Genomic DNA, 72,089 nt, shown 5'->3' with positions numbered 1-72,089 from the left:
ACTCCAAGGTCTCCTTGTAATCATGTTTGGCGAGGAGGATAGTTGCTTTGAAGTCAATGATGCAAGAGAAAATGTGAAATCGCTCTTGCTGGGGCCAGCCCACTCAGTCCTCTCTAAGAATGTAAGAAAATTCTCATACGCCATGGAATGCTCCATTAGGATCACGAGATGAGAGTGCAAGCCAAGCTGTAGGGAATATATACTAGCAAAGTGTGCGCGAGTGATAGTGATACAAATAACAAAAATGAGGGAGGTTCCCTATTTATTAAAAAAACCAGGGTTTGAAATCGACAATTTCACACTTAACGAAAAAGGGTTGACTATCCAAAATACTTTATTAAATGTAGTCATTTTATTTATAATACTTAATCCAAGAAATATATTTAATTAAACGTATCCACATAATAATTTTGTACAAACTTATCCAAATTGAACTTATTGCGATCATTCAAGCTTGATCCAAATAGTCCATGCCATTCATTACATTATCGACCAAAAAGGAAAAAGTTGGATTCCGATGAAAAACAATTACATTGACATTACCTAATTATACTTCTAATTGCAATTCCACACCCCCGTCCCTCCAAGAATCATGAACCATGAAAGACTTCTCCATACGTCTCCCAATATACACAAACAAATATGAACAAATATCACGAGAGCATGGATGGTTAAGAAACATCAACTTAAATATCAATGAGGAAAAAGGTAAACCTTTCAATGTTCTATGTTGAAGCTTGCATCTCGTACTTCCACAAATCCCATGATTAGTAGGTGTTCTTGAACGTCTGCTAACCTCCATTTTTTGCTAGTGTTGACGAGGTCAATGCTGCCATTGGGTAGTTTGACCGGTAGTTCTATAGGTGAATCAACACTCTCACATGACAGCAATGGTATCCACTCCCCCTTTTTCTTCATCCTTCGCTCATAGTGGAATCGGATGTATAAATTTGAGCGTGCTTTCAAGTATCGAAGTGTGATACTTGAAAATCACAACTCTGCAAGAATATACATCTCCCTTATGCACCCCTTCCACTATATCCCATGCATTTCCAAATAAACCATTCATCTGCTTAGATTGCAATTTCCAGCAAATAAACATTGCTGGAGTGGCTTGTGGCAAGAGCTGACAAAAAACGTGCACAAAAAGATGAATGGGAGCATACCAACTAAGACCTACTGATCGATAGGGCTTTGTAAATTTTAAAGAGGATTGGATATCACTAATCATCTTTTGTTTGAAGTCATCTACACTACATTTGTCTGGGATTGGCCACTCTATACTGCCTAATGAGGGAAATGGAAGCTTTTCAAGTCTTCCATAATCTTTAGGCCTAGAGGGAACTATGTAAGATTGTGTGAAAAAGAATATTCTACTACCAAGAAGTGTCCTAGGGTTCATGTTGGGAAATAAAACCTCGCCTATGGTGGAATGGAAAGCACTGAAGGTCCCTATTATACTCTTCAATGGTTGTTCCTCTATATAACTTGATAGGAATATGTCTGCATACACAAAACCACAAAAAAAAAAGAAGTGAACAACAAGGGTATAACAAAATGATTTGAATAGAACCACATTTGTAACAAAGTACTTACAATTACAAGGAAACTTGGTTTTTGCCATTTGAGGGAGGAAAATGAATGTCTGAAGCCATGTAGACATGTTGAACCACTGCCACCATGCCTTCATTTCAAGTTTTCTTGAAAGCTAGCAATCTTTCCTTCCTTAGAAGCATGCAAAATCAACCAAAATAATCTAAGAACACTTAAATCACTTATACAACCATCATTAGCACATTGAGCTCCATAATTCATTTAAACATAATTTAGAATTGGTAGCTTAGAAGCATACAAAATCAACCAAAATAATCTAAGAACACTTAACCATCATTAATTAGGTTTAAGAACCTTAATCACCTCTTATAATGTCAAAAAAAAATCTCCAAAAACCAAGCCAAACCATTTCTCCAAAAAAATCTCCAAAAACCAAGCCAAACCATTTCTCAGATTGGGAGACGTGAATCCATAGTAGTCTCGCAAAAAAAGGCATGAGCCTGGACACATGAGCCATGGGTTTGGACACATGACTCGTGAATTTGGAGGGGTGAGTCAACATATGTGAGCCTAGAGTTAAGTATACCTAATATCGTATAAACCAATTAAAACTACCTTCAAGACTTGTAAGGACATACCTACTCATGTAAGTTAAGAAATTCCATGTAATACAATCTGCATCAGCTATAATTTCCGAGGACAATTCTCGTCCTTTCTAATTATTGGGGTATCCAATAATCACACATCAATCATGTCATAAGTCTATTTCATAAATATTCATGCCCAAGTAAGCCTGTTTCATAAAACTCAAATCTGTCACATGACTATAGTTCATTTAAAAGAAGATGTGAGCCTACAGACGAGTTTACAAGCACGAGAGCCTACGTTTTTTACCTTCTAAAAGTGACTCCAGCGGTGTGTACCTATAGATGTGAGCTATTAAACCACTGCTGGTTAACATAGTTTTGCCCCCCACCAACCTACCATAAGACGCTTTGCTATCTTACCCATGCAAGTGTAGTAGGGTTGGGCACTAGCACACTAAAGTGGTGGTTCTCCTCTCGATAGTATGTTCAGAGTCCTCAATGCTCATGGCCCAATACACGCATAAATTTATAGATTAGAATAGAGCATATCACATTGACAAGAATGGCAAGAATAATGTCAACAACACTTGCATTGCTCCAAGACAATGTTACATGTCCTTCACTATATTGTGCACACTCAACATTGGTCACAGTCAATATGATGACACACATTCTGTAACAAACAACAACACTTAATAGGTAGACTCAATGAGCCAGATGGGAAGGTCAAGGACAAGGATATAGTACAAAGGATGTAGGATGAAGGATATCCTCTAGGTGAGTTGCGGGCCATTTAAATGAGTGGTGGAGTCAGTAGTGGCATCGGTGGCATCTCCTATCTCTGTTGGATGCTATCGGAGTGTCAGTGTAGTGCCTTCAATGCCGATGTATACACCTTCATGTATCGTTTATGGTGGTGCGCTTCTATTTTTTAGATAGAATTCTCTAGGATGGTCTAGTGGGATGGTCTAAGGTGATACACTTTGTAAGTGTTGTAGTGTGGCGGTGATCCACCATGGGGTAGTGATCTAGTGTTACACCCTAAGATGGTTTACTCAGACTAGTCCAGCATGGGCACCATTGGTGGCTATAGGTCGCCCACCCTAGAGTGCTCACCATCCTCAGTGAGGCAAAGAAAAAGGAACATATGGGATGGTAAAGCCAAGAAGCAATAACACAATGAATTGAAGCAAAACTTATGTTGCCATTACATGTGAAATGTGGTTTACTTGTAGCGCTTCATGGATCATTAGTTACAAGTGTGGTCCATATGGAGGTGGCCATTGTAGTCATGGTGGTTGCTCATGTGTGTGTTGCTGTGGAGTGCAGCAAGCTCCAAGGCTATCAATGTGGTCAGAGTGGTGTTGGGAGGTGACCAGAATGTAGACCCAGTGTGGGTGAGTATGAGAATGTGATGGGGGCTAGGAGATGGAGAAGGCAAGTAGAAGACAGAGATGGGGGTGGGAAGATGTGCAGAGGCAAGGAGGAGAATCAAAGGGGGCGAGTATGAAAAATATGATGACCTACTTGGAAGCTGAGTAGGAAACTAGAGGATTGAGCGAATATGAGAAAGAGCAAGGGGGAAAGCATGGGTTTGGTCAAGGGGAGGCGAGTATGAAACGTTACGGAAGTTTGAGGGAGGTGAGTATGAGAGATGGACAAGTAAGTGTTCCCCCCAAAAAAATGGAAGGCAATCAGGAACAAAGGGGGTAGAGGATGAAAGTTTTTGTCAAAAAGGACTTGTCGGCTGGCTGGAGGGGAGGGAGATAAGGTGGGGGCTACTATGGCACCATGGATTCCTTGGTCTAAACCTTCTTCCAATTTTAGGAATGGGATTCCTTGGATTACTATAGTGACACCTTCCACAAGGACAATAGGATTCACTTCCTATTGATTGGCCATCCGAACATAGAAGTTGGCTGGTGTCATCACCTAGAGACCCACTACATGAAGTGTGAATTTTGGCATTATGTATACCCCACAGCGACTTATCAACAAATTGCCTTGGAAAGTGGGGTGCCATGAATCTCCACAGAGAGGCAGGGGTTCCAATTGTCAGTAAGGGAGGAGTTGGTGCGGCTGATACCCTTGTAATCGGTAATGTGCAACCTTGTGGAGTGGGAAGAACCCACCATATTGCCCACCATTAGAATTGGGTGACTTACTGGTCAACAAGCTGCTTCAGTAGTACACTAAGGCATTGTTAGATAGTGGGGCTAATCTTGAGGAGATCAAAGTGGTTCACCTCCATCTTATTCTCCCAGAGTAGATCTTCCACAGAGAAAGATGGAAGCTTTGCCTTGGATTGTGAGAGGGGAGAGGTAGGTGGTTCGTCCGAAACTAAGGGATGGTTGTGGAGGTCTTTGAAGGCTTGCACGAAGGATTGGTCTATGACCATGTGGGAAGTGGATGGTTGGTATCATTGGGCTCATACCCTACTGCATGGGTCAGTTCTTTTGGCATGGCCTTCTTTTGTGATCATGTGACCACTATGACTTATGGTGGATCTTCATGAATAGTTGGTGTGGGTGTGATGGACACACTAAGGGTGGGGGGAAAGGGCTATGTGAAGCAGAGAAAGTGGGTGGTGGATTTCCTATTGAAACCAAGTGGGTGGCCGAAACTAGCTAAAATGTGAAGTAAATTGAAGTGGATGCCCGTTATGTTTAGGGAAATCTAGAGTGGGTTCTTTTTTTTTAACTAACCCCCCCCCTTAATGTTCAAACTCCTATCAACCCCACTTCTATTTTCCAAAATTAAAAAAAACACTTCTTTTCTATTTTTAAACTAAACTCCCTTTTAGTTTTTTTTTCAAAAAACAAATATCCTATACACACACACACACACACACGCACACACACACACACACACACACACACACACTAGTTCTTCATCAAACTAATCCCCTCCCCTTTTACTTTTCAAAAATATCAAAAAAACTTTTTCCTCTAAAAGTAACCCCCCTTCTCCCTAAAATCCCCCTGAAGCATCAAACCTTTTTCCTCTAAAAGTAACCCCCCTTCTCCCTAAAATCCCCCTGAAGCATCAAACCTTTTTTTAATATTTACCCAAACTAACCCTTTTTTATTTTTTATAAACTAACTTTCCCCCCATCTTTCTGATATCCTAGTAACTTTATTTTGTGTATATCCATCGCCTTCTTACTACCCCTCCCCCCCCTCTCATCTCTTTTATTTTATTCCATAATATACAAAACGAAACCATTTTTAGTTTTATTCTAACCTCCCTTCCTCCTTTCTCTAACTTTTTTTAAAACTAAGGTTTCTCCTCTTTTTTTAGTTTTGGGGTGTATTTTCATTCGTTGAGGATGCTTGGGAGAATTAAGTCAATGTTATGATAGGCGAGACATGATCATCTCCTTCAAGATGATCTTTCTTTGCATTTTATGACATTCCATGGCTTCTTGCATATATTTTCATTTCTTCAAGGTCAAGTGGATTTTTTCCACACATATCGTCACCTAGATGTACTTTATTTTGACCCCTACATTGTCTTACCACCCGAGGTCATGCAAGTTTTATCAATGTCACACATTTATTACCCACGTCACTTGGACCACATCACGCCACATCATAGGAGCTTCACATGCCCCCTATGGCCTCACCATCGACCTTTATATCACCACATCTTGAGACTTGGGAAGGAGCCCCCCCGTACCTCATATATCTTGCCCACCATTGAGCATTGTATCCGAGCACCGTCTTTCTCTTCTTGAGGAGGATCTTTCACCTACCACTAACATATCTTTTTTGGGGACACCCTTTCACCCATGTGATTACCTACCAGCATTCGAGGTGTATGCATGACTTCCATCATCATCCACTCCCCTCATGTGCATGGTTCTAACTCATCACTTACATTTGCGAGAGTACTTGCACTTGGGATCTCGAATCCTTAGAGGTGGATAGTTTTTCCTCACCCCATCGACTTTTGAGGAGATTCCCACCTCACTTGATATTTGCATTTAGAGTTGATTAGGGTGTGTAGAAATGAATTGGGCTTATCATCTTAGCATGTTAGAAAGCAAGAACGAGATTAGCACTAATGATAATGCTAATGATAAGAGTGAAGCATAATGCAACTAGAGCTGCTTACGGTGTGTAGATATGAATTAGTCTCGTCATCTTAGTATGCTAGAAAGTAAGAAAGGGATTAACATTAATGATAATGCTAATAATAAGAGTGAAGAATAATGACAAAATAATGATAAGGTAAGAGGTTTAGCTCAAAAGCTCATATGTTTGATCCATTATTTAGAGTGCCTTTTTATAGGCTTGAATACATCTCCATCAGCATTAATCATGGCTCATAAGCTTGCTTAAGCATCCCCCTTAATCCTTAATCTCTTCTAGATTTCTCACTTCTTCTAGGGGCCTACTTCCACATGGGCCGGCCATTCCACAAATTCCTCATCCTTTAGGCTCCCTTTCACCCTTTAAACCATAGTCTATAAGTTATGCAACTCTTACAAATGTTTGAGGATCACATACCACTCCCCCTTGCTCCAAACATATAAATGTTTGAGGATCACATACCACTCAACCTTGCTCTAAACATTTACTCCAATACAACGTGTAATTTTATACAAGGGTAGGAATATAATGAGTGGGTATAAACACAAGAAGAAAGGGATACCCTCTTCCGTTTACTAGAAGAGTCTTGGCCTCCTTCCTAGGAAGCCCCTCATTTGGCTTCTTCTTTTGTCATGATGTTTGCTTGATTGTTGTTTGGAATCCTCTTCTTGCTCCAATAATCTTCCTCTATGTGGCATCGCTTGCCACAAAAGTTGAACTTCACTCTAGCCCTTGGTCCTTTGGTGAAGAAAGATTTCTCTTCATATTTTGAGGATCCCCCCACTTTGACTTTGAGTCTCTTTTCTTCCTCGATCAAGGCTCCTTAAATGCCGGTGAAGGATGAGTCAATAGGTTCTTCAACATAGTCACCAACATGCTAAATGCTTCCAAGGTCATACTCTTGAGAAGGATTGCTATGGCATCCATTTCTCTTCCACTAGAGACCCAAATGCAAGTTTTTGTATAACACTTTTCAAATGTGCTTTGAGTGACTCACTCTCTTTGATATCTAATCCCAAAAACTGTTTTTTTAAACTTATTTTAGAGTTTTTTTTTTGGCACCAAATAGTTTCTCTAGTTCATCCCATTCTCCTCTAGAGGTATCATGTGATGGACGAAACTACACCTAGCCCTAACGCAATGATGGCTAGATATCTCTCATCTCTTCCTATCTAAAATATTTTATCTACCCCTTCTAATCATGGACATTTCTCTCTTCCACTTACTATCTCCTAAAGCTCATCTTTCATGAGAACAAACTTGAGTTTTACTTGCCATGTATGGAAACCTTCACCATTGAATTTATCTACTAGGAGTGGATTTGACATGGTTTCCTTATGTGGATGGGAAGGTCTTTGCAGTGGGGCTACCTAAAGCCAGTGTCTAGTTGCTTACAAAAGTGAAGATATGCATTTAATGAGACTAACACTTCCCAAATTTAGAAATTGTAAAACTAGAAAATACCCTAATTTGGAAGAGTGATTTGGGATACTAAACCAAGGAAAAATTTGGTTTTGATGATGCACAAGTGTTTACAACATCCCAATGGTAGAGTAGAACTCTCAATGGCTATGAAAATTGATTATAATTAGCACTAATTATCTTGTTAAACAGAGGCAGTTTTTTAACTAACAAAACAGGGAATGCTTTGTTAATTAAAGCTTCAATGATTGTTGTTTGTGTTTAACAAATCAATGTATAGATCCTCTACAGCACATACGTTAAACCCATGATTCATTTGCTTGAGAGTATAGTGAGAAATTTGAAGAAATTACCCCCTTCCTTGGCTGGAAATTTGAAGAAAATATCCCCTTCCTTGTTGTGGCTAGAAATTTACCTCCTACTGCTTGGCACTTTTGAAGCCTTTAATTTGCTCAATATTGCTCTCCTTTGATAGTTGTAGGCCTTTGAGCTGTACTAGCTACCTACTAAAAAACACATGGTTCTTGATGATTTTGAAGCTTGGCAAAAGAGGGAAAAAACTACTTGAAAGCTAATAAAGAAAAAACTAATTACTTCCTAATCTAAGCTATCCTAGGGTGCAAAGCTACTTAAGGAATGATGGATGGCACTGATCCTAACTTGAAATTTGCATCTAGAGTTGATTAGAGTGTATAAAAATGAATTAGACTCATCAATTTAGAGTTGATTAGAGTGTATCTAGAAATTAATTAGACTTATCAATTTAGCATGCTAGAAAGCAAGAAAGAGATTTACATGAATGACAATGCTAATGACAAGAGTGAAGCATAATGACAAGGCAAGAGGTTTAGCTCAAAATCTCACATGTTTGATCCTTTAGATAGATTGCCTTTTAATAGGTTTGAGTATATATCCGTTAGCCATTAATCATGGCTCATAAGCTTGCTTAAGCATCACTTATCTTTTCTAGATTTGAGTACCATCTTCCTTAAAGTGAGCACCCATTTGGCATTCTTTCCCACTTCTTCTAGGCACCGACTTTTGGCCTCCACAGGGGCCACAAATTCCTCATCGTATGGGCTTGCTTTGACCCTTTGAACCATAATAGTCTATGACTTCTGCAACTCTTACAAATGTTTAAGGGTCACATACCACTCCCCCTTGCTCCAAACATTTACCCACATCGCTTGCTATTTCAATAACCCCTTGTTACATCTTTCAAAGGGTAGCCTCTTCATCGTTTTTATTCCATGTTACATTTGGAGACTTTAGCTCCATCTTTTCCACCTCATTCCATGGGCCCTACTTTGTATGGTTTCCATTCATCATCGGCCTTCACTCGAGCACCCACCTTGAGTTAATTCGTGTGGGATCCTAGATTAGACTACATTAACTTTCCATGGAATTCATTGATGCCACTGTCTCCATCAGTATACCTTTCCTTGGCATTCTCTAGAGTACCTACTCTAGCCTCATACATATGGGATCCGGATGGATGGCATCAACTTTCGAGGTGGGGAGCACCCCTCACTTGTATGGAGAGTTTTCCTTGCTTAACTTTTTGGTGCATGGAGGATCCTCTTTATCAACACATCTTATAGATCCTTGGGCTTGGGTGACTCTACATCAACATATCTTTAGCGTGATCCTTCCTTCTTTTACGGTTTCATCAACTTTATCTCATTTTTTTTGTTCCTTCTCCCCTCCATTTTTATACTCGTTGCCATCTTATCCAACGACATCCGTGTGACCGGATGTGTACTAGAGTTGGGGGGATGTTAACCCCTTTCCGTACACCATAGCTTAGCACTATCTACCTCTCCACATGATGGTGCACACACACATGTATATACATATCACTTTGGTGCACATATCATATATTTTTTCATAGGATATTTAGGTGATATTGAGCTTATTGTATATCTTTTAGTGGATTCACCTATGCTCGCTTTGTGGAGCTTGTACATAAAGAAGGATGGCCCTATATTTTACTATATATAGAGAGCATGGGTGAGGAAGATTTCATTTTCCTCTAGCCTAGGTTGTGGATTCCATCCTCATGTTCTTTCTTAGATTAGTGAGTTGAGTGAGTTTATCTCCTTCTTGTTCTGTTAGGAATTTAGCTTAGAATGTGGTGTGTGTTAAGAAACACAACACATCAAGCTATGGCTGTGCAAGTTTGTTGGCTAAAGAGGTGATGCAAAATCCTAAACTGAGGTAGATGATTCCACACACATAATGGTGAGAAACTAAACTAATTAAGCTTTAGACTCAAGCATTTCTTTGTTGATTTGTTGAATAAAGCATGTTGCACAATTGTGCTTCCTTGCTTTAGCTCTTTTTCTTCTTCAAGAAGAGAGGAGACACATCCCTCAAAGGTTGGTTATGGCAAATTTTTGTGTAGTCACCAAGGTATTGTACTCCTTTGGCATGCTTTTAAATAGCATGGCTGATGTATCTTTATCTCCTATCTTGGTATCTATGTCATCTAGTTGTGTCATTATGCTTTCATCTTGCTAACAAATTGTGCTAGTAACTTACTAAAATTCATTTCTAGCCCATAAAATTCAATTTTGAGATGAATTTCTTGATTTTTTTGCTTTAGATTAAACACTAAATTTAACTCTTCCTATGCATCTTTGGCATTATCCTTGTGATCAATGTGGTGAATGAGATTAGGCCCCTGATGTAACCCAATAAGTGATAGTGCTTTCTCATCTTTCTCTACCCACTCATCAGTTTTGTTAATAGGTGCATTTTCCTTAACCATCTTCCATAGCTTTTTGTGCATTAACAGATACTTCATTTGTGTAGCCCAAGTGAAATCCTTCCCCAATGAACTTCTCAATATGATTTGTTGTGTTTGTTACCATTTTGAGGTGGTCTTACCAGAGTACTACTCTCAGCAGTGTCTATACCTTCTTAATACAATGACTAAGAGGGTTGAGATGGGGAGGCTTTAATTGGCCAAACGAAAGACAAATTTGATGGGGCTTTTACCTTGAGAGTGTTACCCTAGATTGATAGCAATGTCTCAAAAAGAAAGTCCCCAGAAAGAACCTCTAGAAAGGGCACGATTAGGGCAAAGAACAATGATTGTGCATTCCAAGAAGGTAGGTAGGGTAATACTTGAGAGAGAGTGGATTGATGTCACTCAATGCCATATCAATTGGCAAGAATACATGCCAAGGATGTGACGATCCAAGTGACGATGAAGTAAAATAGACTTCTAAATCCTCACCTTTAATTGTCCTTCACATTAAAGACCTACCCTCCCGCATCACAAACAATACCTTTCCAAAAATGATAAAGAATTCTCCTAAGAACCTTAACAATCCTGGCCAAAGAAGTCCTGACACCCTTTCTAAAGAAAACTCCAACCTCGCCTATCTCTAACTCAAAGTCCTCTATTGCTAAGACCCGTTTTCCTTGACCTCCTAGGAGCAACCTAACCAAGCCCATCCATTAACTAGCTTTGTACCATTTCCATGCAAATCAATAATGGGTGCCAAGGCACTTTCTCATGCCGCCCAAGGCTACCATACATACAGAACTCTTTGGATTCCCCAGATGCCATCAAAGAGAACTAGGAGGCACTCCTAGTAGTGGTTGGTTTTGAATTGACTACTTTAAGCCCAATGATACTATAAGGGTAACACTCATGCTAGCTACCAAAGAGTGCCCCACGCCTTCACCTCTAAAAAACTCTCTAGGAGAGCCATCAAAAGGCACAAAGACAAAACATATGCTAGTTAATGTCATTAGGTTTGCAAACAAATTCTTGAACCTCCAAAGTTCCATGAGGGAAACACCCAAGTGTGACTCCCAAGGCCCATCAGCACAACGTCATCCTTGGGTGGGCCACCAATAAGTTAAAGAAGAACCAATGCAAGGCCAAGAAACCTTGTTAACAAAGAACCCATGCCAAGATTGGTGCACTAATAATGGTTGCCCAAGAATTTCTTAGAAGATCAAGGCTTCTACGATGACAAGCTCCCAAGAACAAGGCCTCAACGCCATCACCATCAACACAAGCCTTGCAAAATATACTTCATCAACCCAAATGGTGTGGCACGGCTTTATCAACTCAACTGCACTCAAGCTTTTGGCTTATCCTTGCATGCAAGGGCCTGTTTTTTCTTCAAATGGTACACACAACACACACATGCATACACACATATCTTTAGTGTTTTTTTTGAGATAAGAGAAAATCGAGCAATTCTAAGGTCAAATCTTGACACTCTTCATATACACGATTAGCTCTGTCATAATTACCCCATTAAAAAAAATTAAACTCATAATTTTTTTGGGATCATTATATACCTCCATGAGGTTGGATTATATCTAGGCTTGCACATTGAGGGTATAATTGCACCTTTCAACAAACTAACACAAAGCAAAGAAAACTCCATTACCTGCTCTTTAAGGACAAGTTGAACTTGCCTGATTCATTGTGTAAGAGAACTCCATTACCCACTTCAGAGACATGGTGAACTTGCATGATTTATCCACTACGATCTAGCGAGATTGAGATCTTTGTATCACTAGATGTACATACCATATGCATCCTAAAACAAAAGCAAGCATGGTTGATACGGATTCTGAACAGGGCCGAACATATGGTATGTATCACTAGATGTACATACCATATGCATCCTAAAACAAAAGCAAGCATGGTTGATACGGATTCTGAACAGGGCCGAACATTGTTAAAAAAATGAAAAATTAATTAATTATGGGTTGATTGTTTTGATTGACTAATCTCTAAACTACTGCAAAGCCTTAATGAGCATTATTGAACCTTAGTTAAATCCATTTTTTCAGGGTTGATTGTTTTGATTGACTAATCTCTAAACTACTGCAAAGCCTTAATGAGCATTAAAAATTGAACCTTATTTAGATCCCTTTTTTCAAACATCTCTTCTTTGAGCGGTTTGGTGAGATCGTGTAGGTTATAGCATCATTTCGTCTCTCTCTCTCTCTCTCTCTCTCTCTCTCTCTCTCTCTCTGATCAACTTCTTTCTCTTAGATCATAGATATAATCTCTCTTCTTCTCTCGACACAAACAAAGACAATCTCTCTCTTTGCAAAGAGAATATTTCTCACACCCTGCAAAGAAAGTCCCTCATGGGAGGCCTGACTGTAGAGAATCTCTCCCTCTCTTATCGTTTGTAGATTGAATTTGATCATGAACGAAAAGTTTTTCCATAGAAATTTCTGGCATGAGTTTTAAAAATATCCATGGATGCATTTCTTTCCATTATAGTGTATATTGGGAGAGATGAATTTTTGGAGATAGTAAGTATGTCCTAGTAAGTAAAATTTAGTCGCTTTTCTTTGTAGTGACAAACTTCACTTTGAACGTCGATAATACATGCACCAAGGTTATTATCTGAGGTGGGGGAGATGGCCTTCTCTTGCCCTTCACGACGACATCCCGGGTTCCTCCTTCTCCCACATGCCTAATGCATGAGGCGTGCGTTAGGCATGCGGTCTGTCAATTCGGTCTCTAAAATAACCCTTGCAATAAAAAAAAAAGGTAATTATACCTGTGGAACCAAAAATGCCTCCGTTGCCTCATTCTGTTCATCTGAATTTTGCACCATTGTTCTTAGAGCGCTAATTTATTTCTTTTTTTGATGAGGAGGAAATTCACTCAGCCTTTTTAAATTGTGTTTTCTTGCCACGTAGATAAACGTGAGAGCGCTCTTTTTTTTTTTTCGATTTTTTCCCACGCTACCCAGTGACCCCGGCTCGAAAAACAAAAAACAAAAAGTGAACGCTGATGAGCCGCTCCATGCTGCAACAGCGCCATGACAATGGAGGTGGAGTCAGCTGAAGCAGGGATGAGCTGCTCAACACCAGCAGCAGCAGCAGAAGAAGGGGACTCGGCCAAGCCCTCGATGGTTCGCATCAAGAGGAAGCGGCTCCAGCCTCCCATCGAATCTCTGTGTAACCTGCTGTTGCCCTTCATTTTGCATGTGTCTTTTTGCAACGCTTGCTATTCAGTCCTTGTAAATTCCACCTTTCGCTTTCTTATCAAGTTTTTTTTAAAAAAAAAATTCCTCTTCCCATACCTCCTCCCCTTCGTTTCTCTCCCTCTCTCTTCCTTGCAGGGTTGGAAGTGTCTGAGAGACCCACCAAACGCCTTGAAGCCGAACTCCTGTCTTTCTCTCTCAATGACTCCGACAGCCAAAGTCCTGGTAAGCTTTTTTCCCTGGTCCTCATTGTTGTGAATATGCTTAACAAGCCCTTTATTCACAGCTTCTGTGGTAATCCAAACGCCTTGGTTCCTTCTACCCTTGGTTTTGGATCTCTAGTCCTTGGTATTGGGTATTAGAAGATAGTTGGTGTGAATACCCTCTATGGGGAGTGAACAGCCCTTATTAAAGTCCAGGTTAGTAGATAAGGCTTGATGCCTATAAAAGCATGTACTTGGGAGGTTCTCTAATCACAAGAGTATAGTTTGAGTTGTGCAACATATTTCTGTTGTGCTTGATGTCACAGATCTCTCACACTTACCATAGCCATTCAAAAAGCCCTAATCTCTCTTTGCACATGCTTCATCCTTGCACCATGAATGCTAACGTGGTATCAGAGCCACCTTAGCCCACATCTCCTCTTTGCGTTTTTCTCATCATATGCTATGTTTCTTTCCCATATGAAGCTGTGCATTTTCTTGGCCTATGCTATGTTTTTTTTTTCCTCAGTATGTGCGCTGTCCCGGGTACCTCTCCATGAGGGTGCATGCTGTCCACACAGCCCGCAGTCACCTCTCAGCGATCTTGGGCATCTATGGTTGAGCATAACTAACAGTAGCAGCCTTTCAGCCATAAACGTAAGCTACAAGAGGTCTACATGCAGCTAACAGCACTGCTGAAGCAAAATGCATCATCTGACATGGTGTAGAAGGAAAGGTAGGCCATAGGTGCTGTCCAGCAGGTGATACAGTTGGCGACCAGCATTCAGCCATTAACGTAAGGAAGAAGAGGTCCATGTGCAGTTCCAACAATGCCCTAGAGAAAAACGCAAGTACCTACAGCTTGTAGAGTAGAAAACACAGCACATCCAGGGGTCAAATCAGCAAAAATGCAGCCCACCTTTAGTACGGTAGGGTGGCCTGCTTGGGCAGCAAAACACTTAGCAAAACAGGGTCATCTCATGCCCAAATTAGGTCCGATTCAGCCCACAGCAGCGTTTATGCAAAAATGCACATCTTCTTAGCCTGAAAGAGAAAAATGCAAGGTGCAGGAGCTGCCAGGATAAGGACACCATGTCGACCTGCAACTCAGCCCTTCCCACCATCTTCTATATGCATCTTGGTCAGCATACAATCAGGTTTGTAGTGCTTGAAGTCACTCCCTACATTCATTTACAGCAATAGGCATCATGTGAAAGGGGACAAAGGACTTGAAGAAAATTATCAAATTCAAGCAAAAGAACAGCCATGAACAAGCTGGGACATCACTTCAAAAGCGATGAAATGAAGGTCATATTACCTGTTGTTTATAAAGAAACGACAGTCTCCGCAATCTTGGATGGTGGTGCTGGTGTCAGTATAATCACCAAGGATTGTTGGGAGGCCTGGGGAAGTCCACTACTCGTAGGCACGAGCCTCGTGGTCAACCTTGCCGATGGGAACACAGCCAAACTTTAGGTGTCCTTCAGAATGCAAAGATTAAGACCTTAGGGATGGGCTTCCACCACACATTTGTGCTGATGGATTTTCAGAGAAGAGGGTCATACCCAATGATCCTCGGAAGGCTTTATATGAGGGAAGCACGGTTGGTTCACGAGTGGAAAACCAATCACATATACATACGCAAAGGTCATCAGTCTTTGAAAATAAACTTAAAAACAAGGAAGACTTATGCCATGGGACGAGGCATTCTCACCGATGAGTCGGACACAACCGCCCGGATCGCTTCAATCGATATTTGCAGAGCATGCAATGTAGAAGCTCACACTAGTAGTCCCCGAAAATAAACTTAAAAATAGGGAAGACTCATCCCATGGGGGGAGGCATTCTCGCCAATGAGTTACACACAACTGCTCGGACCACTTCAGTTGATATTTGCAGAGCATGCAATGCATAACACCACGTTGATTGACATTTGTACAACTTGTAACAAGATATTGGATGGTGGAGATGAGGACCAAGAATATGAGCCTCTCTCGGAGCTTGTCGACTCCGAGGAATGGATTCATGTTCTTGCAACCATGGACACTCTTCCATAAAAGCTTGGGACAAGCACAGTTGGACGGTGGAGAAAGCATATCACTGCCCGTGCTCGATGCATTCAAGACACCTGGTAGCCACCATTTGGCCCAAAGCCCAACCGTAGAGATCTACTAAGTGGGTGCCTGAAGCAATAAAGTTTTCCCAAACCCTGAGCCCCGTTGGATTCTTGTCAAGCTACTTGAAGTCCAAGCCTTCTCGGAGGGAACCCGTTTGTCTGGGTTCCAAAAAACCTCGCCGTCCGCACAAACCCGTAAGCCAAAAAGATCTTGGCGACGGCCTCAATATCTAGTGCCACCCCAAAAATCAACATCTCATTGGATCTTGTTCAAATTGCTAGAAGCACAAGAATGCTACGAAGGAAACTCCCATATTTGGGTGCCGAGATCAAAGAAACCCGTGCCCCGAGCCACTGCAAACGCTCAAACGTCAAATTCAAGTGGGTGTGGAGACCCAAAGCCATGCCACTAATGCCAACTCCAAAGCTTAAGTAGGAATGGAGAGCAATGGCTTCTGCTTCGACTCGTGTGTTGACACCATCTTTAGAAAAGTTGGAAGAGCCCGTGGACCTCGAGCAACAAGAGGCAACACCTTGCCCCATGTGCAGTGACCGTACTTGTTCTTGTTTCCATTGAAGAAGAGCCACCCATGGTGCTGAATCCCAAAGAGAACAGTGCCTACACTTCTATGGCACCGCGGAGTAACCCTAGGGCTCAAAAGGATTACCATGACTCCACAAGACCGATGTGCGCTACGCCGCATCATCACATCATATTTGTGCTCCATTGAATCCATGCTTGTACACCTTTCAAATGTTGGTGGGAACTCCAATAGCACATCTCCATTATATTGCCTAGGTATTTCATCGATGTTCATTCTTTGCTTGATCATGTTGACAAGCTTACACATCAAGCTTGATGGAGGTAATTGTCCAATGACCGGTATAGTGCTCTAATATTTCTTGCATCTCTGTAGCTCGTCTTCTCCACCTTTCTCTTTGTCATCTACTGAAACAGTAGGAGTAATTGGACATGTATAATCTTTAGTCTTCTACTTTAGAGGTGGAATTTCCACTACTCCATCAACTCAGGAGGGATTGCTATCATCATTTGAAGAGGACTCCAAGACAATAGATGAAGGGCTTGCAGTAAGGGTTGAACCCTAACTCACGTGTGCATATGTAATGTAGCGTCTCCGCTCAAGTGTATAGTGACTACCTTCACTAAGAATGATAAAAAAAACTCAAAAACCCTAAATAGAATTTTTTAAAATAAAAATTTGTTTTTTTAGAAAGCACTTGAGTTGAATCGGTGATCTTAAAAGTTCGATCGCACGATTGGTAATCTAAAGACGGATTGCAACACTTTGAGGGGTCTGGTGATTTGTAAAGTTGAATCGCGATTTGACAAGCCGAATCAACGATTCAAGATGTGCGATCTATAAAGCCAAATCGTGATTTGACAATAGGAATCGACGATTCAACATGTGCGATCGGTAAACCCGAATTGCTCTTTGAGGAGTAGAATCGCGATTCAAGATGTATGATCGGTAAAGCCGAATTGTGATTTGAGAAGTAGAATCGTGATTCAAAATGTGCGATCGGTAAAGCTAAATCGTGATTTGAGAGTTGGATCGCCATGATCCAACTCTCAAAATGTGATTCAAAATGTGCGATCGGTAAAGCTAAATCGTGATTTGAGAGTTGGATCGCCATGATCCAAGATCAAACGATTAACGATATTGAAGAGTTGGATTGCTACGGTCCAAGAGGCAACAATCAAAGATGTGAGATCAGTGAGGTCAGATCGCAATCTTAGAAGTGAGAGGTTGGATCATCTGGAAAGTTTGTACTTAGGTGTAGGACTTGGAGTGGTAATTGGCCCCTTGTGAGCCCTAGTCCGGGAGGAGTAAGCTAGGGTTCCACTCTAGGCGTCCAGGGTCAGGTGTACGAGTCCTGTACATGGTCTTGGTCAGGTTTGCATGTCCCGCACATGGAGCAGTGCCAGTCGGTACCGTGAGTCACCCTCTGGAATGATGTAGAGGTGTATCGGGCTCTTATTGGGACACCAGTCGTAGGTTTAGAAGTCTTGTAGCATACCTATTGTGTTATGTGGGAAGGTAGGCAAAGGGGCAGCCTGTGGGCCACCCTAAAAGGCCTTAAGGGCCTTGCCTACAAGGTGGGCAGCCCTTGTGGGTCACCCTGGGGGCCAAGAAGGTCCCATGGCCAAGCAACCGAGCTCATGGAAGGGCTGGGTTGCTAGGTGGCTGAAACTCGCGGTGCTTGGGGGACTAGGGCCTTTGACACACTTTTTTTTTCCGAGAAAAGATCCTTTCATTAGTTATAAAAAAACGCCCACTGGGCTACAAAGAACCTCTCCTGCTCTCATAAGAAGGCAGAGCAGAGATCTAATCAAGGCAGCTAGGGAGACTCTCCCTAGGTGCAAAAAGTACAATAAAGGTACAAAAAACTGAGAGGCTATATCATACAATAGGGGGGGGGGCGGGGAATCCACACAGGTGGCCTGTAGTGCCAACGGGGGGTACCCGCGTGTAGAGTATAGAACGGGCCGCTGCGCAAAGTGGTGTGGAAGGCCTGGCGCCGCAAGATCGCTCGATCCGAGTCGCCTCGGATGCGGTCATACTGTCCTCGCAGGGTGTGAATCAACTCCTGCCAGATAGCCCGAACAGTCTCTGCTGGTGGCTCGAGTCTCCCCTCAAAGGCCGTGAAACAACGGGCTCTCCAGGTGAACCATATGGTGAGGCTGCTGAGGAGCTCCATTCGTAAATCCCTCTCTTGTGTCCAGCCGGCGAAGGAACAAGGCGAGGCTGGCCCGTAATGAATCTGATGGCATGGCTGTCCTGCTTCGTCTCGTATCCCAGAGCAGGCCCTGACGAAGTTGACCATGCAGCGGCTCCCCACGTATACATGCCCTCTGGAGAGGGGGGGGCCAAAATGCGCAGCATCCTCAGCCAAATCTGCTGCGCCTGTGGACAGTCCCACAGGCAATGTCTCTGTGTCTCCAATGGGTGGCCGCATCGGACGCAGGCCGATGAAAGGCCACTGTAGACAAGCCAGGTGCCAACTGCAGAGCCTCTGTGGGCAACCAGCCACTGGAAAGTCGAGATCTTGCGTGCCTGTCGACTAGCCCAGAGCCTGGTCCAAAAATCCTCCAGGAATTCCTGTGAGAGGCCCTGTAGCTGCCAATGCTCCGATGCAGCTCTTCCGAGAAGCGGCGGCCACTACCCGAATCCTCTGAAAGACGCACTTTGTAACCAAAGACGACTCCGCCTCCACTCTCTGAAGTCTGCCCTCCTCCTGTATCTCATAGTAGAGGCATCTGCCATCCTCAATGCAAGCTCTGAAAGCAATCAGGATCTCCAACTGTGTAAAGGCTCCCATCCACCGTGGGGCCGCTGGCTCGAAAGGCGCGAACCACTCCTCAGTGAGTGCCCCCTGAATGTCATCCCTCATAATCAGTCCCCCTCTGAAGTGACTCAGCCTCTCCGCCTGGATCTCCTCCGGGAGACTGCAAAAGGCATGCCAATCTCCAAAACTGCGTGTTGGGCCTGCCGCCAATGGTCCCTAGGCTAGACGAGGCCGAGAGCCCAGCATATGACCCTGCTCTGTGCGTACCGCGGGGCTCCAGATGAGCGGCTGTCTGGCCCGCTCCTCATCACAAGTAGGTGGTCTCTGAGAGCCCCGGTCTCAGAAGCTCCCACGCTCGCAGAATGCTCAAGGCAAATCTGTCCTCCCATCCTCTACTGAGGCCTGTCCTCATCTCTATGAAGATCCGCCGTATCTCTGGTGCCCAAGTGCCCCCTGCTGGGGATTGCAGCCGCTGAAAAAGAAGCTCCTTCCAAGGCTCAGCGCTTGGAAGCAGCCCCCGAACAATAAGCTTCCCCAGCAAGGCTCTACTCTGATCAGCTGGATCTATAATGCCCAAGCCCCCCTGGGCCCTCGGAAGAGTAATAACTGCCCAAGCAACCTTAGCCCGGGCCGGCTGACCATCCCGCCCAGACCAAAGAAAGTTCCTGATCAGCCTCTGTACCTGGCTGATGCAGGAGCTCGAGAAGATCCAACAAGACGTGATGTACCACAGTCGCTAAAAGCATCTGATTTGTCACCACCACCCTCCCAGCCAAGGATAGCCGAGCTGTACTCCAATATAAAAGCTTCTTCCGAATACTCAGAAGAAGCGGGGCGATCTGCTGCTCAGGTGACAAATCAAGTCCAATCTGGCAACCCAGATACCGCACTGCTGTACCAGGAGGGATCCATCTAAAACCCGGGTCTGGGCTCCATGCCGGAGTGGGAGCGCTACTGATCCAAAAGGCCACTGTCTTGCGCCAATTGATCAATGCTCCCGAAGCCACACCAAAAACCTGTAGCGATTGCTCTGCCCTCTGTAGGTTGGCCTCCTGGCCATGCAAAAACAATCCCATGTCATCAGCAAACTCAGAATCGAGCAGGTCCTCACCCCGGACTGGGAGCTGGAGTCCTCTCAAACCAACCTCCTCTGCTGTCAGATACATGCTCATAGCCTCTGCAAAGAAGAGAAAGGAACGGGGCATCCCTGGCGGACTGATCTGGTCAACTCAAAACTCCGCCCCCGCCCTCCTGCCATCAACACCTGGCTACGAGCTGTGGAATATAGAGCCGCCACTCCTCGAATCCAGTCTGGCTCAAAACCCAGGCGAAGCATAGTGCCCTCTAGGAAACCCCAATCGACTCTATCATATGCCTTCTCAAAATCGAGAAGCATCACGACCAAGTCCTCACCGAGAAATCTAGCTCGGGCCGTCGCCTCCCAGAAGGTGAAAATGTTGTCAAGGATACTGCGCTATACATCTGCAATGACCATACATACTCCTCCCTACCCACCCAAAGGGCCAAAACCTGCAGACCAAAATGTGTCCCAGCTACCAAGCATCACCGAACCATATCTCCGAATCCTGCTCTCACTCAAATGGTGCTCCTGCATCATCAGAATATCAATACTGCCCCCAACCAGGCATCTCTGAAGCTCCTGCCTCAAACAACCACGATAGCGTACATAGTGTGCGCCGCCAAGGCCCTGTACATTCCATGAGATGATCCTCATGGATGACCTGCTAAGGTGGAGGCTGTCTTAGCCATACGGCGGGCCTTCGCAAGCGGCTTGGATGGAGAGTAGTCCCCATCCGAGCGGCGACGAATCTGCCCCCCTGGTGTGCTGCAAGAGTCTCGGACGAGGCGCCAGTGGGCTGTGTCCCATGGCGGCTGCCTCCTGCTCCGAGAGAGCAACCTTATGTATGCATACATAGCCAGGGTTGCGTGCTAGGTCTGCCACTATGAGAACCACCAAATGTCGAATCGCGGAGGCATCCGCACTCCCGGTGTCAAAGAAATGTGCCAACTCCCAGAGTCGGCCTATCACGTCTGTCATCTCCAGATCGCTCACATGGTGAGAAAACTCAACTGCCTGAGTCTTTAAAACACTAAGAGCGAGATCCAGAGTCCACTCCCGGTCGCTAGTGCCGCAGGAGAAGGCCACCGCTGAATCAAGTGCCTCCTCCCCTCGGGCCGGAGGTATCACCACATGAACTCTGATGGGTGCTGGCTCATGGGGGCCCTCCGCTCCAAAAAGCCGTGTGAAGGAGTAGTCAAAAGCCTCCGAGCGCTGTCTAGTGTCCAGACTACTCAGCCGACTGCGGATAGAGGATATCCGTGAAGCACGAATCGGCATGGTAGGTCTCCTCTGCGGTGCGCGAGCAAGGTCGGTGCTCAGTGCCCGCCGGACTGCAGGTGATCGCCAGGGTACTGCCAGTGCCTCCCGCGGGGAGCTGAGGTGAGCGGAGGGGGAGGAGGGGGGGAGGGGGGGGGGAGGAGCCGCTGAAAAAGCGGGAGCGGGAACAGGAGGCGGCGAAGGTGGACGCGAGGCGGGAGGGGGGGACGGGGGAGGGGGGGGTGGGGGCTAAGGGGGGGTGCTGGCATCTCCTGATCCTCAGGCTGCGCTGGGGTCTCCTCCTGGAGGGGAGCAAAACTGTTCCTCATGGGAACCCAGTGATGCTGAGGCTGTGACTGCTGCTGTATCGGTCTCTGGGCATGCTGCTGTGGCTGCCTCCCTCTACGGTGCCCTTGTCCATGCTGCCAATCCGAGGTCTTTGTGGGCTGAGCAGGTGTCCCGAAGGCTCCCTGCTGAGCCGCATCTGTGGGCGGGCCATCGGTGGTCTGCTTCTGCTGCGGTGAGGGCGGGGTCTCCTGCGAGGGTAGGCCTTGGCCAGGTGGCCGACCTGCCTGCATATGAAACACTGGTTCGGGAGCCCCGAAAACTCCACTCTCTGATCTATCCATCCCCCCCTATCCTAGGTAGCTGAATGACCTTCGGAAGGGAGGAGATGTCAGGAACCAAGACTGTGACCGAAGGCAGGCCAGCTGCTCTAGCCACCACCCACTGATGCTGCTGTGGGGCCAGTCTCAAGCACCGAGCCCACCAATGATCCTATCCTAGAAAGGAGCGGAAGGTACTCGCGGTGGAGTCCAGGAAAGCAAACTGTGACATGGAATAGGCGCTCTCCCTGCTCGGCCGCTGCTGGGTCGAAACCATGCTGCCAAGGTCTGAAGAAGGCCCGAGCGCCCTTGATGTCGAGGGGACTCATGGCTAGGACCTGGGCCACGTTCTGGGCTATCTCGAACTCGATCTGATAGTGTCCGCGGCCCAGTAACTAAACGTCCAGGATCTTGCCCACATCTGCAAGAAGGCGGGCCTGGAGAAGATCCCGTATCCCCCCTCTGTTGGGGTGAGTGCCAACTATACGGCAGATGGTGGAATGTGCCCGGAGGCATTCCACCTTTGCGGCGAGGCTCGCTTTCTCTTCTGGCGAAAGAGAGAGCCTAATGGGGGTATCCTCAGGGGCGGGCGAGGGGGTTGCGGAAGAGTCCCTCTGAGGTGGGGTGGGAGGAGCCTCCATCAGAGTTTGAAGCTGAGTCGAGGGCGAAGCGAAACGGAGGGTCCTGCAAGAAACGAGCTGCACAAAAGGCAGAGCGGGGAGGGAAAAAGGGGGAAAGGCGGAAGACAGAGGGGGATGGCAGGAAGACAGAGGGGAAGGGGGCGGAAGACAAAGGGGGGCGGAAAAGAGGGGCGGAAGGCAGAGGCGGAGAAGAGAGGGGGGGCTGCGGAGAACGCAAGGGGGGGGGGGGGGGGGCGGGGAGGGGCAAGCGCAACAAGGGGGGGAGGAGGGCGGGGACAGGCAGGGGCGGCGGGAAGTGAAGGAAAGGGGGGGGGAGCGGGGGGCGCGAAGGCGACAAGGCAGGTGGGCAGGGGGGGCGACGGGCGCGAATAGGGAAGGGGCGGGGGACGCGAGAAGCACAGGGCGCGGAGAGAGGGGGGGTGCGAGCAGGCGGGGAAAACGAGGGCGGGGAGGGGGGGTGCGAGTCGGCGACAGTTCGAGCAGGGGCGGGGGCGACAGCTTCAGCGAGCGAGGGTTTTCGATGCTTATCATACCTATGGGCCACACTTGTTGGTACCATCATGTGACATACGGAAGCTTCGGGGAAGATCGGTAACTTCAATGCTCAGAAATCAGCAAACATTTCACGACGAGAATAATGCAAAAACCTGAAAATAGATGTGCAAGAGAGAGAGAGAGAGAGAGAGAGAGAGAGAGAGAGAGAGAGAGAGAGAGAGAGAGAGAGATTTTATTAACGTCTCCCAAAAGATCGAACTCAGCCTATGACACAAATTAGGGTACCTGTGTGGGGTATCCTCTGTCATCCCAACAAAATGAAAAAGTACTGAACTAAAAAGCTGAATCTGGGTGTGCAATAAGTATAATGGGTGGGGGAGGGGATGCAGCTCTACTACTAGGAGAATGCAAAGCTGTATGCATGGAGTATACAATCATGATATGCAACCTAGCTAGCTCCATCTTGTACCATACTGGGGGTATAAAATGGTATACATCAATGAAGGGGGTGTCCACACAGCTCCTTGAAGAACATGCCTGGGTCTGCTCTGAAGCGAGCCAGTCGCTCCGCTCCCTCTCTGTGAAACTGAGCTCTGATCTTTGTCATCTCTCTCTGGTATAGGCGTGGTGTCCGAAAGCCAGGTGTCCTCTGTCTCCTGCGGGCTCTGAGTGTCTCTGCTCTCTGGAGAGTAATTCCTTGCTGTGTAGGGGCTGGGAGTGGGGTGGATCTCTGAAAAAATGTAGTAATGTGTCCGTCGTCCCCCCTCTGGAGCTGTCTGAGCCTGTAATGATGTCTCTCTGTGACGCTATATCTCTAGAATGAATCTCCCCAGTATGCGCTGGTCTGCTGCCTCAAAGAGCTGGCGTAGGGAATGTGGCTCTTTGAATAAAATGGGATATCTCTCTCTGATGGCTGTATTCTGCATCTGCATACATAATGCTCCTCACTCTCCACCTCCTCTCTGCACAATCTGCATACCCTCTCCTCTCTCTCTCTCTCTCTCGGGGGAGGGAAGGAGGGAGGGAGGGAGAAGAGGACACAGTATTGGGTCCCGAATAGCCTTTGTAGGGCCCCCACCATGAATGGTGTATTTGCTTTTATTAGAATGATGCAAAATCTGAAAATAAAAGACTGAACCTTAACCTTCTTAGCTGAGGATAATCCTCTGCCCTTGACCTTCAGAATCCACCCTTGCGTTAACTCCTCCTTGGCTGTCCTGGCCCCTTGAGTAGCTTCAGCACTTGGTGAAATATGAGATGAATGACCTGAATTATGGCTGGCTTTATATACCGTTTCATGCTGCTGGTCGGCTGTCCTACAGGAGTCGGGTGGCAGATTTATTCTCCACGGACCACAACTGGTTTAAAACAGCAAATTATACTAATAAATATAAGGCCTACCCATTGCCCATTCACGGGATATAATACCCCTTTTTGGGGTAACCCTAAGGGCTACCCCCTTCCACATGCAACCGACATGCTTCCTATACAGTTGCTTGGTGTCCGGTTGCAAACCAAACACTCAGAACACCTGACATCATTTCAGAGGGAGACTCATAGTGCGGATTGGCACAGCTTCATGTGCAGGACAATGCACAGCTGACCTCGGACGCATGTGCAGGACAATGCACACTTGACCTCGGACGCATGGAGTAGGACCCTGGCTGACTCGTCCCGGATTTTCGTCCCGGATTGGGCTCACATGGGACCAGTTTTCCACTCCAGGTCCTGCACCTTCTTGTTCAGATATGTCCACGTGGCATCCAAGTGCGGGATGCACGTGACATCCCCTTCCACTTAACTTGATGGAAGCTACATAGCCTCCACATAGTCCGTCAATAAAGCCGGATAGTCGTTGAAGAACTCTTTGTTAGGCCATACTGCTTCGTGAGTCCCTCGGTCCTGAAACTTTGTGAGGAACTGTCTTTGTCTTCAGCCTGAGCCATGCTTGAAGCGGTGCAAAAGGATCTGTTCTGGAACCATCACTTCAGCTTCATCAATGATATCTGGTTCCACTTCGTCTTTCACTTCTGAAGGGATTGGACCTGCATATGGTTTTAAGCAACTGACATGGAACACATCGTGCATAGTCCAGCTCGGAGGTAGCTTCAACTTCATTGAAACCTCGTTAATCTTTCTCTGGATGGGAAAGGGTCCGAAGCTCCTGAATGACAACTTTGGGCATCGCTTGTTGTAAACCGGCCTCGGTCTTCAGACAAAATCAAAGGGCGGTGCAAAAACAAACTTGCACACAAAACACTTCAACACCTTTAAGGACCAAGAAAAGGAAAATAAACAGGGGGAGCTAGAGTGCTCCTGCAAACAATACACGGACATCGATTGGTGTCAGAATATGCAACGGAGATGAAGACAAAATCTGAAAACACAAGAGCAAGTGCATTGCAGAAAAAGATAGCAATAAAGAGGGAGAGAGAGAGGCGTGTAACTCTACTATATACACTAGGAATCTCGAAATACTGAATACAAACAGTGTGGGGGCAAGGGGCCATTTTATATGGCCCCTATGATCCAGTTGGCCAGTAGAAGAGGCAGCCGACAACACCCTGAATGGCCCACGACTTGCCGTAGCCCCAGTCGGCCAGCTTCTGCCAGTCGGCCAGCACACATGTCAAGTCGGCCAGCTACAGAGAGAGGCGGGGAGCAGCAGGAGCAATCGGCCATCACTTGGATCAGCCAAGAGGGACAGCCTCCCACACTAGAATAAAATAGGGAGAGTGGGAAAAAATGAGGAAAACACCTAAATCGGGCAGGCACACCCACAACAGAGGCCCTGGTGTAAATATACAGATAGGAGATGATTGCTCACACCCCCTCTCAGCTCCCTGGATGTGGAACCAACCCCAGGGAGCTGGAGTGCCGTGAGAGCAAAGCGAGACTTCGTGAAGAGGTCCACCGTACTGTCCTCCGTCGAACAGAACTCTAGCAGGATGTCATCAGCAACGATCTTTTCACGAACAAAATTTCTCTGGATGACCTGGGGTTCCTGCCAACTGCTGCCATCAACTGGCAGGCCATCCACCATCTGGTCCAGGAAAGCTTGCACCTGCAGCGTATCCACACTCAAGTGGCCATTACCAGACTGCCACTCATCACAAAACTGAGGACCTGGGAGAGAGAGTGTTGAAAGTTTGTAAACTCCATTCTCCACTGCGCCTTCCCAAACTACCTGGCCTGTTGCTTTGTCTTGGAGAGCAACAAAATGCTCATCAAACTCCACCCGTACGCCAGTCTTGTGAACCTGATGCACTGACAACAGATGAAAACCAAGTGATGGAACATTCAACACATGGGAGGAATGCTTCCCCCCTCTGCCATCGGGAACTATCTCCAACCTGCCCTCACTGTGAACTGGGATAGTGGATGTATCCCCAGTAAGAATGTGACTAGAATACCCGCAGAGATCCTGTAAAGCCGAATAGGAAGGAGTCATGTGCCTGGAAGCACCACTGTCTAGAATCCACTCTCGAGTATTCGTAGCGGAGAGTCCTCCAACCTTCTCCCTGCATGAAGAAAATGAAACACCGGTGTCCATTACCTCCAGGTGCACAAAAGCTGGAGTCTTCACGGTTGCTGCTGAGGATTCTGCACCCTTCTCGGTGCTCCGCTTGGGACACTGCCTCCAATAGTGGCCTTTCTCGCCACAATCATTATAGGTCCTCTCTGCCTTCAGTTTCTCGCGGTCTATGTGTCGGACTTCTTCTTAGAAGACTTCTCCGGTGGAGTTGTCCCTTTGCCCTTGTTGTTACGGCCTTTCGACTGTTGGCCAGTTAAGGCCTCTGAACCTCCGCCCTTTGGAGGGTTCGTGAATCTTTCCTCTTGGTCCAAGACCACGGGCACAAGCTCCTCCCATGTGATGGTGTTGAGCCTGCCACCGGTAATCAAAGAAGAGTAAAATGTTGAGTACTGAGAGGGCAAATGCGACAGCAACGTAATGGCCATATCCTCCGATAATCTCTCCTTCCCAGCTTGGAGAACTTCCTGCTGAAGAGCTTGCAGCTTGTTGATGTGCTCTCGCATAGTCGACGACTTTGCAGGATTCATCACCCGCATCTGTACTTCCAAGGAGATCCTCTTCATGGGGATACCCTGTTGTAAAGAGAAGCCAAATGCTACCATATATCTCTGGCCAGCGTCATATGCTTGATATGATTGATTACCTGCGGTGTGCAGTTGAGGAAAATGAAAGAACGGACCCTGGCATTGACACGATCCCACAACTATGCCTGTGCCTCGCGCTCCTTCCGAATCGAGGGTAATTCCCCTTCCTCTAACTCCGACCGTGGAACCCCAACAACAATGAAATCAACAAGATCATAAGACTCCAAAACAGATTCCATCATTACCTTCCATAATGCTTTAGTTGTTTCCATCCAACTGACGGTCCACTGGGAACGTGGGGAGTGTCGGGATCTTCACATGCTTCTCAGCCATCTCAAGTAAATCTGCCATTGCGGGGGTGTAACTGAAAAGGGTGGGTGGGTGGGAAAAATAAGAACTTAAACCTGCAAGTGGCTGTCCAGTAAATCAGCTTGCCTTCCTCTTGCTTCTCCTCTTCCCGAACAGTCCAAAACAGTCCACCAATCAGCAACAAAACAGCCCCCCACACAGTTCCCAGGATAAGTCCCTTGCCAACCAGGTGTCAGTCTACATGACCCTTGACGTGGACGTAAGTCCCTTGTCAACCAGGCGTCATGTCCACTCTACCATTTGCACTCCATGTTGGTACTCTGACCACACACCTTGGAGGAGAGGTGGACTCAAGTGTGTAACATAAGATAAGAATCACTTGCAGGCATAGATATTGTGGTGCTCCATAAACATTTCTGCTACACATAGTTTTTATAGGCATTTCGGCCACCAATAGTTTTACAGGCATTTCGGCGGCTAATAGAAATCCTCGATCCATGAGATAGCCATGAGTTCCAGAAGTCCAATGCATCCGAAATAAAGGGAGCCAAAAAAACATAATCCATCCCAATAAAGGGAGCCATAAACAATGTTTCATTAAACCATCTCAAGGCAAACAATAACACCTTTCTCCTTGCATGGCTATACAAGGGTTAGCGAACATCAAAAACACTTCATATTAAATAGCGAAAGCACCAACTTTGCAAACTCAAAGTATACTTAGCTTTTCTTTGCCAGGTTGGTCATGAAGCCAAAAGAAATATCTCCTCACCATATCCTTAAGATATCCTGAGATATATCTCCATATAGCTTGCCTATAAATTTGATAATATAATCCACAATATCCATATGGAAAAAGCCAATCCATACTTCGAAGATAAATTCTGTGAATTCATAAATACTTAGACCAAGCTATCTACTGCTCATGCTCTTGCTTCATAGACTAGGAAGCGGCTGGCCTCGCTAATGGTAAGTGTGGTCTCCACTTGAGATCTTTTCTCTTCCTTATTGATAGAAGGAAGCCTCCGCTTCCAAGAAAGCCTATGCTCTGATACCAATGAAACTCGTGGTGCTTGGGGGACTAGAGCCTTTGACACACTTGTTGATACCATCAATGCATATTAAAACATTTAAACATGGCCACAACCTTAACACATATCCATCATCACTTTGCATAAAACATAAATGTTGGACAAAACATCCACAAATGCTAAAAATGGAGCTTGCACATGTGACACCGCATAGAGGCCGGAATGGGCCGACCCCCCCTCCCCCCCCCACGTCCCCCGTCCCCCGTTATAAGTCATCTCTTGTCTTAATCAGACACCAGGGCCTCTGTTGTGGGTGTGCCCGCCCCGTATAGGTGTTTTATCATTTTTCCTCACTCCTTGTATTTTTCTTCATTTTTTCCATGGTGTGGGTGGATGCCACAGGCTTGCAGGAGCCCCTGATGCTGGCCGACTGCACTCTTGTGTACTTGGAGCTGGCCGACTTGATCAAGAGGGGTCGTGGTGTTTTTCTCTGCTGGCTGACTGGTTGTGCCCAGTCGTGAAGGACTGGTGGGACATTATGCGTTGGCCGACTACACTCATGGGGCCATATAAATAGGCCCCATAATTCCCACATTGTATTCATTCAGTTTTCCTCGGGATCTTGTGTATAGAGAAGAGTTACACGCCTCTCTCTCTGTCTTTCTTGTGCTGTCTATTTTCTGCACTCTACTTGCTCTTGTGGTCTCAAGTTTGGTTATCATTTCCGCTGCGTATTTTGACATGGTATTAGAGCCCTAGGCTCTTGATAGATCTTGGGAGTTTTTTGAGCAAGAGGGGGATAGTTACGTTGCTGATTGGTGGACTGTTTGGACTATTCGGGAAGAGAAGTTGCAAGAGGAAGGCGGGCTAAGGTGCTGGACAGCCACTTGCAGGTTTAGAGTTTTTTTTTCCCACCCACCCACCCTTTTTCAGTTACATCCCCGCGATGGCAGATTTGTTAGAGATGGCTGAGAAGCATGTGAAGATCCTGACTCTCCCCACGTTCCCAGTGGACCGTCAGTTGGACGGGAACAATTACAGCATCTGGAAGGTGATGATGGAGTCTGTGCTGGAGTCATACGACCTTGCTGATTTCATCGTTATTGGGGTTCTAAGGCCGGAAGCAAAGGAAGGGGAGTTACTTTCGATGAAGAAGGGCCGAGAGGCACAGGCACAGATGTGGGATTGTGTCAACGCCAGGGTCCGGTCATTTATTTTCCTCAATTGCACACCACAAATAATCAATCACGTAAAGCACATGACGTTGGCCAGAGGCATATGGCAGCACTTAGCTTCTCTTTATAATAGGGTATCACCCATGAAGAGGATCTCCTTGGAAGTGCAGATGCGGGTTATGAACCCTTCAAAGTCATCGACAATGCGGGAGCACATTAACAAGCTGCAGGCCCTTCAGCAGGAAGTCCTCCAGGCTGGGAAGGAGATATCATCTGAAGACATGGCCATTACTTTGCTGTCCCACTTGCCTGCTCAGTATTCCGCTTTCTACTCCTCTTTGATTACGAGTGGCAGGCTCAGTACCATTACCTAGGAGGAGCTTGTGCCCATGGTCTTGGACCAGGAGTAACGTTTCACGAACCCTCCTCACAGCGGAGGTTCGGAGGCCTTAACTGGCCAACGGTCGAAAGGTCGGAATAACAACAAGGACAAAGGGAAGGCTTCACTGGAGAAGTCTTCTGAGAAGAAGCCCGACACAGAACGAAGGCCGAATGATCCTGCAATGATTGTGGCGAGAAAGGCCACTATTGGAGAAAGTGTCCTAAGCGGACTGGGAAGAGTGCTGATTCTTCAGCCTCGGCTGCAAAGACTCCTGCATTTGTGCACTTGCGTGTAACTCTTCTCTATACACAAGATCCCGAGGAAAACTGAATGAATACAATGTGGGAATTATGGGGCCTATTTATATGGCCCCATGAGTGCAGTCGGCCAGCGCATAGTGTCCCACCAGCCCTTCACGACTGGGCACAACCAGTCGGCCAGCAGAGAAAAACACCACGACCCCTCTTGATCAAGTCGGCCAGCTCCAGGTACACAAGAGTGCAGTCGGCCAGCATTAGGGGCTCCTGCCAGCATAGTCACAAGGGACGGGGGACGGTAACGGGGGACGGGGACGGGACGGGGGACGGCCATATGTAGGGAATGGGGACGGGGGTAGGAACGGCACTTAAAAATTACTTTGTCAGTACCACCCACTCGCCTATATGGGCAAAGCTTGCATGTCCATGGCTGTGCACCACCTCCATGAGGGGATGGGGTGTGATTGACCTCATCCCACCATGTCCATCCCGTCGTCCTTCTACGGGTAGTTGGAACTTGAAGAGCCACTGCCACGAGGAGGATGCCATGGATGATGGATGCCTCCTTGTCACTTGATAGCTTGAGAGAGAGAGAGAGAGAGAGAGTGAGGCTTGAGCCTTGAAAGTTGAGGGAGAACTGTGAGGATGGGTGTGTGTGTGTGTGTGTGTGAAGCTTGAAAGTTGAGAGAGAGAGTGTGTGAGGGAGAGTGTCTTGAGAGGCTACAGCTTGCTTGTGTGAGAGCTTGAAACTTGAGACCTTGGCCCTTGAGGCTTGCCGCTTGAGGGAGAGAGAGAGTGTGTGTGTGTGTGAAGCTAAAGCTTGAAGTGTGAGAGGGAGTGTATGTGTGTGTGTGTCTTCTAAGTTCTTATAGGGAGGGAGGCAAGAGAGAGGCCAAGGCCCAAAGCCTCATAGGCTCAAGGCCTATGGGCCAAGGCTAAAGGCCCATGAAAAGCCCCTCCCAAACGGCCAAAAAAAAGGTCAAAAATGTGACCATTGCCCAAACAGTAACCTGCAGGCGTTCCCATGCAGCCGTCCCCCACAACCGTCCCACGCCGTCCCTTGTAAGGGACGCCCAGCTGGGGACGTCCGTCCGTCCCCGTCCGTCCCCGTCCCAGTGTTCCCGGGATGGCGTCCCCCCGTTCCAAGGGTCCGTCCCCTCTGTCCCATGTGACTATGCCTGCCAGCCTGTGGCATCAACCCACACCATGGAAAAAATGAAAAAAAATGGGAAAAAATGGGGAAAAATACGGGGAGTGAGGAAAAATGATAAAACACCTATACAGGGTGGGCACAACCACAACAGAGGCCCTGGTGTCTGATTAAGACAGGAGATGACTTCTAACACCCCCTCTCAGCTCCTGGCTGTGAAATCAACCCAAGGGAGTTGGAGTGCCGCCTGAGCGTAGCCTGAGGTAGAGACTTCATGAAGAGGTCCGTCGCATTGTCCTCCGTCGAACAATAAAGTAGCAAGATGTCACCAGCCAAGATCTTCTCACGTACAAAGTGATACTGTATCTCTATGTGCTTGGTCCGGGCATGGAAGACCGGGTTCCGAGCAATAGCTATACAACTCTGGTTATCGCACTGGATGACTGTGGGCTCCTTCTGTGGAAACCCAATCTCGCCTAGCAGCCTCCGCAACCACACAACCTCGCAAGCAGCACCACAAGCAGCCCAGTACTCTGCCTCTGTCGAAGATAGGGCAATAGTTGGCTGCCTCTTATTGCTCCAAGAAATTGCTCCTGAGCCGAGGGTAAAACTGTATCCTGAAGTAGATCTCCTCGTGTCTGGATCTCCTCCCCAATCAGAGTCACTCCAACCTTGGAGTTTGATTCCATCCCCTCCTGTGTAAAAAAGTCCTAGATCCTTCGTACTCTACAAATACCGCAAGATCCGCAATCTTGCGTCCCAATGAGACTTCAGTGGCGTCTGCATAAAAGAGCTCGACAGCCCCACGGAGAAGCTCAAGTCCAATCTGGTGTTCAGCAACGAGATCAATGAACCAACCAACTTCCGATACTGTGAGGCATCAACTGGCTCACAAGGATCTTTAACGGTTAACTTTGTGTTTGGGTCCATTGGCGAAGTAATAGGCTTGCAGTTCTCCATCCCAAAGGCCTCAAGCAACTCATGAACATACCGCTGCTGAGAGACAAAAGACCCCCTCTAGGTTTGCCAGATCTCCAATCCCAAAAAGAAGTGGAGTAAGCCTAAGTCGGTCATCTCAAACTCCTTTGACAAGGCAGCCTTCGTCACGCTAATGTGCTCCACATGACCGCCGGTGAGAATGAGATCATCCACATAAAGGATGATAATCGTAACCATGCCGCGTTCCCGAAAGAGATATAGGTTAGGATCTGCAACCGATCTCTCAAATCCAGTCCGAACAAAGAAGGAATCAATCTTCTGATTCCAAGCCCTGGGAGCCTGCTTAAGACCATACAAGGCCTTACGTAACCTGTAAACCATCCCTTCTGATCCTGGAACAACAAAGCCTGGAGGGTGCTCAACATACACCTCCTCTTGCAGGTCATCATTAAGGAATGCAGATTTTACATCCATTTGATACACAGGCCACCTCTGAGAAGAAGCAAAGGCAAGAACGGTCCGAATCGTGGACATCCGTGCTGTCGGTGCAAAGGTATCCTCGTAGTCGATGCCTGGCCGCTGAGCATAACCTTTAGCCACAAGTCTGGCTTTGTGTTTGTCCACCGACCCACCTAACGCATATTTGGTCTTAAAGACCCATTTGACACCAATGACTGACCGTTTCGACGGCCTCGGTACCAACTCCCATGTGGTGTTCTTCTCGATGGCATCAAGTTTCACCTTCCAAGTATCCTGTGAGAGGGCTTTCTTGACGGAAGTGGGCTCCTTGTCCCGCATAATATGAGACATCAGAGCATAGTTTACCTGAAGAAGCTCCGTTGTATTGCTTTTGTCTCGGACTTTGTGTGATCTTCGAGGGCTGTCCTCTGTGGTCCACTCCGAGGGTAACTCCGTGACATCTGACTCCCGAAGGGTGTCCAACAACCACCTAGGTACTCGAACAGATCGTGGAGCCTCCTGTTGTTGCGGGGGCTCTACTCCAGCTGCGGGCTCAACCTCCTATGTTGACTGAGGGTGATCAACTGGAGCAATGGTCTGGGAATCATCATCAGACTCTTGTGGATCTCCAAGAAGTGGCGGCTCCTCGACAGTGGATACTGGAACATGCTCATCAAAGACCACATCCCGGCTGACAACAATCTCGTTCCTGTCTGGATCATACAATCTGTATCCCTTGAAAAGAGAATTATACCCCACAAATATAAGCTTGCGGGACTTGGGAGTCAAGCTTCCCCCTCTGCTTCTTTGGAATATGTACATACGCATCACTCCCAAAAACATGGAAGTGCGAGACATCAAAGTATGCCTCAAACGGAGTCATGTTAGGTACTAAAGTCGTCGGAGATCGGTTGAGGGTATGGACAGCCGTTGCCACAACCTCTCCCCAAAGTGGACGAGGAAGATCACGATGCTCCAGCATGGTCCTCGCCATCTCCACCACAGTCCTATTTTTGCGTTCTACAACTCCAGTCTCTGAAGGCGATCCTGTATTGGCCAGCTCCCTCTTGATGCCATGATCTGCACAAAATCTGAGAAAAATCCTTGAACCGTGCAAAAGCTTGGTCCTTCTGTGAAAGAAAGTAGACCCACGTGAATCTGGCACAGTCATCAACAAGCAGCATAAAATAGAGAGATCCTCCCAACGATGGTGTCTGCTGGGTCCGCACCAGTCAGTGTGAATCAACTCCAACGGTTTCGAAGCCCACCTAGAAGCCTGCTTCGGAAAGGATTCCCTGTGCTGCTTACCACGTATGCAAGAACTGCAACGTCCTTGCCTACTGCCAACATCTGGCAAGCCAACCATCATCTGGTCTCGGAAAGCTCGCCGCAGTGCATCCACATTTAAGTGGCCAAAACGAAAGTGCCACAGATCTCCGACCTGAGAACCTGTCAACGAGGAGAGTGCGGAGAGCTTGTAGATACCATTCTCCACACCGCCTTCCCAAACAACTTGGCCAGTGTCACGGTCCCGTAGAGCAACTGAATGCTCCTCAAATTCCACCCGAAAGCCAGTCTTGCATACTTCATGCATTGACAGAAGATGAAAACCCAGAACAGGGACATAAAGAACACGGGAAGCATGCTTGCTCCCCTTGCTGTCGGGAATAATCTCCATCCGGCCCTCACTGTGTATCGGAATAGTGGAGTTGTCGCCAATAAAAATGCGACCTGACTGCCGTTTCAGATCCAAAAAGAAGTCATGGGACGGAGTCATGTGCCCGGAAGCACCACTGTCAAGAATCCATTCCCGGGCATCCTTTGCGGTGAAGCCAACTGCCTCCTCGCTCGAAGATGATGAAGCATCGGAATGGAAAACAGGGGAAAAATGGAGAAACACCTAAAGGGCGGGCACACCCACAATAGAGGCCCTAGTGTGTAATGTACAGACAGGAGATGACTGCTAACACCCCCTCTCAGCTCCTGGATGTGGAACCAACCCCAGTGCTGGATTGCTGCTGGAGCATCGCCTGAGGTAGAGCCTTCATGAAGAGGTCTGCCGCATTGTCCTCCGTCGAACAAAACTCTAGCAAGATGTCATCAGCAAAAAACTTCTCACGAACAAAGTGACTCTGGATGACCGTGGGCTCCTCCTCTGGATACCCAATCTTGCCAAGCAACCTGTGTAGCCACACAACCTCGCAAGCAGCATCACAAGCAGCCCGGTACTCTGCCTCTATAGACGACAAGGCAATAGTTGGTTGCCTCTTGTTGCTCCATGAAATAGCTCCTGAGCCGAGGGTAAAACAAGAGCCTAATGTAAATCTCCTCGTGTCTGGATCTCCTTCCCAATCTGAGTCACTCCAACCGTGGAGGCTGACTCCATCCGTTGTTCCCTCTCTAGTATCATAGCAGAGCCCAAGATCTTTCGTACGCTGCAGAAACCGCAAGATTTGCAATCCTGCGTCCCAATGAGTCTTCAAAGGAGTCTGTATGAATGAGCTCAATAGCCCCATCGGGAAGCTCAAGTCCAATCTGGTGTTTAGCCAACGAAATCAATGAAGCAAACCGCTTTGGATACAAAGAGGCATCAACCTGCTCACAAGGATCATCAACTGTAACTTTGGTATGCCAAGTCTTGGGAATTTGCTGAACACCATACAAGGCCTTCCGGAACCTGTAAACCACTCCCTCTGAACCCGGAACCTCAAAGCCTGGAGGAACCTGTAAACTACTCCCTCTGAACCCGGAACCTCAAAGCCTGGAGGTTGCTCAACATCCACCTCCTGCTGCAAGTCACCGTCTGCCACTTGCTTGGCTTTCCTACAAGTCCCCTGGGAAAGAGCTTCCTCAACTCCAAGAGGCTCTTTGTCTCGATTGATATGAGACAGCAGAGCATAGTTCACCTCTAAAGGCTCCTCTGATTGACAAACGCAAGAACTATAGTGTTCCTGCCTACTGCCATCATGTGGCAAGCCATCCACCGTCTGGTCCTGGAAAGCCTGCCCCGCCGTTGCGTATCCACATTCAAGTGGTCATAACGAAACTGCCACACATCACCTAACTGAGAACCTGTAAGAGAGAGTGTTGAGAGTTTGTAGATCCCATTCTCCACTCCACCTTACCATACAACCTGGCCAGTCGCTTTGTCCCGTAGAGCAATAGAATGCTCCTCAAACTCCATCCGTACACCAGTCTTGCAAACCTCATGCATTGACAACAGATGAAAACCAAGAGATGGGACAAAAAGAACCTGGGAGGAATGCTTCCCCCCTTTGCCATCGGGAACAATCTCTAACCTGCCCTCACTGTGAAAGGGATAGTGGACTCGTCACCAATCAGGATGTGACCTGCGTGCCTCTGAAGATCTTGTAATAATTCTCGGGAAGGAGTGATGTGCTTGGAAGCACCACTATCTAGAATCCAATCCCGAGTGTCCCTAGTGGTGAGTCCAACCGCATCCCTGCTCGAAGAAGATAAAACGTCGGTGTCCGTAATCTCCAAGTGCACAAAAGCCGGAGTCTTCACGGTTACTGCTGAGGAATCTGCACCCTGCTCGGTGCTCCGCTTAGGACATTTTCTCCAATAATGGCCTTTCTCGCCACAATTGTTCAGGTCCTCTTTGCCTTCAAGGCGTCACGATCCAAGTCGGGCTCTTGCTCAGAAGACTTCCCTTTTCCCTTACTGCGGCCTTGTGACCGCTGGCCAGTCAAGGCCTTAGAACCTCCGCTCTGTGGAGGGTTCGTAAAACGCTCTTCTTGGTCCAAGACCATAGGCAGAAGCTCCTTCCACGTGATGGTGCTGAGCCTGCCCACTGGTAATCAAAGAGGAGTAGAAAGCTGAGTATTGAGAGGTCAGATGAGACAACAAAGTGATGGCCATGTCGTCTGAAGATATCTCCTTCCCAGCCTGAAGAACCTCCTGCTGAAGAGCCTGCAACTTGTTGATGTTCTCCCGCATCATCGAAGACTTTGTAGGATCCATCACCCGCATATGCACTTCAAAGGAAATCCGCTTCATGGGTGATACCCTGTTATACAGGAAAGCCAAATGTTGCCAAATCCCTCTGGCCAGGGTCATATGTTTTATATGTTTAATCACCTGTGGTGTGCAATTAAGGAAGATGAAAGAAGGCACATGGGCATTGACACGATCCCACAACTGTGACCGAGCCTCTCGTTCTTTCTGAGTAGAGGGTAACAGCTCCCTGTCCTACAACTTTGGCCACGGAACACCTTCAATAATGAAATCAGCCAAGTCATACGACTCCAATACAGACTCCATCTGCCATAGTTAGTCCCGTCGAACTGTCGATCCACCGGGAACGTGGGGAGAGTAGGGATCTTCATGTGCTTCTGAGCCATCTCAAGCAAGTCGGCCATCTCGGGGGGGTTACTTTGGTCTTGTGAAGGGAGGATGGGTGGAAAAAAAAATGTATTTTCTCCATTTTTTTGGGTCGTGGAGGGCTGTGATCTGGTGGCCAACTAGATGTGTTGCTTTCGGCTGTTCTCAATGCTGGCCGACTGTTGTGATCTCACCGACTGCCTTTTTTTTCTGGTCGTGAGCATTCAGGGCTGGTGTTGGCCTATTTTGGGCTGGCCGACCAGCAGCCCAGGGCCATATATATAGGTGGCCTACCCCCCACACTTTTTGAGTCATTAGGTATTGTACCGGATCTTGTATATAGAGCAGAGTTCATACAACTTCTCACTCTCTCTCTTCTGTGTTTGTTCTTCCACAGAGTCTTGCTTTTCAGGTTTGGTGGTTCTCTTGCGTTTGCTCATCTTCATCGTGGTGTCTTGCTACGTTGTGCTCTCAGTTGTTTGTCTCATATCGGCTGCGTATTCCGACATGGTATTAGAGCCCCAGGTGGCTTGAAGGTTGGAGACATTGGAGAGCTTGCAGGACTGTTTCTTGAAGACCTTGGAGCTTGCGGGAGATTTGAAGAGCTTGCGGGATTGCTGGTTTTTTGGTGCTGATTGGAGATCTCTTGGGCTGTTCTGGACTTGGAGATTATGTAGAAGGTGGCCATCACCGTTGGACAGCCGCATTGCATATTAGTTGCAGCCTCTTCTTCATTTTTTTTTTCCACCTACCCTCCCTTCACAAGACCAAAGTAACCCCCCGGAGATGGCCGACTTGCTTGAGATGGTTGAGAAGCACGTGAAGATCCCTACTCTCCCCACGTTCTCGGTGGATTGACAGTTGGATGGGACCAACTATGGCATCTGGAAGGTTATGATGGAGTCTGTATTGGAGTCTTATGACTTGGCTGATTTCATTATCGTAGGTGTTCAACGGCTAGAGTTGGAGGACATGGAGTTGTTACCCTTTACTCAGAAAGAACGGGAGGCTCAGGCACAGTTGTTGGATCATGGTATTGTGTCAATGCCCGTGTGCGTTCTTTCATCTTCCTTAATTGCACACCACAGGTGATTATATCATATAAAACATATGATGTTGGCCAGAGGGATTTGGTAGCATTTGGCTTCTCTATATAACAGGGTATCACCCATGAAGCGGATTTCCTTGGAAGTGCAGATGCGGGTGATGGATCCTGCAAAGTCTTCGGCGATGCGGGAGCACATCAACAAGTTGTAGGCTCTTCAGAAGGAGGTTCGTTAGGCTAGGAAGGAGATATCTTCAGAGGACATGGCCATCACTTTGCTGTCTCATTTGACCTCTCAGTACTCAGCTTTCTACCACCAGTGGGGCAGGTTCAGCACCATCACGTGGGAGGAGCTTGTGCCTATGGTCTTGGACCAAGAAGAGCGTTTTATGAACCATCCACAGAGTGGAGGTTTTGAGGCCTTGACTGGCCAGTGGTCGCAAGGCCGCAGTAAGGGCAAAGGGAAGTCTTCACAGGAGAAGTCTTTTGAGCAGGAGCCCGACTTGGATCGTGATTCGTGACGCCTTGAAGGCAAAGAGGACCTGTAATAATTGTGGAGAGAAAGGCCATTATTGGAGAAAATGTCCTAAGCGGGGCACCGAGCAGGGTGTAGATTCCTCAGCAGTAACTATGAAGACTCCGGCTTTTGTGCACTTGGAGATTATGGACACCGACGTTTCATCTTCTTTGAGCAGGGAGGCGGTTGGACTCATCGCTAGCGACACTCGGGATTGGATTCTAGACAGACAGTGGTGCTTCCAGGCACATGACTCCTTCCTGAGAGTTATTATAGGATCTTCAGAGGCACGCAGGTCACATCCTGATTGGTGACGAGTCCACTATCCCTATTCACAGTGTGGGCAAGTTAGAGATCGTTCCCGATGGCAGAGGGGGGAAGCATTCCTCCCAGGTTCTTTTTGTCCCATCTCTTGGTTTTCATCTGTTGTCAGTGCATGAGGTTTGCAAGATTGGTGTACGGATGGAGTTTGAGGAGCATTCTGTTGCTCTACGGGACAAAGCGACTAGCTAGCTTGTATGGGAAGGTGGAGTGGAGAATGGGATCTACAAACTCTTAGCACTCTCTCTTACAGGTTCTCAGTTAGGTGATGCGTGGCAGCTTCGTCATGACCACTTGAATGTGGATATGCAGCGGTGGCAGGATTTCCAGGACCAGAAGGTGGATGGCTTGCCACATGATGGCAGTGGGTAGGAACACTCTAGTTCTTACGTTCGTTCGTCAGAGGAGCCTTTAGAGGTGAACTATGCTTTGATGTCTCGTATCAGTCGGGACAAAGAGCCTCCTAGAGTTGAGGAAGCTCTTTCCCAGGGGACTTGTAGGAAAGCCAAGCAAGTGGCAGACGGTGACTTGCAGTAGGAGGTGGATGCTGAGTAGCCTCCAGGCTTTGAGGTTCCGGGTTCAGAGGGGGTGGTTTACAGGTTCCGGAAGGCCTTGTATGGTGTTCAGCAAATTCCAAGGACTTGGCATACCAAAGTTACAGTTGATGATCCTTGTGAGCAGGTTGATGCCTCTTTGTATCCGAAGCGGTTTGGTTCATTGATTTGGTTACTGAACACCAGATTGGACTTGAGCTTCTCGATGGGGCTGTTGAGCTCATTCATGCAAACGCCTTTGAAGACTCCTTGGGATGCAGGATTGCGGATCTTGCGGTTTCTGCAGCGTACGGAGGATCTTGGGGTCTGCTATGATACTAGAGGGGGAACGACGGATGGAGTCAGCCTCCACGGTTGGAGTGACTCAGATTGGGGAGGAGATCCAGACACGAGGAGATTTACATCAGGCTCTTGTTTTACCCTCGGCTCAGGAGATATTTCATGGAGCAGCAAGTGTTAGAAGTCATCTCTTGTCTTTACGAGACACCAGGGCCTCTGTTGTGGGTGTGCCCGCCCTTTGTAGTCGTTTTATCATTTTTCCTCACTCCCCGTATTTTTCCCCCATTTTTCCCATTTTTTCAGTGGCTTGGGAGGCAGCCCTGAGGTGGCAGGATGTCCTTGTTAGTAGCTGACTGCATGAGTCTTCTTAGTGGTGCTGGCCAACTTTATGTGGACAGGTCGTGGACCTTCTCGGTGCTGGCCAACACCCCTATGAGCTGGCCGACGTGGGCACTTTTGGAGTCATGTCGGCCGCCTATGAACAAGCTGACTGCTGTTTGGGGCCATATAGAATGGCCACACAGCCCCTTGCCACATTGTGTATTGTATTCCGGGATCTTGTATATATACAGTAGAGTTATACGCCTCTCTCTCTCTCCATTGCTGTCTACTTTTCTGCACTTGCTCTTGTGTTTCCAGATTTGGTCATCTTCTCCGCTGCGTATTTTGACATGGTATCAGAGCCCTAGGCTCTTGATTGTTCTTGGGATTTGTGTGAGCAAGAGGGGGACTGTTGTGTTGCTGATTGGTGGATTGTACGGGACTGTTTGGGAAGAGGAGAAGCAAGAGGACGGCGGGCTGATTTGCTGGACAGCCACTTGCAAGTGTAAGTTCTTCTTTGTTCCCACCCACCCACCGTTTTTCAGATTACATCCCTGCAATGGCAGATTTGTTAGAGATGGCCAAGAGGCATGTGAAGATCCCAACACTCCCCACGTTCCCGGTGGATCGTCAGTTGGACGGGAACAACTACGGCATATGGAAGGTTATGATGGAATCTGTTCTGGAGTCTTACGACCTTGCTGATTTCATCGTTGTTGGGGTTCCACGGCCGGAAGTAGAGGAAGGGGAGTTACCGTCGATCCGAAAGGACCGGGAGGCACATGCACAGTTGTGGGATTGTGTCAACGCGGCCAGGGTCCGTTCATTTATCTTCCTCAACTGCACACCGCATGTAATCAATCATGTAAAGCATATGACGCTGGCCAGAGGTATATGGCAGCATTTGGCCCATGAAGAGGATTTCCTTGGAATACAGATGCGGGTTATGAGCCCTGCAAAGTCGTCGATGATGCGGGAGCATATTAACAAGTTGCAAGCTCTTCAGCAGGAAGTTCTTCAGGCTGGGAAGGAGATATTGTCAGAGGACATGGCCATAATGTTGTTGTCGCACTTGCCCTCTTAGTACTCAGCATTTTACTCGTCTTTGATTACCAGTGGCAGGCTTAGCACCATCACGTGGGAGGAGCTTGTGCCCATGGTCTTGATCAGGAGGAACGATTCACGAACCCTCCACAGGGCGGAGGTTCGGAGGCCTTAATTGGCCAACGGACGAAAGGCCGTAACATGGGCAAAGGGAAGGCTTTATCGGAGAAGTCTTTTGAGAGGAAGTCCGACGCTGACCGCGAGAAACTAAAGGCAGAGAGGACCTGTAATGATTGTGGCGAGAGAGGCCACTATTGGAGGCAGTGTCCCAAGCGGAAGATCGAGAAGGGTGAAGATTCCTCAGCAGCAATCATGAAGACTCCGGCTTTTGTGCACCTGGAGGTGATGGACACCGATGTTTCATTTTCTTCAGGCAGGGAGGAGGTAGGATTCTCCGCAACTGATACTCGGGAGTGGGTTCTAGACAGTGGTGCTTCCAGGCACATGACTCCTTCCCGTTCAGATTTACAGGATCTCTGCAGGTATTCTGGTCACATTCTTACTGGGCATACATCCACTATCCCAGTTCACAGTGAGGCAAGTTGGAGATAGTTCCCGATGGCAGCGGGGGGAAGTATTCCTCCCAGGTATTGTATGTTCCCACACTTGGTTTTCATCTATTGTCAATGCATCAGGTTTGCAAGACTAGCGTACGGGTGGAGTTTGATGAGCATTTTGTTGCTCTCCGGGACAAGGCAACATGCCAGGTAGTTTGGGAAGGCGGAGTGGAGAATGGAGTTTACAAGCTTTCAGCACTCCCTCTCCTAGGTCCTAAGGTTTGTGATGAGTGGCAGTCTGGTAATGGCCACTTAAGTGTGGATACGCTGCAGGTGCAGGCTTTCCCGGACCAGATGGTGGATAGCTTGACAATTGATGGCAGCAGTTGGCAGGAACTTTCCAGTACTGCTGTTGGTGGTTCTTGTGTTCGTCAGTCAGAGGAAACTGAACAGGTAACTTATGCTCTGATGTCTCGTAGCATTCGGGACAAAGAAACTCCTGTAGATGAGGATGTTCTTTCCACGGGGATCTCTTGGAAAGCCAATTACGTGGCAGTTGATTACTTGCAGAAGGAGGTGGATTCTCCGGGCTTTGTGGTTCCGGATTTAGAGGGGGTGGTTGACAGGTTTCAGAAGGCCTTGCGTGGTCTTCAGCAAGTTTCCAGGACTTGGCTTTGCACCGTAACAGGTGTTGATCCTTGTGAGTAGTGTGATGCCTCTTTGACTCAGAAGCAGAATGGTTCATTGATTTGGTTGATGGACACCAGATTGGACGGGAGCTTCGTGATGAGACAGTTGAGCTCATGGTTGTAGATGACTCTTTGGGAGGAAGGATTGCATATCTTGTGGTTTCTGCAACATGCGAAGGATCATGGACTCTTTTACACAGGAGGGGGATTGATTGATGGAGTCCAACTCCACGGTTGGAGTGACTTAGTTTGGGGAGGAGATCCGGACAGGAGGAGATCTACTTTAGGCCCAGGAGCAGTTTTACGGAGCAGTAAGAGGCAGTCATCTTTTGCCTTGTCGTCGATAGAGGCAGAGTACCGGGCTACTTGTGATGCTGCTTGTGAGGTGGTCAGGTTGCGGGGGTGTTAGAAGTCATCTCCTGTCTTTACCAGACACCAGGGCCTCTGTTGTGGGTGTGCCCTCCCTTTGGTGGTGTTTTATCAACTTTCCTCACTCCCCGTATTTTTCCCATTTTTTCTGTGGCTTGGGAGGCAGCCCTGAGGTGGCAGGATGTCCTTGTTGGTATCCGACTGCATCAGTCTTCTTAGTGGTGCTGGCCGACTGTATGTGGACAGGTCGTGGACCTTCTTGGTGCTGGCCGACACCCCTATGAGCTGGCCGACTGGTGTATACAGTCATGGGCACTTTTGGAGTCCTGTCGGCTGCCTATGAACAGGCCGACTGTTGTTTGGGGCCATATAAAATGGCCCCACAACCCCTTGCCATATTGTGTATTGTATTCCGGGATCTTGTGTATATACACTAGAGTTCTACGCCTCTCTCTCTCCATTGCTGTCTACTTTTCTGCACTTGCTCGTGTTTCCAGATTTGGTCATCTTCTTCGCTGCGTATTTTGACAGCAAGAGGCAGCTTACTATTGCCTTGTCGTCTACAGAGGCAGAGTACCGGGCTGCTTGTGGTGCTGCCTGCGAGGTTGTGTGGCTACGGAGGTTGCTTGACGAGATTGGGTATCCACAGGAGGAGCCCATGGTCATCTAGAGTCACTTCGTTCGTGAGAAGTTTTTTGGTGATGACATCTTGCTAGAGTTTTGTTCGACGGAGGACAATGCGACAAACCTCTTCATGAAGGCTCTACCTCAGGCGATGCTCCGGTAGCACTCCAGCTCACTGGGGTTGGTTCCACATCCAGGAGCTGAGAGAGGGGGTGTTAGCAGTCATCTCCTGTCTGTACATTACACACTAGGCCCTCTGTTGTGGGTGTGCCTGCCCATTATGTGTTTCTCCATTTTTTCCCTCTTTTTCCATGTATTCTTTTGATTTTTTTGGGTCATGGGGGGCTGCAATCTGCTGGCCGACTACATGTGTTGTTGTCGACTGTTTTCAGTGCTGGCCGACTGCCCTTTTTTTTTTTGGCATGAGGCCTGTTTCGGGCTGGCCGACCAGCAGCCCAGGGCCATATATATAGGTGGCCTGCCCCCCCCACTTTTTGAGTCATCGGGTATTGTACCGGATCTTGTATATAGAGCAGAGTTCATACAGCTTCTCACTCTCTCTCTCTTGTGCGTTTGTTCTTCCACACAGTACTGCATTTTCAGGCTGGTGGTTCTCTTGTGTTTGCTCATTTTCATCTTGGTGTCCTGCTACTTTGTGCTCTCAGTTGTTCGTCTCATATCCGTTGCGTATTCCGACATGTACCTGCTATACCAGCCACTGTACTGGCTGTACCAGCCCTTGTACTTGCTGTACTTGTACCAGTGGCTGTACCAGTCCTTGTACCTGCTGTACCAGCCACTGTACTTGTTGTACTAACCATTGTACCTTTAGAAGTCGGCCATCTCGGGGGGGTTACTTTGGTCCTGTGAAGGGAGGGTCGGAAGGTATTTCTTCGTGTGATGGAAGCTTCCAAAACAGCCCCAACAGCCGGTATTCTTCATGGGCAGCCTTCAAGAGAGAGAGAAAGAGAGTAGCTATCATTAGGGCAGCCTGTAATGGTGGTAGAGGCTAGTGTGCAGCAAGAGAGCCTCCGTTAATGAAGAGGGAGGGCTCCAATATATTGATTTGGGCCTCCCATGAGCTAAAATGGCAAGAGAAGGCTACAATGACAAGTGGAGAGCCACACAATAGCTGAAGTGACAAGTCTGAGGCCACTTGTTTTACTTTGATCCACTTTCTAACAAGTGTCAAGCCACTTGGCTCACTTTGGTCCACTTTCTTGCCACATGTCCCAATCTAAGAGATGGGTCCTTCCATAACTCTCTCTCTAAAAATATCCCAATTGGTAGCCCATTTGTCATAGGTACTTTGGCAACTCTTGGTATTTGCTCAATTCCAGACGTAATGACACGAACAGAATTTCCATCGGAGTCGGGCCAAAAATAGCAACTCTCCTAGATTTTAGGAGTGTGATCCTTTGTATTCTAGGATAATCCCCCATTCCCAAAGCTTGTACTTTACAAATATTTAGATGTCTTGGAGTCCACCAGATCCCTTTCACATTGGGAAATGTCCAGGTTGGTGATAGTGGCCAGCCCAAGGAATGCTTAGGTCCACAGTCGGCCTAGCATCTGGGCATTAAGATCCTAGGCGGCTATCAACCAGCAGGCCTGATTGCCATGTGTGAAAGGCGCTTGCCTTTATGATGAATTAAAACAAGTCGTGGGACAAACTGAACTGGTTGAAAGCTATTTCAGCAAACCAACCAGAAGCTTTTGGACCTACATAAACATGGGCTTGTCCAAGGTCTAAATCATCTCATTATTCACAAGTGCTGAAGAACTCCAAGGGCCGGGACAGCCTAGGGGAGAATTGAAGCAAGGTGAAATTGAAGGTCACGGTTAGGTTATCTTCAGGCTGCAGATTTACAGCCAAGGAAGATTTCCTAGAAGTCAGTTTTTTTATCATTCAATAAAGCAAATACACCAGTCCTTGGTGAGGGCCCTTCAGAGGGTATTTGGGACCCAATCGGGTGTACTTGTCTTTGTTCTTCTTCTTCTTCTTCTTCTCTCTCTCTCTCTCTCTCTCTCTCTCTCTCTCTCTCTCTTATCTCCACTACATTGTACAATCGCCAAGAACCAAGGTACTGAATATTCCTTATCAAAGTATAATCCTATCTCTAAGCTTCCGCATGTTACAAGAATTCATCTTCAAGCGGAAAGCAATCTCTTCCAAGGGAAAACAAACCAACTCAGTCAGTCAGGGCTATTTACAACCAGAAGTCTGTCATTCTACTTATTCAATAAAGCAAATACACCATCCTTGGTGGGGATTCTTCAAAGGGTATTTGGAACCCGATACTGTGTATATTTTTCCTCTCTCTCTCTCTCTCTCTCTCTCTATATATATATATATATATTTGGAACTCGATACGAGATTGTTCGGGCTGAGCTGGGTGCCCCACCAGTAGTAACCGAGGCTCTATTCCAAGCAGGTACCTTTTTACAGCGGCTATGGGAGCTCCCTTAGCAGAGGTACTCCCGATTGGCATTGACCTCATCCATACAGTTGGCAGAGGATGGAGATACTCATTGTTGGTACGCTCAGATGAGATCATGGTTTGACCTACATGGTTTGCGGATAGAGGCACTACCACCCTTTCAGTACAGTTTGGATTGTCCATTCTTGGATCTCACCTGCTCAGAGCAAAACTGCGTGATCAGGATGGATATCATCAGAGTGGACACAGAGAGGACATGGACTAGCCCCCTTGAGCCCTTGGGCACGAAAATGGCTCATTACAAGAGCCATTTTCTACACCTCTCACGGGATTATTTAATCACCCATCCGGCGTACATGGATGTACACCTATCACATGGGATACGTTGTGCCATTGGACAGATCCGGACCTCATCACACCAGCTGCGGATTGAGACAGGGCGATATGTGCATCAGATCGTGGATGACCGCATTTGTTAGCTCTGCTACCGGGAGGTAGAGACAGAGGAACACTACATTTGCCGATGTACAGTCTACTATGAGATCCGAGGGAGATATCACTGCCTCTTCCGAGAGGGTTTTGGGCCATTACGCAAGGTCATGGAATTTGAGGATCAGAGATGCCTTGGATTGTTTCTACTTGAGCTCAGGAGACACAGAGAGACCCTCTTGGCAGACAAGAGGCCGAGCCATGATGTACCTAGACAGAGGACCCTGGCAGATTTCTTCGGCACCAGCACCAGCAACCCAGCCCACACACCTCCTGATACCTCCTCTATTGGGCCATCAGGGCACCGACCACGCTCCCAGGGAGTCACCACTGATAGAGCAGTTATCTTATGTCGTGCTCGTCGGCCACGCGCACCAGGATCCTGACCATGGCATCCTCACCATCGCCAGATCAGAGCCATTATTGCTCGGCATCGGAGGCACCTACCTCTCGCTTCTACGACCTCTCCATTCTAGACAGCCCCATGGCGGAGATACTTGATCTAAGGAGAGGGCAACACTTCAACTGATCAGCATACATGGATCTACCTGATATACATTTTTTAGTATTTTCCAGTATTTTCTACTCAGTATCATCTCGGAGTCTTACAGTTCTGTTCTTATAACTGTAGGACAATCAGTTTATTGTACTTTTTAGTCTCATTTAGTTGTTCTCTTTGATGAGACACCAACTTCAGATGTACTCTCAGTTTTGGTCTCATAGGCCACTATGGCCTCTTAGAGACGTTAATATATCATTTCATTTCTCTCTCTCTGCACTCTTATCTTCTCTACATTGTGCTATTCATTGTCAAGAACCAAGGGCTGAAAGTGTTCATCAAAGTACAATTCTCGTCTGTAAGCTTCCACATATTACATGTGATGCACATGACATTTGGATAATCCTCCATCTTTCAAGTATTGTACATGTGTTATCCTTGTGTATAAAACCCTACTAGGGAGTCTGGCCAAAATGACTCATAGTCAATAATCATTAGGAAAATAATTATGATACTCACACGGATAATTTGGTGACACCTTTCACCTTGACATGTAACTTATGCCTTGCATGTCTCTTTAGGGCTTTCTCATCATGTTGACTGCCTCGGTTTTTGCAGAAATCCTCGCTTTGTTTGCCTTGCAATGTCTAGACCCACAAGAAGGGAGAATGGAGAGAACATTCAATCTATTGCATAAGGGAAGAAAATGGTCTCTACTTGAGGAAACTGACATGTAGGCTGTAAGTTTTTTCTCACTGGGCCGCTCGAGAATAAGTGATCCGAGGGTGCCCATTGCTAGTTCTAAGACTTTTACATATGTTTGGCCTTGTTCGCCTGTTTCCTTGGGATACAAGCTTGACACCCAAGATGTGTGAACATCCTTAAGACGCTTACAACTTAGCGAAGATGCTTTTACAATATAATGATAAATGAAGACGCCTTTGGCGGATTTAGGACGGACATTGTGAATAGATGCTTCAATTGTTGACTTTAATTACTGGGGCGCTTCATCGATTAACATTTTCCATCATCAATAGCTGTACAGGTTGATGTGGCTATTTGCATTCTGTATTTTATGGTGGTTGTAAGGCTAGTACAAGCAAAGACTGATTACATGACCTCACTGACTCTTGTATATTCAGGTAAAGCAATGGAAGGGAAGCCTACCCGTCTGCTCTTCCATCATCTGGACACTGTTACTTCTTTTGGAATGGAGGAGACGACAAGAGTGAACACTCTTTTTGTAAGCAGCTTTGTTAGGCTATATGTATCATAGCGTGGGAGTCTCTCCCTCGTCTGGAAGGTGTGAGTTTATGTTGATTTGATTTTGTGATTGAGCAGAGGGAGTTCCATACTGAGACAAGCAAGGAAAGACATCGGAGTTGGGTGAAAAGTAAGGTGAGATCAAATAAGACGCTCATATTTTATGATAGCTGATCAGTATGTATCTATGTGAACATTTAGGAGTCATGGCATAGCTCAAGGAAGTTGAATCTGTGCATAGGGTTTGCCCATTTTTCACAAAAATCTACAAACCAGTAATTTTCTTGTATTATTTCTGGTTTTTTAATGAAGGATCAGGGTGGAAAACACTTAACATCAAGAGAGAAGTATCAGGTAACAGTTTATTGTAATGAAATTGTAAGATGAAACACACACACACACACACACACACACACACACACACACACATACATAACATACATATATAGCAAATACATACATTGTGTATGTCTATTGGGGACATAACATGAAGCTAGATCATTGTTACCAAGAGCTTGTAAGGAACATGCATGATCGATGAACTGGCCTTATTGACCGTAGGTGCTGCTAGAGCATTGAAGATTTCAGGTAGAGATGTGTTGCTAACGCACATTATTTTATTCCTGTAGGTGCTAGCAAATAAAGCTCGCTTTGAGCAAGTGTGGAAAAGTCGTAAGGGAGCCAACAAGTTAGATACCATGTTCGCTGTCATATTCAGACTCCGATGACGATCCCCACCTGAAGTCATCCTCATCCACTACTTGTACCCTGCATCCAAACCCAATTTTAGAAGACTGCAAGACACAATTGCAGCTGCAAAACTTGATTAACGTGCCAGGTTTGACAGCAGAAACTCTCCATGACATCCCTTTTCCTTCACTGTGTCCTACTCCCCTACCGCACACCAGCTGCCACAACAGCAAATAACTCACATTGGATAATCAGGCATGTCCGCCTCATTCCCATCTGCACCACCTTCCAGAGCATAGACATCATAAACATACTCATCTGCACATACTGCAAAGCAAGCAAAGGAAATAAATAGCTCCTCCCTTGTTTTAACATGACAAAGTCGTCAGTGAAGAAAAGCAGGTCACTACATTACAAGTTCCAAGTTCCTTGCAAATTCTCTGTGCTATAACCAAGGCAAGCTAAAGCCACCTTCATTCATAGATGAAGCCGTACTAGAAGACTCCACTTCTGCAGCAACTGTGGGTAGATATTCCTTGAACAATGGAAGAAAATCTTGCAGTAACTGGCTTTCCGCTAACTCGGCCTCTCTGTAGTAAGTCAATTATGTAAAGAAGACGCATTTTATGGAAAATATCAAAAAAATGGATTATTCATACCTCTTTGCTTGCTCCTGCCTTTGATGCCTCTCTATTGCCTCAGAGTCCACATCCACACGCACAATGTCATAAAGATGGAACAGTTCAGACATGGTATAAATGGTATGATGTGGAGAATGGGCTTTCACATGGCCAGTTTAAAAGACATAACTGCACATTAATGAATGATTTGGTTCTATGTAATGTTTTGATGATGGGTTCTTTTTTCAGATGAAAATAATCCCCAAAATGAGTACTACCCTGAGGAGGAGGATGATTCGGAGCTCAGCTCCTCCCAATCAGGCTCAGAAGTAGAGGATGAGAAGCAGTCTGCAAAATCAGATGCATCAGAAGGGTACATTATTGAGGTTTTGGAGGAGTCAGAAGATTATTGGGACAATTCTGGTTATGATTCTGCTGAGGGGAGATCCGAAAGTTAATTGATTAAAGAGGAAAGATTTTCTCTGGCGATAGGACTTTCTGGCAGGTACCACCGAGGTAAGCCTTGCATATGTATGGTTGTGTTTTCATTACATGAAAACCCTGTACTTCTATTGGTAGTTAAAAATTTCCTCCCTATTGTATCTCAAATGAACTCTTTGGTTAAGGCTTGAATCACTTCATTGATCAATTGTACACTTTGAGCAAACACTGTATCATCATTGTAAGACAACCAAACCTTGAGATTACATACTTACATAAAAATAATGCTGTGCTCAATAGGTGTATTTTGGAATCTCCTTTGGGCACTCCAAGCAAACGTATGTAGGATGAAAAATAAAGTTTTCAAAGGGTTGCCCAAGTAGGATTTGGGAAGTGCTTCCATATTCGTCTTTTTAATATCTAATGTCCAAATTTAAAATTTATTAAGATATATTCTCTTTGATCATGTACTTTCTGATTTTTACATACGAGAATTGACATCTCATCACATTAAGATTAAAGACTCTAAATACATAACTTCTTTTTTATGACAACAAATATCTTTTGAATGGAATTGGGATTTTAAGCTTTCTTAGCGTGGATACATATCATCATCTACCCATTTTATAGAGAAGTATGCTCCAATCTGAAGCAAAATAGTGCAAAAAATATATCAAGTGATAAAATGAAGAACCTTAGGGAAAATGAAAAGCTATGATCTATGGATCAATGGTTTAGTTTATCCAAAAATTGTGGTATCGTTTTTTCGTAATTCAACTTTATCATTAGGGAAACAATTAATATGTCCTAGGAGTCTTTTAAGAATGATCTTCATTGCAAAAAGAGAAGTAATGAGAGAATGGAGGTTGCTTGTCTCCTTAAAAAGGATTTGTGTATTTGGGATGTGATATGGACATATGATATATGCATGTATGTAAAAATTGTAGATTTTAACAACAATGCCAACAATGTCACCAAATGAACATATTTTCAGCAATTTATTTCTACCCTCCTTGAAAAAACAGAAAACAGCATTATAACATAAATTAATCATATGTACACGTATTCAAAATGCATTGTAGTTACGTGGTGGGGCTATTCCCCGACAGTGGTACCATTTATGGGAAGCTCTTGCACCATAAAAAGAGTGTAGGAACTAACCAAGATTGTGGGGCTTTGCCTAACCGCACTCCGGAGCATAAAACAGCTCAATCGATAAGCTAATCTTCCATAACCTAGCTTACAATTGCATGGGTCACTCTCCTCGTAAATACTTGTGCTCGGATTCTTATAGAAGACGATGTTTTCGTGCAGCCACACTCCAAAGCTCCACTCCAATGCCGTCGTCGCACTCCAAGATAGCTCGATCCTTCTCTCACTCAATCTCCCTCTCTCACATGCACTCACATATACACAATGAGCATATAAAAAATAGCTCTAATTGAATTAGGTAAGCAAGTAAGACACACAAGAGAGTAAGAGTAGAGAAAAAGAGTACTCTATTAGTTGCCTAAGAGAATGAATGGTGAGAATACAAATTGACCCTTATCTTGGTCTCTCCCTTCACATCTTGGTCGGCCATACGAGCTCATCAACAGCAGGCAGTAGACAGCAGCTTGGGTCTCATAACTGGTATAAGAATTGAACCAGATTAGATTCTTAAATGTGAGCTTACGATGTCAGATATGATTTTTGTCGTACATGGCCTAAAAGGAAAATAGTATTTTACTAGTTTTCTCTTTCAGATGGAGTGGTAGATGGCAAGACCTCATCTATGAGGAGTCCCTAGGGTATCTTTGAAGGACGACATGATAGCCTTCACCTACGAGCACGTTTTTTTCTCAGCTTGTATTGTGCAGATCAGGTTGCCTTCGCTAGACACTTCGAGAGCCTCTACTTTCTGACCACCTACTGGTTGGAGATATAGATAGTAATCGAGGCAGTGGATCATGGCACCCTATAGCCAGGACGAGAGGTTGGTGGTGAATATTGCCATTGCGATGATTATAATTCGGTTGGATGTTATGAGAGGGATAGTTCCCTACAGATTGCTTTGGTGAGATCTTAGAGTTCATAGGTGACGTATATAACCCTTAGAAACTATATTCCTCATCATAGGATCCGACTACTAGTTAAGCTTTTGACCGAGTTTACTATGGCATGTCCACTCGCATGTATCACTACTCCATGAGAGCGAGGCTTGTACTCAAATAGCCTGATGACTTCTTTTGTTGTACTCAAATAGAACTTTTACAATAAAATGTATATTGCTTTGTCTTTTGATTGTAGAAATCTTATCTTTTTTGAGTAATAGTTGTAAACTTAAAAATGCAGCATGGCCCAAAACTTGACTTCTACTCTAAAGTTGTATTTGAGAATTCGCCCAGTGATAATGGTCGGCAACTTTCTATCTCAATTGCAGTCTCCCTATTCATGTGGTGTCATCAGTGGGATGAGAACGAAGAGAAGTTTATTGTGGTGATAGACATAGACTACTTCCACACTATGGCTTGAATCTGAGCTTAGCTATGATTATCGAAAGTTTGGATTTTGTAAAAGAGTATAGGATTTGTGGAAAAAACTTTTTATCTTGGACGAATAATTAGCCAGGCTTAATCATCTTAGTTTGTATTTGCCTCATAGAAAATATGTAATTGTAGGCTAGTACCATCGTTTTCATCTTTTTGGATCCCAAGATTGAGATCTTTCCTTGGCAATGTAATAAAAATTTGTAATTGTATGCTAGTACTATCATTTTCAGCTTTTTGGATCCCAAGATTGAGATCTTTCCTTGGCAATGTAATAAAAATCTTGAGGAAATAAATGAAATAAGTCTCTTGTTATGTAATCGTTGCCAAGATTTTGATTCAAAAGAAATCAAGAGGTGTAGGCGTCATGCACAAAATGTTGCAACTAAAATTGAGGCATTGGATGATGATATCAAAAGAGACACTTCTCGACTAGGGCCATTTCGAGGTGAAGGTAGCAATCTGGAGAAGTGATTCTAAACTGGACTGATGTAGAAGTTTTTTACAAGCATTGTTTGGTAAGTAGCTGCACAGGTAAAGATGTTTGACAGCTTGTTACAAATTATGAGCAAGAAGCTAGAAAAGAACAACTTCCAGGTATGGAATTTTAAGATGAGAAACTTCTTCATGGGAAAAGTATACTGGCAATTTATTTCTAACTGCTTGTCACAAATTATGAGCAAGAAGTTGGAAAAGAGCAAGTTCCAAGCATGGAAGTTCAAGATGAGAAACTTCCTCATAGGAAAAGGATACTGGGAGTGTATTTGAAGTGATGAGAAGGAGCCAGATCTTCTAGAATCAAACGTCACTCCTCAACATGTGCAAGCTTAAAAGTCATGGCATGAGAGAGTCAAAAAGTGATGTATTGGTTGTTTGTTAGTGTGTCGGACGCTATGATTGGTCATATATAGGATGCAAAAATACCTAAGGATGCATGGGATACCTTGATTAAGTTGTATAGCATAAGTACCAAGGTAAGAAAGATAGAGTTACAATAGATGCATAATGTGAAGTAGAGGAATACGATGAGTATAAGTGATTACTCATTAAAAGTAAAAGGGCTTACAAATTCCCTTGGGTCTATGGCTCTTGTGGATGACAAGATGACTTGGTGTTAGTCATATTAAATGGGCTTGGCAAAGAGTATGACTTGGTGTTAGTTATATTAAATAGGCTTGGCAAAGAGTATGACCAACTTTCGACATCTATCTAAACTCGGGAGGACTTCCCAAACTTCAAGGACCTTATAGCCCTTCTTATAACCAAGGAGATGAATGTCGAGAGTAAAACATATTTTCAAAATATGCAAGAGTAGGCTCTCTAAATGGACACAAGTAGAGGTAGAAGTAGAGCATCATCTAGAGGCCGATTTAGAAACCAAAATCATGGGCAACAACAATAACAAGAATCTAATGAACAAACAGGTTACTCTAGAGGTAGAGGGAACCGAGAGGCTGGCATGGATGGCAAAGAAACCATAGTAAAAATAGCATGGAGTGCTATTATCGTGGTAAACTAGGTCATATACCAAAGGAGTGCTATAAAAAGCAGAATGACATTAAAAGTGGGAAGTTGCAACAAAAGAATTATGCATCTTCAAGCAATCAATATCCAAAGATAGAAGTGAGCAGCTTTTTGTAGATGTAGCATATGGCTGTATGTGTAGCATATGGATGCAAGGAACCTTGCAGATGGCTGTATGTGTAGCATATGGATGCAAGGAACCTTGCAGATGTATGGTATGTTGATTTGGGTGTCTTTAACCACATGACTAGTCATGGAGAGTGGTTTAAAGATATGGAAAAAATGGGAAAACGAATAAACATGTGATGATACTATACATCCTATTGCGCATGTTGGTAATTGGATTTTACAGAGGTAGTATGCTTTGGACATGCTATCCAAGTATGAGAGATGAGACCGGTTAAGCCACTCTCAATGCCATTAGAGCATAACAAAACATTGGTTGTAGAAATAGGTGAGATTTTGGAGAACCCTACTATGTACAGGCGCATTGTAGAGTTTTTGATTTACATGACTATCACCAGGTTAGATTTGAGCTATACAGTTAGGCTGGTGAGCCACTTTATGTAGGCCCACACTTGGATATAGCTAGGAGGATACTTAGATATATAAATTCCACATTATATTATGGACTTTTTTATGAGACGAGAGTAGAGGTACATGTGTATGGATATACAGATGCAAATTGGGCTGGTAGTTTCTTAGATAGGAGATCTACTAGTAGCTTTATGTTTTCTTTTGGGAGTTTTACTATTAGCTTGAGTAGCAAGAAGCAACCATGGTTTCTTTGTCAAGTACGGAGGCCGAGTACACGGGTGCTACTAGGGGTACTATGGCAACATGTGAGGTAGCTTGGTTGCAGAAGCTATTAGCAGATATGGGTGAGCCTATGGATAGGCATGTTGTCATATATTCTGATAACATGAGTAGCATACAGTTGGGGAGTAACCCAATGTATTATGCTAGGACGAAGCACATTGAGGTGTATTATCACTTTATGACAGAGAAGGTCCTAGTAGGGGATGTGGATTCGGTGTATATTAGCACATAGGATCAAGGAACTGACATCTTCACACAAAGACATTGGGTATCGAGAAGCTCCATAGGTTCATGAGCTTCCTTGGAGTGTAGGGTATGGAGTTAAGCTCGAGGGGAAGTGTTGAGATATTGAGATCAACTAGTGTGGATATTGTTGGCATGCCAGGATGACAACTCAATACTTATGCCACTCGCATAGTGGGTGAGATTATAGGTGATATGCCACCAATGGTTTACAAGCTGTGTGACAGTCACATTTAGATAACTAGAGGATGGCATAGTTATTGCACTAGCTTATATAGTGAGGTTTATATAGTCACGTTTACACTATGGATCAACATTTGTATGTTGTTTTAGTAGAAGAGTATATTCCCTTATAGTATGTACTTTTATCTTTATATTATAGTATGTTATAGTAGGAGAGTACTTTCTCTTATAGTATGTACTTTATTCTCTTTATGTTATGGTTGTAGAGAAGAGTAGAGAATAAAACAAAATTCAACCATTCATCTCTTTTCTGTGCTTGTGTACTCGTGTGTATGTGTGTTTGCTTGCAAGGAGCTTAAGCTCATCCTCTCCCCCGTATTCTTCTTAAAAGTAAAGAAAGTTCAAGGATTCAGGTTACAGGATGGATGCCTATACTTCAAAAATTGATTATATGTTCTCTTAATCAAGGAGGAAATCGCCAAAGAAGGATTCTAAATAAAGCTCATTATAGGCCTTTAGCAGGGAACTCTGGCTATGTGTAGACTTTCATGACTGTATAGAAGAGTTTCTTTTAGCTTGTACTTAAGAAGGGTGTACTAGAACATGTTTGTCAATGCTTAGTCTGCCAAACGAGCAAGGCCAAAAGAATAAAAATACCAGGAAAGTTGCATCCTTTAGATATCCCCCCCCACCCGTAGATGAAATGGGAACATATGCATGGATTTCATTACTGGGTTACCTTCAGTTAATGTAGGATATGAATCCATCCTGGTCGTGGTATATTGTTTGACTCCATGGATTTCTTAGAAGGATAATCAGCGATCGAGATGCTAAATTCATGTCCCTCTTTTGGATTGTTTTCTTTGAAGCTGTGGGGATACCTCTCTAGACTTTAATACTACCCATCCAAAAAACTGATGACCAAACAAAAAGGGTAAAAACTAGGTGATCAAAGATATACTTCGAGCATTCTGTGGGGATAAGAACCCAAGAGATGGAGAATTATCTACATTTGGTAGAATTTTCTTATAGTATCTCATGTAGAGATGAGTCCATTTTAAGGCCCTTTATGGATAAGATTGTATTATGTTCAGTAAATTGGTTTGATATACTGATGAAAGTGGAAGTGTTAAAGCAAACGCTAGATGAAATGGGTAATCAAATGTAGATTATAAAGGACACCAATGCTGCCCAAAATGGCCAAAAGCAATATGCCTATTTAAAGCGGACTACCTGAGAGTTTGATTAAGGTGATATGGTTTTTCTTCAGGTGCAATCCAAGAGAAGTTCATTCTCTTTGGAAATTACAAGAGCCTATTACCCAAATATAATGGAGCATATATAATTACATGAAGAGTTGGAGAATAAGCTTATGAACTTTTACTTGAGTGTCCAACCATTATTTTCAAATATAAAAAGGGTCCCCTTACGAGAAAACTTGAGATTTATATATAGAGTTGATTAGGGTGTGTAGAAATTAATTAAACTCATCATCTTAGTATGCAAGAAAGCAAGAAAGAGATTAACACTAATGAGAAAATGAAGCATACTCACAATGACAAGAGATTTAGCTCAAAAGCTCATAAATTTGATCCATTAGATAGAGTGCCTCTTAATAGGCTTGAGTACATCTCCATTAGCCATTAAACATGGCCCATAAGCTTGGTTAAACATCTCCTAATTTGAGCACCATCTTCCTTGAAGTGAGCACCCATTTATCATCTTTTCCCACTTCTTCTAGGCACTCAATTTTGGCCTCCACATGGACAAGCCATTCCCCATTTTTCTCATCCTATAGGCTCTCTATGGCCCTTTGAACCATAGTTTTTGACTTCTACTTCTATAAATGTGTTAGGGTCACACTCCCCCTTTCTCCAAACATTTACTCCACATCACTTGCTATTCTAACACTCCCCCTCAAGTGATGAGCTACTACCACTATACATACACTAGACCAACACCTCACTTACTATTTGAACACTCCCTCTCAAGTGATGAACTGCTACCACTATACTTATGTGACACCCATTGCGATGGGATTTGCGATGCTACATTATCACGTATAAAAGTCCTTTCTTAAGCAACGTTCGAAAAATTTTGGATAGGAAGAGATGAGAAATTTCTAGCCATCATTACATTAGGGCTAGGTTATAGTTTCATCCATCACATTGCATCATAAGATAACTCTGAAGGGGCATGGGATGAACTAGAGAAGCTATTTGGTGCTAAACAAAAGAACCCAAAATAAGTCTTAAAAATATTTTTTTGAGTTAGACATCAAAGAGAGTGAGTCACACTAAGACATTTAAATAAAGTAAAAAAATGTTGTATAACAACTTGCATGTGTTGGGTCTTCAATGGAAGAGGATGATTCCATAGAAATCCTTGACAAAAAAGAGCCAAATGAAGGGGCTTCCCAAGAACGAGACCAATCATCGAAAAGACTCTTCTAGTCGATGGAAGAGGGCACCCATCTCACCTTGTGTTTATACCCAATGTTTATGCCCATTCTTTATATTCCTACCCTTGTGTAAAACTACAAGCTCTAAGCTAACATTGTAACCTAATTTAGACATTTCTCTCTTCCACTTACTATCTCCACAAATCCCATCTTTCATGATGAGAACAAACTTGAGTTTTACTTGCCATGTATGGAAACCTTCACCATTAAATTTATCTACTACGCATGGATTTGACATGGTTTTCTTATGGGCATAGCAAGGTCTTTGTGATGGGATTACCCAAAGCCATTGTCTAGTCCCTTAAAAAAGTGGAGATATGCATTTGAATAGATTAACACATCCCACATTCAAAAATTGTAAAACTAAAAAATATTTTGATTTGGGAGAGTGATTTAGGATACCATACTAAGGGGAAAATTGGTTTTTATATACAGAAGTGTTTAGTAACACCTTAAATGGTAGAGTAGAACCCTCAATGGCTATAGAAAATACACTGATTTTGGAGAGTGATTTAAGTATTAAACCAAGGGCAAGATTGGTTTTGATGATGCACAAGTGTTTCACAACACCTAGAATCCTCAATGGCTTTGGAAATTGACTATAATGAGCATCAATTACCCTATTAATTGAGGCAAATTTTTGCTAACAAAGCAGAGAATGATTTGACAATAAAAGCTTCAATGGTTGTTATTTGTGCTTAACAAATCCATGTATACATCCTCTATAGCATGTGAGTTGAACCCATGAGCCCAGAACTAGCAAGAACAATGCATAAAATTTGAAATTTTTACCCTTTAGGCTGGAATTTTTGCCGCTAACTCTTGACCCCTCTTAATGCCTTTGATTTGATCAATAAATCCCTCCTTTGATGTGTTATAACTCTTTGAGTTGATGTACTAACTTCCACTGGTGCCTTCTTGAGAGAATAAGTCTAATTCTTGATGATTTGGAACTTGGCAAAAGAGGGAATAAAAACCTACTTGAAATCTAATATAGAAAAAGTAAAATTTTCCTAATCAAAGCTATCTTAGGGTGCATAGTTACTGAAGGAATGATGGGTGGCTCTGATACCAACTTGAGATTTACATCTAGAGTTGATTAGGGTGTGTAGAAATGAATTAAATTCATTATATTAGCATGCTAGAAAGTAAGAAAGAGATTAACACTAATGATAATGCTAATGATTGTTAACTCTCATTGGACACCTCTTTAGGGTGTACGTCACTTCATTTGCCCGTTGACATTAAAAATGCTAGTATTGTATATTTTACATGTACAATCGTCGCTTATCTATGAAAGGTATGCCACATGATTAACTATGGAGATTGCATGCTTAGCCTAATTCAATTAGAGCTATTATATGCTCATTGTGTATGTGCGAGTGCATGATGTGAGAGAGGGAGATTGAGTGAGAGGAGGGTCGAGCTTCCTTTGGAGTGCGGTAGCGGTGTTGGAGTGGAGCTTTGGACTGTGATTGCTGCGTGGCAACATCGTCTCCTATAAAAATCCGAGCAGCACAAGTGTTTACGAGGTGAGTGACACACCTTGCCCATACAATTGTGAGTTAGGTTATGGAAGATTAGCTTCTTGGTTGAGTTGTTTTATGCTCCCAAGTGCGGTTGGGAAAAGCCCCACAACCTTGGTTAGTTTCTGCACTCTTTCTATGGTGCAAGGGCTTTCTATAAATGGCACTACTATGCCGGTGAATAGCCCCATCACATAGCCACAATGCATTTTGAATGCGTGTTGTGTGCATATAATTAATTTCTATTATAATTTTATTTTTTATTGTTTCAAGAAGGGTAGAAATGAATTGCAAAAAATCTGTTCATTTTAAGGCATTGTTGGTTGAAATCTATAACTTTTGTAATTTCTACATGTTTCTTAATTTCTACATGTTTATCATTTTTTGTGAGTTTTCCAATTTGTGCATTTAGGTGCACTCTTATTTACAAGTTCAATTTTTTATTTTTTTGCATTTCTTATTTTTTAATTTTGAAATAAAAAAATAGTCAATGAAACATGAAATGGAAATAATTGGGTTAAATAGACCACAAAATCGGTTTCCTAACATAGTATTTAATCCAATTTCGACTCCTTATGTGGAGAAATTAGGATAAAAATAGAAATTTGGGGAGAATTTACAGTATACATAAATTTCTACGTTTTTTTTACACATTTTGTATTTTTAGACTAGTGTAATTAACGTGAGTTAATTAGGCTTAATCCTCTCTCTAATCTAGGACATTAATGCGTGTAGGCTTTTAGGTCACTAGCCAAAAAAGTCGGTCTGTTTTGAGTGGTTGGTCGCATTGAATGCATGCACGCTTGAAGTCAAAGATTCCAAGAAAACCTATTTTCAAAAAAATAAAAAATTGAAACTGTAAACAATAAACAAAAAATGTAAAAAATATAAAAAATAAAAAAATAAAATAAATTAAAAAAGTTAAAAAATAAAAAAATAAAAAGTGAAGGTAAAAGGTTCGGGGGTTAAAAAAGTAGATTTTTTTTAAAAAAGTACACGCATAAACTTGCCTATATATGTTTTAGCTTATTGTTATCGTGTTGACGCAACTTGTGTGACACTCAAAAAATTTACATTTTTACATAGTTAAGGAGCTTAACTATATGAGCCAACACCTGTAGTGCTTGACTGACTTAGAAAAATACACTATTTTTGGTGCCAAATGGGTTAAGAAACACAAAAGACGCGTTTCGAAAAAACTTTGGACAGTCTAAAAAGTTTTCGAAAAAAAAATAAAAAAATTCAAAAAATTTTCAAACTTGTTCGGGACATCTCTAGGATCTTCTAGCATGCCATATTCACATGCATCTATGATTTAGGTGTGTATTAGAAGTCAATATAGACGATAGTGTATTTATCGGGCTAGGTGTGTACTTAGTCTACACTGACTCAAGACTTTCGGTGTCAGAACCCACTTTAGCATTGTACAAGGACCTGTACTAGGAGCCAGTGATACTATTCACCCAATTCTAGGGTTAACAAGAGCTATCGCCATTATCTTACATCAAGAAGTCACGATAGATACACCAAAGGGTCATACATTCAAGATATGAAGCAATAGTGTCCAAAGCTACAACTTGGACGAGCGCTCGTAATGGTGTGACGAAGTATATATGGCGATTCTCGCTTCAACTACATGTGGTAGCAAGTAAGGATGAAGTCCTAAGTGATGTACTTTATGGATATATTATGAGCCTAAAGTGCCCGGTCGGCCACAATTTAAGTGAGTGTGAATACTTATGGCCATGTATATAAGTGAATTTCTCTCATAATACAACATAATCTCCCATTGTGCAATTGAGTCTTGCTCTTGCTAATATCTCTCCCTAATGCATGCTAGTGAGTGTGTGTGAGTGAAGTGAGCTGAGAGGAGGGACGAGTACCTATAGTACAACGCGGTGGTGTGACAACGCTTATGGGAGGTGCAGTGGAATTGCTTCTCAAGGAGTTGTAGAGCTTGGAGACCTCAAGGGTTACGAGCTCGGCCATTGGAAAGATCCTTTTGCGGCTCACCAGGTAATCTCTTTTGGATATGTTTTAAGGAGGGTTAGGATGAGCTATAACATTTTTGGCACTGCTGTCTGTTGCCATTCCTTGGATTTTTTCATCGTTTTTCCTCTAATCTACGCATTACCCATTGCCCATTATCTTGATTAATGGTTCTCCATGAAGAACATGTGGATTTGATGGTGATTTGTGTGTGATTTGATGTAGAATAGCTCTCTTTTTTGTATTTGAAAAGAATGCCTTTTGCTTATTTTTTAGATTAATTATTATTTTTATGGTTTTTTATGTTCTTAGGGCTTGCACATAGTTTGTATTAGGCTTAGTTTGCATCCATTGCATCAAATAATGCAATAGATTACATTTTTTAGTGAATGTTAGCTCTCTTTAGTGTTAAACATAGAACTAAAATAATTAATTTTAGCTTAATTGTGTGTTTATATTGTTGAAATTGTTTGCATTAGAGTGTTAGCAAGTATTAGGAGTAGCTTAATATTTCAAAAAATTTCTTAAAACCATCAAAAAATCCTTGAATTTGACTAATTTCTCTTAATGGATTGGTTTTTGTCATTAAGGATAATTAATCTTGTTCAAGAGGTAAAAAAATAGAAAATATATTAATTGGGATCTAGATTGATCATATAAGTAGTCGAAATTAATGTTTTTGAGTGTTTTGAGAGCATCTAGATGCATCAAAACGCCTAATTACATCAATTTTTTTATTAATTAGAGAAATTTGACTCTCTTTGCTTAATTTTACCTTAAAAGATGAGACCACAATTAAGGGTCTAATTAATCCTGGTTCACGTGTGAAGTTCGGTTCACACGTGAACCATTTTTTGCAGTTCTGACTCTTCATTCAATGCACCTCATAGACCAATCAAGAAACGAGGACCCACCCTAAATTGAAAATCATGATCACATGACATATGTGGAACACAAAAAGCAAGCTCAGGAGAGTATGCTTAGCTTGGTTGAATGTCTTACAGGGTCATCGATTGTGATTGAGCCTCATAATGCCAATCCTAAAAAAGCAACCAAAATACAAAGCCTAGAGGAGTACCACTTTTCCTTTCAAGAGGAAGACATACTCTCTACAGAAGAGTCATTTGAGATGGATTGCACAAACTATACGCTTGAGAAAGCACGTGAGGAATTCGATAATTCCCTTACAAGATTAAAAGAGTCTCTCAAAACCTCATTTGGAGGAATGCCCTTCTCTCATGGTAGTGAAGCTAGCATAACATCCGCACTTGCACCTTTAAGGGCTCAACCTGAGTTATACCAAGACATGAAGAACTCCATAGAATAGGACTGTGAGGATTCACAAGTTTCCAAACATACCTCATTAAGAATTGTTAGAGGGCCAAGTGTGCCAGTGTACACATTGGGTACTCTTGAAAAATCTGAGACCCAAAATAAGGATGAAAGTGAATGGGAGTATGAAATAGAAATAGGATCTGAAGCCAAAAGCACTTTAGGCTCATAAGAGACCTAATGCTATTACAATGACTACTCTCATAATATATCCATGAAGTACATCACTTAGGACTTCATCTCCTTACTTGCTACCACACGTACTTGAAGTGGGAATCACCATATATACACCGTCACACCATTACAGGTGCCCATCCAAGTTATAGCTATGGACACTATTGCTTCATATCTTGAATGTATGACCCTTTGGTGTATCTATCGTGACTCCTTGATATGTAAGATAATGGCGGTAGCTCTTGTTAACCCTAGAATTGGGTTAACATCCCCCCTTTCCTGATGGTGATCGTGTCCTCATGGTTGCGTTGAAGACCTGTGTGTGGGGAGAATGAACAAGCTTGGAAAAGTGTTAGTGCGTGAGATGGCTTAATCCATGATGCGGCTTAAATCGTGAAAGTGTAGGTTCTTAAGCCATGAGACTGTAATTTGTGAGAAACCTAAATTCGTGATATGTAGATTTTTTGGCCATGAAGGGATATTTCGTGAAATGGCCTAATCCCGTGAGATTGCAGGTTTTTTGGCCATGAGATGTAATTCCGAGAGATTGCAGGTTTTTTGGCCGTTAAGGGATATTCCGTGAGATGGCCTAAACCCGTGAAAGTCAATCCCGTGAAATGTTGTTTCCGTGAAAAAGCCAGCCGCCGTGAACTAGCATTCCGTGATGAAGGGTAATTGCATGAGATGGAATTCCATGAAGTGTAATTCCATGAGATGAAATCCTGTGAAAGTGCAAGTCGTGAACTGGAATTCCGTGAGATGGAATTCCGTGAAGTGTATTTCCGTGAGATGGAATTTCGTGAAAGTGTAGGCCATGAACTGGAATTCCGTGAGATGGAATTCCGTGAAAGTGCAGGCCGTGAACTGGAATTCCGTGAAGGGTAAGTCCGTGAGATGGAATTCCGTGAAGTGTAATTCCGTGAAAGTGCAAGCCGTGAACTGGAATTCCATGAGATGGAATTCCGTGAAAGTGCAAGCCGCAAACTGGAACTCCATGAAATTGCAGGTTTTGACCCCGACCGATGGCTTTTTTATTTTAATTGATTTTATGGGTCAGCTAGGTCATGACTTGTGAGTAACAAGTTCTTGTGCACATTTTCTCACATCATCCAGAGGGGTGACAAGAGCATTTTTATTTTGTCCTTGATGTGCTCATAAGTCTCCGTTTGTAGACATGGGTATGGATTCTTAAATTTGTTGCTTAAATGTTGTTGAGGCAGTAGGTAAGATTGCTGGTTGTTTGCTTGAACACATAAGTTCTTGTGTTGGTGCTGAATGCACGAGAGTGGTTGAGTGATTTGCTTGTTGTTGTTGGGCCTCCATTCTTGTCGAACTTTAGGTGAAGCTGTTGGGATTGAAGTCGGTGGTGGTGAGGCTTTCTTCACATTGTTCGATTTTGGCAACCATATGATCGGATTACCATCATAGTATCCTTGTTGTTGAAGCACATGCATAGGCACCCATCTTTGATAAACATTATAAACAGGTGGCTGATGTGCTTGGTGCTGAGGCTTCCTTCTTTGTGCAAGCTTAGGGGACTTTGTGATGTTCTTGGGAATCCAAGCTTTGGTATTACTTTGGTAGTACCCTTGTGCTTGCAATAAGTTTTTTGGTACCCACACTTGTTGACTTGGTAGAGTTCTTTGAGGAACTCACGTCGGCTCTTGTGGACGGTGTTGTGGAGTACTTTTCTTTTTCTTTGGCTTCTGAGTACTGCGTTGAGGAAGAGGCTTTGACTGTCGAGGTATCCAAATTTGATTGGCACCTTCATAGTAGCCTTGAGCTACAAGTAGCTGCTTCGCCACCCACATCTTGATACTATTAAGACACCTTGATTGTGGTTAACTTGGTGGAGTTTTCTTTTGGGTTGATGTGGAAGGTTTGGGACCCTCCTTGACTTTGGTTGGCATGGAGGCAACGCGTTTGAGACTGATGGGCATTATTGACGATGATGAGGCTAGAGTCTCTTGTGGAGTGACTGTCGATGAGACGAGGCCTTCGACCATGTGGTTGTCTCCTTTGGTGAGGTTTGTCGATGAAGATGCATAGGCTCCGGGGATTTTCCTTTGAGTTCCTTGTTAGAGATAGAAGGTTGATCTGTGGGAACTTCTTCAATAATAGCTATTGATTATGAGGTTTTGGCATCGCACTTCATAGATGAGGATGGGGTTGAATGAGTAGATGCTCTAACAGAGTCGGTTGTTTGACGCAAATGGTAGGTCATTGTATAGAGGGGATTCTGTGGAAGAGGCTTGTAACCTTTTGCATTCAACATCATAGAAATCCATTAAAGTTGGATCCTCTTCCTTGCAGTATGGTATTGTCAACTTTTTGTTGTTGACCACCATGATGACTCTATCGCTAGTAGTAAAGCACAGTGGTGCTTGGGTAGCAATAGTCCATTTATGCCCCAAGATCAAATCTGCTTCCAACACATACTCAACCACAAAAAACTTGCAAGTACGAGGGTTAGTTTCAATATAAATTGTATATTCAAAGTACCCCAAACATGGCATGTTTAAGTCTTGTGTAAAGGGAATTCTTTCCGGATGTGCCGTGAGAGTGTTGGTTGACCTTACAAATCCCATAGCTCGAGGGTCATGAGATTGTGTTCTCGTGTTGGAAAAATCTATGCTTGAGCTGTGGTTATTTTATTTGAAATTTTTAATCCAACCAAAATCCTAAGGATCTTTTCAGTAAGATATGTTGGAAGTTCCAGCTCCTCCAAGGTCTCTTCCTCCTGTAATAGCAATTGTACATTGCCTGCAAGAGTGTTCAAGGTGACTGTTTACATGGATTCATCTATTGAATACAACGATTCACCTATCTAAGTTCCACCAAGGACGACATCATACTCAAGGGAATCTAGGGTAACATGGAATGTAAATTCCATATCGCCATCGATTGTTTGAGTAGTGTAGTTAAAGTAACCTGGAACTTCAATGTTTTGTCCATAGGCTCCTCTTGCAAGACTATTGTCTGTAGGGATAAGTTTAGGTTATCCCAATGACACCCAAGTGTCTATTGTCATGATGTTATGATGACTAGCGCGAGGGCTAATCAATGCGCATTTGTGCTTTTAACATCATTGCTTGTAGGAAAATCCAACCATAATCTCCCATTGTACAATTGAGTCTTGCTCTTGCTAATCCTCTTGCTAATCTCTCTCCCTAATGCATGCTATAGTGAGTGTGTGTGAGTGAAGTGAGGTGAGAAGAGGGACGAGTACCCGTAGTGCAATGCGGCGGTGTGACAACGCTCGTCGCGGGAGGTGCGGTGGAATTGCTTCTCAAGGAGTTGTAGAGCTTGGAGACCTCAAGGGTTACAAGCTCGGCCATTGGAAAGATCCTCGACAGTTGTGGTTCACCAGGTAATCTCTTTTGGATGTGTTTCAAGGAGGGTTAGGGTGAGCCATAACAGATACTTCATCAGATTTTGTGTTAATGGAAGGATCCCTAATCCCAAGAAGTGAGAACCTTAACTAGGCTTCATCAGTCTTTTTGACTCCATGGCTAGCTACCCCAAAGGTTCGTCCTCAATCGTTACCTCTGAACCAAATCTTATTACATATAGACCATATGATGAAGGAGTTGAGGTAAACTCCAGAGAGACATGTGGTGTACTCTTATCGTTGCAAGCAGGGAGTGTTCACATTGATATCCTTATCCATACAGCTCCTGTTGCACCACTTGGTACAATTGTGACCATCAAACCACCCTCTGCATAAGTGCTTATGCCTGATGGTAGGACATTAGAAGAAGTGCAGGTAGTAGAGACACTAATCTAGTATGCCAAAGCAAAGGAAGAAGAGACTTTGCAAGTGGCACAACAACGATTAGTAGCCCAAACAGCTCACTACGCCCAAAACGAGTCCCAAGCCAAGACTACATAGGTAGTGCCCGACAGTCTCGACACAAGCAATGACATTGCGTCTATCTCGAGGAAAGAGCTAGGCTTGCAAATAATGGATCAAAGTCTTCTCACAAATGATTGTGAGTATGATGCATCATAGAGACTCTTGTGGATTTCACCCCATAGGCCAAGCTTATGGTGTTAGTTGGGAAAGGATTGTCCAATCAGTATCTAGGGCCACAAAAGAGGAGGAACAATTGTAGGGTATCTATAAGGTCATTGAACATGAAAGGATCCAAAGACCTATGGCGGCACAAGTTGGGACATCCAAAGTAAGAATGCCCATAATGAGTGAAATGTTAATACCTCCTGTGAGCCTAGTGGATCCTACTTTTGTAGTATCACCCAGCTATACCATGGACCAACCCACATCTTCTAACCCAGAAGGCTATGTTGCAGGGACTCAAGAGCATACTAGCATGAGCTTCACCCTAGAATAAAATCTATTATTTCGGAGTCACGGGACATAGCAATTCTATAGTTAAACCCCTTGTTAAAGGCAACACTTTAGTGGAGATGAATTTCACAAATTCTATGAAAGCACTCCAAGAAGAAATGAAGGCCAATAGAGCCCCCAAAAACATACATATGTACCCAAGGAGAGAGCTTCAATGGTGCTCAATCTGACGACAAGGACATTCAACCACAGTGATAAATGTCCAGTCCTAATAAGGGCACGCTATAATGGTAATTGTATTTTTTATGGACTTTATGGTCATGAGGCTTCACAATGCCGCACATGTTTGCAAACCCTTGTTAATGCTTCTAGGCCTCAATAGTTGGCTTTACTGGCCCCATCATAGCCACCACACGCCATAATGTCCATGAAACATCTCAACCCAATGCTGATCAAATGACATAACCACCTATTGCAAGGGGGATTCACAATGCACAAAATGTGTTTATACCTCCACCAATTTTGGGACCTCAACCTCCACCCCCAAGGATCACACCATTGAACCAAATAGGTTTTGAGGAACCTTTTGAGTGTCCAGAATACGAGCTTGACTTGGTCAATGCCTCACATGTCGTTTCGATGACTCCATAGAGCTTTATCCGACCTAATATGTAGTCGATGCAAGAGGCGGAGTCAAACCAATATACCAGCTAGTCGGAGTAGGAAGAGGTTGAGACATCAACTCTACTCTCAAGAAAATGCCTCTTCAATGCTATCATTGTTAGGGGCCATATCGAATCTCTGAGTGTCCCATTAGAAACCAATCAATTATGCAATGTTATGGCTCACCCTAAACCCATTAGAAACCAATCAATTATGCAATGTTATGGCTCACCCTAACCCTCCTTGAAACATCCAAAAAGAGATTACTGGTGAACCGCAACTATCATTGAGGATCTTTCCAATGGCTGAGCTCGTAATCCTTGAGGTCTCCAAGCTCCACAACTCCTTGAGAAGCAATTCCACTGTGTCTCCCATGAGCGTTGTCACACCGTCGCGTTGCACTACGGGTCCTTGTTCCTCCTCTCACCTTACTTCACTCACACACACTCACTACTAGCATGCATTAGGGAGAGAGATTAGCAAGAGGATTAGCAAGAGCAAGACTCAATTGCACAATGGGAGAGTGTGTTGTATTATGAGAGAAATTCACTTATATACATGGCCATAAGTGTTCACACTCACTTAAACTGTGGTCAGCCGGGCGCTTTAGGCTCATAAGAGGCCTAATTCTATTATAATGACTACTCTCATAATATATCCATGAAGTATACCACTTAGGACTTCATCCTAACTTGCTACCACATGCTCTTAAAGCAGGAATTGCCATAAATACTCCGTCATACCATTATGTGCGCCTGTCCAAGTTGTAGCTTTGGACGCTATTGCTTCATATCATGAATGTATGACGCTTTGGTGTATCTACCGTCATGACTCCTTGATGTAAGATAATGGCGATAGCTCTTGTTAATCCTAGAATTGGATTGACATTCCCCCCTTCCTGATGACGATCGCGTCTGTGCGATCGCCGTTGAAGACCTTTGTGTGGGGAGAATGAACAAGCTCTTTGTCGATGGCTTTGATGTTGAATAACGTTCAATGGTCTTTGTTCCTCCGGAAGGAATAAGAAAAGATAGTTAATGAATGAAGAGGTTAGTGGTGTATTGGGAATTCTTAACGGGGCGGGGGTTTTTTGCGAATGATTGCATTTTTATATTTTGTGAGCTTTTTTTTAATATTTTTTTTAGTTTTTAGTTTTTTGGCTCACTTTGTTTTTGGCAATCATTGGCAAGGTTACATGTGATTTTTGGCAATCATTGGCAATCATTGGCAAGGTTACATGTGATTTTTGTTAGTGGTGGAGACACTATGAGATGTTAATAATGGGAGAGAAGAGAGAGAAGGATTTGGAGGAACATAGACTTAATCAGAATGAGATGGTGATTCTCAGTTCCTCATTTGATTCACTGAAGCGACATTCATCATTTGAAGTAATTGGCTTGTGATGATGTCCCTTTGTGTGGTAGGATTCTTGTCAAATGTTGTTGAGTAGGATGACCTGATCCTGTCTGCTTCTGTCTATGTGCTTTTTATATTTTTATGCATAATTAAGTGCTCTTACAAAAAGCAGATTTTCATGAAGTACAAGAATTGAGTCATATAGACTCTTATTGAACTGCTCTGTGTTGTTGAAGTAGCCACTTGTTGGTGAGGATTGAAAGAATTACGTCGACTTGCGAGACAAGGCTAATATAGAGATCTTCACTAGGGATTGAAAATCATTGAGTTGTGAAGATTGTGGCATCTTTTGGAGAGGTTTGTAATTTGAAGAAAAATTCCAGGCGATGGGTTGTACCGTTGACCAGGCTTTTGCCCACCACCATGGTCCCCCCATCCAGAGATGTACCTGGAACTTATTGATGGTGAGGCTTTGGTGCAAATGTTCTCTAGTTCATGAGTATCAATATGTACTCATGGAGCAGCTGCTACATTAATTTAGCCACCAAAAGAATAGTAAGCACGAAGCTTAACAAATATATAGTGGCTATTGCGTGATATGGCTTAATCCATGATGAGGCTTAAATGTGAAAGTGCAAGTTCGTAAGCCGTGAGATGGAACTCTGTGAATTGTAATTCTGTGATATGGAATTCTGTGAATTTGCAGGTTCTGACTTGGAGGTGTTTTTTTTTTGGGCTTCTAGGTCATGACTTGTAAACAACAGCTTCTTGTGTGCTCATTTCTCATTTCTAGAGAAGTGACAAGATCATTGTTATTTTGTTCTTGATGTGCTCTTAAGTCTCCGTGTATTTGATCTTGAATTTGTTTTTGCTGAAATGATGTCGAGGCAGTAGGTAAGACTGTTGATTGTTTGCTTGAATAGACAAGCTCGTGTGTTGGTGTGCTGAATGCACGAGATTGGTTGAGTGATTTGCTTGCTGTTGCTTGGGCCTCCATTCTTGTCGAACTTTAGGTGAAGTTGTTGGGGTTGAAGTTGGTGGTGAGATTTTCTTCACATTGTTCGATTTTGGCAACCATATGATGGAATTATCATCATAGTATCCTTGTTGTTGAATTATCATAATAGTATCCTTGTTGTTGAAGTACATGCACAGGCTTCCATCTTTAACAAACACTATAACTTGGTGGCCGATGTGTTGGTGTTGAGGCTTTCTTCTTTGCGCAAGCTTAGGGGACTTTGTTGGTGTTGAGGCTTTCTTCTTTGCGCAAGCTTAGGGGACTTTGTTATGCGCTTGGGGACCCAAGCTTTGGTATTTCTTTGGTAGTACCCTTGTGCTTGGAGGAGTGTTTTTGGTACCCACAGCTGTTGCATTGGTGGAGTTATTTGAGGAACTTGCATAGGCTTTTGTGGACGGTGTTGTGGAGTACTCTTCTTCTTCCTTAGCTTTCAAGTGCTTCGTTGAGAAAGAGTTTTTGACTGTCGAGGCACCCAAATTTGATTGGCACCTGCATAGTAGCCTTGAGCTACAAGTAGCTGCTTCTCCACCCACATTTTGATACTATTAAGATATCGTGATTGTGGGAGTCTTGGTGGAGTTTTCTTTAGGGTTGATGTGGAAGGTTTGGGACCTTCCTTGACTTTGGCTGGTGCTGAGGCTGTGGGTTTGAGACTCATGGGCATTGTTGATGATGAGGTTAGAGTCTCTTGTGGAGTGGGTGCTGATGAGACGAGGCCTTTGAGCATGTGGTTGTCTCCTTTGTTGAGGTTCGATATAAATGCATAGGCTCCGGGGTCTTTCCTTTGAGTTCCCTGTTAGAGTTAGATGGTTGGGCTCTGGGAACTTCTTCAAGAATAGATACCGATTGTGCGGTTTTGGCATCGAACTTCGTAGGTGAGGATGGGGTTAAAGGAGTTGATGCTTTATTGGAGTCAGTCGTTGTGACACAGATGGTGGGTCCTTCCGTAGAGGGGCTTTTGTGGAAGAGGCTTGTATCCTTTTACGTTTAGTATCATAGATATCCATTAAAGTTGGATCCTCTTCATGGCAGTATGGTATTGTTAACTTTTTGTCGTTGACCATCATTAGATGACTCTATCGCTCGTTGCAAAGCATAGTGGTGCTTGGGCAGCAACAGTCCATTTATGCCCCAAGATTAAATCTGCTTCCAACACATACTCAACCATAAAAAACTTGCAAGAAGTGAGGAGGTTAGTTTCAATATAAATTGTATGTTCAAAGCACCCCATACATGGCATGTTCAAATATTGTGTGAAGGTAATCCTTTCAGGATGTGTCGTGAGTGTTGGTTGACCTAACAAATCCCATAGCTCGAGGGTCATGAGATTGTGTTCTCGTGTTGGATAAAGCTGTACTTGAGCTATGGTGATTTTATTTACAATTTTCAATCCAACCAAAATCCTAGGGATCTTTTCAATAAGATATGTTGGAAGTTCCAGCTCTTACAAGGTTTCTTCCTCCCGTAAATAGTAATTGTACATTGCCTGCAGTAGTTTTCAAGTTAACTGTTAGCATGGATTCATCTAGTGAATATAATGGTTCACCTATCCAAGGTCCACCAAGGACGACATCATACTCAAGGGACTAATGTAACACGGAATGTAAATTCCATATTGCCCCCATCAATTGTTCGAGTAGTGTATCTAAAGGAACCTCGAACTTCAATGCTTTGTCCATTGGCTCCTCTTGCAA

The 72,089-nt window shown here is 44.5% G+C and overlaps 1 protein-coding gene across 1 annotated transcript; it reads left to right on the top strand.

Annotated features, from left to right (window-relative positions):
- Window positions 1-13,366: 13,366 nt before the first annotated feature.
- LOC147635084 (RNA-directed DNA methylation 4-like) lies at window positions 13,367-50,867 on the top strand. Its single transcript, XM_086803349.1, has 8 exons — window positions 13,367-13,609; window positions 13,774-13,860; window positions 48,399-48,499; window positions 48,598-48,654; window positions 48,838-48,873; window positions 49,149-49,235; window positions 50,063-50,345; window positions 50,571-50,867. Exons 1-7 carry the CDS (start codon window positions 13,471-13,473, stop codon window positions 50,285-50,287), a joined length of 732 nt encoding a protein of 243 aa, XP_086659475.1. The 5' UTR covers window positions 13,367-13,470; the 3' UTR covers window positions 50,288-50,345; window positions 50,571-50,867.
- Window positions 50,868-72,089: the final 21,222 nt, after the last annotated feature.

Source organism: Cibotium barometz, chromosome 10, assembly GCF_041138505.1.
Source record: "Cibotium barometz isolate CiBa-2024 chromosome 10, ASM4113850v1, whole genome shotgun sequence".
Taxonomy (NCBI): Eukaryota; Viridiplantae; Streptophyta; class Polypodiopsida; order Cyatheales; family Cibotiaceae; genus Cibotium; species Cibotium barometz.
Note: the sequence above shows the minus strand (reverse complement) of the source record. Positions and strands in the feature narration are given on the sequence as shown.

What these genes read in the sequence shown, in the direction of transcription:
- LOC147635084 (XM_086803349.1), top strand. Translation starts at nt 13,471, where the DNA reads ATGACAATGGAGGTGGAGTCAGCTGAAGCAGGGATGAGCTGCTCAACA. An exon ending in GGAGTTGGGTGAAAAGTAAG is followed by an intron (nt 48,655 to 48,837) that starts GTGAGATCAAAT and finishes ATGAAGGATCAG; the next exon opens with GGTGGAAAACACTTAACATC. An exon ending in CATCAAGAGAGAAGTATCAG is followed by an intron (nt 48,874 to 49,148) that starts GTAACAGTTTAT and finishes TTATTCCTGTAG; the next exon opens with GTGCTAGCAAATAAAGCTCG.